Here is a 72,089-nt window from a genome sequence, read left to right on the forward strand (position 1 = left end):
CCTGGTTTACGTGTGAATATTTTATGCATTGAAGTAAAAAGGAACTTTTTATATTTATTCATAAAAAGTTTCCTCTTTACTTAATCTATGGTATTAACTATAGATCTTCGAGAAATTTTTTGGTAATCTGGTTTACCTCTAACTGTAGAGACACCATCCTCATAATCCTCGGCGTCATCACTTGAGGTTTCATAAGCATCCAATTCCTCAAGAGGAATTTCAGTAAACTCATCAATGAAATCAAATTATCAGTTTTTTCATCTTTGGATTGATCTGCAGATAAACTTAGAAGGAATTTAATTGCTTTTTGTCTGAAAATCTTCGTGATCCATTCTGAGACATTTAAAGAGATAGTCATACAGTATATCAATCACACAAACGAAGACAAGATGTTATAAGAAACAATTCAAACGGTAAAAATAAATGAGTAGCTCAGTCTATTTGTATGAAGGGGATAGAATACATTTTTTAGAATGGAGTAGATTGTCGATAGTCTGTAGGAAAATTAATACAGTATTTCAGTGCTTAATAAAATAATGTTCTATATTATTGAGGTTAAAAATTGCCCTTTGGTAGTTGTTGGGTGCGAATTAAATTTTAGCCTTACTTTGGGATGGAAGAGTTATTTTCAAATGGCCATAGAGGTCAAAAAACGCCCTTTTGAAGGTTGAAACTTTACAAACATAACTTTTTCATAAAAATACAATAAACAATCGAATACACTGTTCATCCTAAAAATAGAACATCCTCATACATACCCTAAAATAAAAATTTGGAAGAAATTGACCTTTTTGTGACCTTTGACCTTTTATATGACCTTAAAACTGTACTTTATTAGTTTAAAATTGTATAAAACTATTACTCTAAGCATAAAAAGGCTTTAATGATCGCAATATTTGCAAGTTTCTCCTTATTACTTTGAAAAAAGATTTAAAAAATTCGCATTTATGGGTTAAAAAGTAACTTTTGGATCGGGATTTTTTTTTGTCGGCAATTAAAAATTATTTTTTCTAGAGCTGCTTAAAAGATGCCCTTGTATCCGAAAAGTAGGGCTAAAATTGAATTTTATTTGAACACTCCTACACCCCACCCCTACTTTTAGTGGCAAGACAAAAAAACATTTCAATGCATACTATGGACAGAAATGTCGATCCAGAATCATCAAAAAACACTTAAGCCGAACCAGGTGAAAAATTCAATCACGGACCGAGTCTCAACACTACTTAATACATGAAAAGATTTTACAGGTATGAAGAAATCTAAGAATGCCTATGAATCCATGTTTATGAATGTTTCATTTTATTTTTTCCTCAATTAAAGATATTTCATTTGATTGATGATGATAATTTTGTTCAAATTTCTACAATATATTATTTACATATTATAAGCAATCAGTTTGAATGGGGATAAACTGTTCTTATATACATGAGTCTTCCTTTTTTTTCTAGTTCTATGATGATCCTTGATCTTTGAAACATATCCGTGTAAATAATATATCGTTTATTATGTATTTTACGGTTATTTCAGTATCTCTAACCTATGTAAGAGTATTGGACTCTTTATAAGGAAGACATATAGGTCATTCCAGTATTTTATTTGTTTCAAATTTCTATTGATAAGTGTTTTATTACATTTAATATAAGTGGTGTGTCAGAATAAAAATAATCTTGAACAAAAATCAAGAAAAGGGAACTATCCATATTTTTTTTATCTTCAATTAGACATATAACCCAATATTTAAGTCAATTATATATATACTTTATATTCAAACTTATCGGATAAGTTAAGATACCCTATAATTTTAGCTATAGTTTAAAATTTTTATATCATTTAAGAGACTTATATTGGCCTGATATGACCTTTCAAATAAAATCTTTTATTGTGGCAATCAATTTTGACTGTCAAAGAATGCAAATATAATCCGTATTTCTAAAAAAAAAATCATTCTAGCTTGCTTTTTTGGTTGACGAGCCACATATATAAATAATTGATGATGCTGGCCTATAATTTACGAATACTTTGCAAATACACTTTTTACTACTTAGTCAATTATATTCTTTTTATTCAAATATGTGGGATAAATGAAGATACCCACAACTTTCAGGTATAGTTTAGATCGATCCTTCACCTAACTTCAGATACGGAAATTGGGTCCCATATGGTATTTCTAATAAAATCAGTCAATTTCATATTGCAGTTCTTCCAAAGATAACATTGATAACAATGATTTTTTTGATAGAAATGGATGATAATTTGCCAAAGAATATATATGTAATCCACACTCAGTTTTGAGAAGAATCTTTTTAGTTTGCTTTTGTGTTGACGGGTGACTTATACGTATTGTACATATAGCTATTGTATTGTTCGTTTTTTAATTAGTTGTTGTCTTGATTTGAATAAAAATTACTCAAACCTCAAAGGACATTGATACGAGAACCCTTCAATACCTATATTTTACATTCAATATTATTATAATTCAGGGAGTTGTATTATTCTATCGTAAGACAGTGCCACTCTCAGTTGCTTTGTTTACAATCTAGTATAAGTAAACAAAGCTGATGCCCCATTAAAAAGCTACAACAATGGAGGCTGTGTAGTTGGAAATATAGTCATTAATAGTACCCGTAGCAGAAAAAAAAAGTATGTTCGTAGCCAATTATATTTGGGGAAAAATAGTTCACTTGGTTACGACACGTGGTGTATAGCTTGGTGTAATCCGATGAGGCAAGCTCATAGTCCGTTTTAATTTGCGGGTACTTAACCCATAAGGATGTTGCTCGTAATATCAGATATTACTATATTCAAGGGTAATTTATGGAATACTCGAGTTCGTATTTGCAGATTATTTGTTTTACGAAATATTTGCATCAATTTTGTAATATATCGAATATTTGAATCTACAATCCACGCAAATCTCAAATATATTTTTAGATATTTTATGCATTACTACTATATAAATAGAGAATATTTGTGATAATTTAATAGGCGCATAACCTATCAAGTTAAATTTCTTGAAAATTGGCTATATAAAACAAAACTATTAAATACAAATTTATTTCAATTTTAGACCAAATATAAAAAAGGCCAAATCTAATTTTTTAACGTGAAACTCCTTACAAAAATATAATCTGGCAACCCTGTTAGAGTCTTAGAAATTACAAGATATGGTTAAATATTTTTCAATGTTTGTAAGTATTATGAGCGTTCTACGCGTTTTGATGAAATCGCGACTATATTGCAAAAAATACTACTTGAGGCGAAAATTGAGTAGTGAGCCAAAGGTTGGACATCCCTGGACTAGATTATCGAATTGCTTGTAATGAAATTGTATCTTAATCAAATCCTTAATGATAAAATTGCTTGCAATGAATTGTTTAATAATAAATTACCCACAATAATTTCACCTAGCAATGTAAATGAAGCTAAAATTACCATTGACCACTCTATTGAAAATTTTATAGATTACCTGGGCATTTTGCACATTGCATGCTCTAAAGACCATTTTGCAAAATGCCCGATTTTCCACATTGCCCGTAACATATGTATATATATATTTTTGGTAGGGGCTTGGTTTTTGGAATATTTTAGAAAAAAAATCTCATAATCCATAACTATTAAAAAAACTTTTTAAAATTAGATTTATAATAATAAATTTGAAAAAAAAAAATTAAACTATCAAACTTTTGGGAAAAAAATGTAAAAAATCTATAGCAGCTCACAGAAAATTAATTTTTTCATAAAAAAGTTTATAAAGGAAATTTCAGATATTAAAATTCCTTAAATTGCAGACATCACTGAATTTGATCTGTTTTTTTTTTTTAACATAAAAAAGTCAATAAAAAATTACGTATAGCCATAGTTATTATCATATTCTCACGCTGCAGTAGATAAAAACATAAATTACAGCCCTACTACGAAAGGCATAACCGAATGTAATATTAATCCTATCATAAAAAGTTTTAAATAATGGTTTTAACACTTCAAAGATTTTATTTATTTTCATTTTCCTCAAATACAAAATGAAGAAAGTTGATGCATTTTCTTAGGCATTCAATAGGCTTAAGAAGTATATAGATTATGTTAACATTAAACCTACACGTTAATGTAAATCTGCAATTTAATTACCTACCAATTTAAGACAATTATTTTTAAAAAAACCGTGAGTGATGAAACTAGTGAAATAGTGGTAATTGTTTTTCGTCGTAATTATCTCCCAATAAAGTACTCTTAATTTTGTTGATCACTATACAATAATGTTGAGGTCGAGATCACCCGAGACCAAGATATTGAGGGCTTAGATCAGTGGTTTGAAACTGGAATGAGTTTTGTATGTTTAAGGGAGAGATACGAGAGGGGAATTATGCAAGTAAGTGTCGTGTATAATTTTTATATTGTTTAAAGAAATTGTACAAGATCCAAACAAAAAATGAAATAATGAATTGAATTTAGAGTACTTGTGAGTAGGATAATGAAATCATTAAATATTCCTTAGTTGGTAGAATATTAGTGATGTCAGAGTCGGTGCCACGGGGGGGAGGGGGATTATTTGTCATTAAAAAAGAAAGAACAAATTAAGAAGGGGTTTTTAAAAAAAATGAAACTTTTTCTATATAAATGAACTTTTATAAAGAGATAAAAAACGAGCAAATTATTTATTTTTTCATTCGGGAAAAAAAAGAGAATATTTTATTTTTCAAGGCCTCAATTCCGACCTATTATTTGAGATGGAAAACAGGGCATGTCAGTGAGAAAAAATGAGATGTCACTCACAAAATTTAAAAATATATATTTAAAATAAAAAGTCCTAGCACTGGCCATCTAAGTGTTACGATTTTTCGAGTATCAATTAACCAATTAATCAGCCTATTTATTTTAAAATATGTAAACCTTTATGGGGTAGAGTTGTAAATTTGCAGCGAATAATTTCTATGCTTATAACATATCAATGTGGATGCACATCTCAATGATTTTTAAACTAGATGTCACAACTAAGTTATGAAAATTATATTACGTTCTACATAGGTACAGGGGAAGAGTGGGGCTAGTTGAGGGACTTTACATATTTTTACCATATTAATTAGCTTGAAGACGTGGAATTCAGATCTAGTGTTGTTGTTTTTTTTCAAAGTTCAAAACAATTTTAGCACCATTTTCATCACATAATTAATGGTACTTTAGCTATAATGTCAGTTTTAATATTGACAATTTGATTAAATAGAAAAAATCTACTCGTAGAAATTACCTAGAAACTGAATTGCCCACCCCTTTCATTTTAAGAAAATTAATTCAAATTCCCCCTCACAAAGAAAAATCTTACTCCTGGCATAATATGTTTCAATCTTTATATATATATATGTATAAATTACTAATTAGAATATGCCACAGAATACTTATCAAACTTCAAGTACTCACAGCTATATTATTACTCGTAAATAGATAGTATATTCGAAATTAAAATAAAACGATAGCATCAAAAAATAGCCGGTAATTAGAATGACGAATGTTGTCTATCCTTTATTAATAAAGGAAATTCTATTCAAATTCATGTAAAAATGCATACTTTTAGGTATTTATGGATAATCACATCAACTCCTGCATCCATCAATTAAAAAGGATGTTTCATTAAGGGAATTGGGGTACTTCATTATGTGACCATGAGTTATAATTTGAGTATTCTGTGAGTTGATAAAATTTGAATTAATTGGGAGAAACATCTGTTCTTTTTTTTAGAAAACCTTACTTTTTGTGTTGAAAAAGTATCACTGATTCAACTTAAGAGCCTTCTAGTGAGTAAAAAATAAATATGTATATATATAAAGTAATCCGTACATACATTTTTGATCTAAGAAATAAAAATGTAGTCATATAAATAAAATTTCGCAGGAATTTCATATGTAGCATTGAGCGCGTGCTTCATTTCAAAAATAAAAAAAAGGAAAGTAGATGATCTATATTAATAAAGCAAATTTTATCTGTATGTCTCAAAAACAGTAACAGGATGCACTCTATATAATGCTACAGGATGCATTCATACATATATTTTGATCTAATAATAACAACGTAGTCGTATTAATGAAATATTGCAGGCGTTTGCATATAGCATCAATCATGTGTACAGGGTGCTCCATAAATAGTGATCCCTGATGTATATCACGTACATATTTTTGATCTTAGAAAAAACAATTTAGTCCTAGTAATGAACTAATGAACAGGCGTGTGCATTTATACAAATTTGTTTTTGTTATAGGTCTCTGATGCATATCCTAATTCAAATACATTTACAGTATATATTAAATCAAATTCAAATGGAAGGGGAAAATCACTTAAATTGATACTTTATTTGAATTAAAAATCCAGTCAGTCCCATAAAATCTCTTAAACTGAATTTATCCCTTAAATCGAAAATCTACTGTATTTGAATCTCTGTTAATGTCTTCAAATTGAATATTCCATGGATGGTGAATATATTAATGCTATAATTTGTGTTACAAGTGTTGTTGGATACATTATAACAGCGATTCCCAACGTTTCTGACCCCTTAATAACATTTGCCAAGTTGCGGTGATCCCAAAAAAACAAAATTAGTTGAGTTGATCTTTCTGCATTGCATTTTTGGAGCTAACGTGTACAGGGCTAAACATAAAATTTGACTCCGACTTTTTGAAGGCTTTTTTTAGGCGACCCCAGTTGGGGCTCGGAACCACTGCATTCTAAGGTTTAAATGTCTAGAGTTATATTACTTGTAAATACATTATTAATGAGTAATTTATTAGATCAAAGTAAATTGTTACATCAGTTAATAGTGAGTATTTAAATGACTGATGAGATAATCGAACAGCATAATTATTAACGAGACGTAAAAGTTGTACAATTTGCTTATACAAGTTACTATTTGTACATATACAACATTACATAAATTATTTGTGGACATCTGTCGTTATTCTTATTTGCTAAAGATTTAATGTAATTATAATTATGTCAAGGCACTTCAGAAATTAAAAGAGAAATCCACATTTTGGCTATCTTCTTTTATCTTGAAATATTTTCCTCTACTCATATCAAAGCTCCAAGACAGAGGCCCATTCTAAGTGTACATATGTAGATTGATTTACGCAATCTTGGCATGAATACAATAAGAATCTACATATTTTTTAAATGTAGAACAACTTCAAAATAACACATTTAAATATTTTTAGTTAGAAAATAATAACGAGTCTTTCATTTAGATATGCATAACAAATTATATAAGTATGTTATTAGCCTATAATTTCAGAGTACTTTAGTAATATACTCCATGTTAAAATGTAGCATTTTTCTACTTATTTTATAAGTAATGAAGAGGTAATCTGTGATGCGTCAATATAAAAACAATCTTGAACAAAAATCCCAACTTATTTTATACTTCAAATATTAAGGGTACGCCAACCTAACTTCCATCAAAATAGTGTCTGGTAATCGGAGTGTAGCAGTCGTAGCAGGATGAACTTGGATTTATTTTAGAGACTAGATGCTGAAATATTCTTGGAAATATAACCAGTTCCTATCACACTTTGGAATCGTGAAAAACGTGAGTTTGCCGTCGAAAAATAAATATCGCCAAACAATGGTTCAATATAGTTTTTTATAAAATTAAACTATTAAAATAAAGTGTATTTATATCCCAGTTCGGTTTATTCTGTGAGTCGACAATGAGGGGCGTCACCTATTGTGTAAAACAAAGCTTTAATTATGTATTATAAAACATAAACTCACTTTTGTGTTACTGCACTTTGACCATGCAGCTCATATTCGAGTCAACTATATGGTTAGAATTCAAATTTGTGGGATAAATTAAGATACCCAAGAATTTTAGCTATAGTTGAGAACCTTTATTTGCCTTAAAATATTAATATTGACCCCGATATGGGCTTTCAAATAAAATATATTAAATTCACATTCTTTTATTGTGAAAAGCAATTTTGGCTACTTTATGTGCAATTTTGCTACGCTTTGAGATGGCTGAAAATAATAATGTGTTGAAGAGTACAAATGTAATCCCCACTCAATTTTTAGAATAATCATTCTAGTTTACTTATGTGCTAACGAACCACATATATAAATATATATATTATGCCACTTGCCTATAATTTAAGAATACTTTACTAATAGACTCCGGTTTAAAATGCGTTCTTTTTTACTGCTTATTTCATAAGCAATGAAGAGGCCCTTCTTTATTATATCTGGCTCATTAAAATCCTTTTTTTTTCTGTTTTCATAATTAAAACATTTAATAACAGAAATCTTACGAAATTATGTTAAGTCATCTCATTAACTCATCTATAAGTTTTTGAAATCACTCTTTTTCTCTACTCTCCACTGTTCTTGAAATGATTTCTCCCCCCCCGTGAATATCAATTATAATTATTAATACTTTTTAGAGGTGGGTGGAGGAATGATACGATTTCGCTACAAAAATCTTTGGTATGAAGAAATCAAGAAAACATTTACAAAACCATTCATTGTTTATTGTAAGATGACTGTCACTTGGAGATCTAATCTAATCGTGATGGGTCATTTTGATATTTCCTCTATTGTGTGTCAAACGTTAATAAATGAATTGAAGGAAATAGTCTACCAAATATATCTTCAATAACAGGGGTGAGTATCACCATTTTGAGATGCAATGAATTGACATTTTTTTAAAACCTATACGACAATGATTGGATTGATTTTAGATATCTGATTATTTTATGATTGAGACAAACTCTTAATCAGTGGTTTTAACATTTTTATCATTATTAGTTAGCCAATTTCAGAATCTTAAAAGAACCATCCCCCCTCCCAGTTTTGCTCAAAAATTTAATGACAATTTTTGATATATATGAGTAAAGGAATTTCTATTGGACACACAACAGTTCACCCATATGGAGGAATTCTCCCTAATAAAGAAACACTCTTCTTGATAAATGCTACTAAGTTTTGAATATATTATAATATACCATGTTCAATATTTATTAGTTTAAGCCTTCGTTTCCCACCCAAGGGCTCCATAACTGATTTTCTGGGATTCCACTAAAAACATATCCAAAGCTATATACAATATAGAATATACGTATAAAATTATGACCATTTTGAGTTCTATGAAAAGATTCAGAAACAAAGAGTTTTGTGTCGAATACAGTTCTGGTTTAGGCCATTGGGAGACATTTCTTGGGAAAGACATCTCCAGATGAGCGTTCTCCCTCAAAACATTTTGAAACACACACATTATAAGACAGACTGTAACTTTTTGGGGGGGGCTAAAAGGCATTGGACATTGCAGTTAAATATCAATATTTAAATAAAACTGATTGCCTAGAAAACACTACTTTCAACTATTTAATGTATTTTTTTAAGTTTATCGTCATCTGGGTGGAATGGCTGCAATAGAATATTATAGCCAGATCTCAAATATAAAAAATAATATCGAAATCTATCTTTTAAATCATATATTTAAGAAACAATAATCATACTTCATTTTAAAAACTGGTGGTCCTCCAAGTTATTCTTTAATTTGTTTTTGTCATATATAGACTAAAGGCCGTCCATTTGTTGGGGAATTATAACTGTAAGTCCCTGTTGGACTCAGAGTAGAATTGAGAATTGACAATAGAGTAATTTCAGTATATTTTTGAGCGTGAAACGTAGTTGGACTTATATTTATTTCCTCTCACAACTGCATGCAGATAATTTAACTTTAATTATTTATTTTGGTTACAGCTAGGCTGTTCTAACATTATTTAAATTATCAGGCTTACCATTTTAACTTTCGTTCTTTTAATTAATTTTTTAGGTACTAAAAATGCTAACGATTTATGGCGCAACTCTCTGTCGCTTTGGTTACAATAAACAAGCTCATACCCCATTAGATACAGTTTCGTTCTTCATAAAGAGACTTCAACTATTTTCAATTATGTTATAACAAAGTGTTACTTTTGTTTTAGATATAAACGAATACCCAGATCTCAATGTAAACAATACAACTATGATAAATTGTTAAATTTAATCTAAATATCAGACCCTTTTTTAACATTTAAATTGCTTATGAAGAATAGATTTTGTTGAAAAAGTCATTCATAATTCATCGGGAAATCAATAAAATTCGTTTTTTTAAATCTTATTATTTATAATGTAATACTAAAATCAGTTTTACTAAAAACTAAGATATCTTAGTGAGCTAGAGCAATGATTCCCAAACGGGGGTCTGTAGTTCATCGTCTAGGTCTCTACGTAGTTATCAATGTCATAGAAAAATTGTTTTTTATAAAAACAGTAATAAAAAATATCTAAAAAATTGTATTTAAAAAAAAAAAAAAAAAAAGTATCATACTTTTGCCCAAAATTAGATTCTTCATTAAATAATAAGGGTAGGGGCTCTACATATTTTAATTGTTCTTGTGGGGGGTTCTTTTTTATATAGAAGAAACCCGTGGCATCGCTAGCCCCCCTCAAGTCTCCCCCAACAGGAGTTTTTGAAAAACCCCACAATGTTTTTTTTTTTTATTTATATAATATACAATTTCATATATGTAATTGGATTACAGTGTTGATAATTTTGGGGCAAAGCCCCCCTCAAAGGATGAAAGCTAACAACACCCCTGGAAGAGAGAAAATATTTTTTTTAAACTTTTGAACGAATAACCATTTTTATTGTTCAAGTTCTTATATTATTAATATCAATCAAAATAGTACAAATGTTGAAGTGTATGGTTATTGGTCAGAATGCGTCAGTATAACCAATTCTTCAATTTGAAAAACACAAGATGTGTTCAATAAAATTGCTGTCATAAAATATAAATGTCCTTAAACAGTTTAATGGCATATTAAAATAAATTTTATTATAGGAATAATAAACCTACAGCGAAATACTGAAGTCGGCTTTTCTTAACTTTACAACTCGTAAAAACTTATATTGAATATACAATAACCGAAGAATAATTAATGGATAATTTTCTTATTTGTTAATGGGGCATGAGCAAACTAATTTATATATTATCCGCAAGATGGTGTGACAGTTTATAGTTTGTGTGCGCAACATATATAAATGAAAAAGGGGATTCCTTTTTGGTTTATATTTCTTGCCCTCCGAGTACAATTTTAAATTTACAAATTACAATAATATTATTATTCTGGGAGTTCTATTACTTTTCCAAAATCAATCGTATTTCAAAAAAATATATAAATTGTGTGAGAATCAACTTGTCAACTATTCAAACGAGTGGTTCTCAAACTGTATGTGTGGTACGCGTACTATTGGCTGTATGCAAACCCACTATAGTGGTACGTAGAGCAATAAATAAATAGGTTAAACACTCGTTTGTTCATGTTGGAGGTATTTAGATATTTTCTTGGATACTACACATTAAAAAAAGTTTGAAACCCACTCATTTAGGCCATATACATAATTTGATATTACCCTAGGTTTTCTATCATTTTTAAACCTAACCTTACTTGAGCATTTCAGAATTAGTTTCAATAGGGCATGAGTAAATAAAAAAATATTGATGCTAGGTGATGTGACAGTCTGTGAAATGGCGTACGCTTAGAAGAATTAAAGACAGTTTTTTCTATGTGAGAAACATACATTCATATTATTTTTTTATTAAATAATATTATCATTCAGGAAGTTGTATTATTTTGCCATAAAATGGCGCCACTTTTTTTCGCTTTGTTTATAAACGAATATAAGTAAACAAAGCTCATGCCCCACTAGTGTTGTGTCGACTTGAGTCGAGTCGATAAATTAGAAAAAGAAATAAAAGAGACAAAAAATTAAGTAGCTATCCATGCCAGCTGTTTATTTACTAACCACTATTCAATGAAATAACTTTGTGTGTGTAGTTTGATTATGAAATTGGTCAATTCGTTATAAAACCCGTAGTAAAAGTCCAGTTTGATTAGTATAATGCCATCAGAAATTGTGATGGATTATAAAAAAGCTGAGGGACAACGCAACAAACCCCCCCAAAAAAGAAAAGGTTTAGTGATAAAAATCAATTCAATAAAATATGTTTAAATTTGAAAATCACCTCACCGTTTGAGTCGAGTCGAACCAAGTTGATAACTGTTTGAGTCGGCAAAACACTAGTTTCAACTAGATGTGCCCAATATATACATTTGTCTACTCATTATAATACTAACTCAAAATATCCTAACTCAAATACTAACCTTAATTTATGCATACTGTATTTGAATCAGCTTTTAATTTAAGTAAGGATTCTAATCGTTGTTTTTTTTGTATTTTTTAAATACTTTTTTGATATTTTCTAATATAATAAAAATACTCAAATAAGGATATTCAACTTTAGATAAAGAAAATGGTTATAAACTCATTTTTATTTTATTTTTTTTCAACTCAGTAGGCCGAAATCCATCCCATGGTGTCCCGACTCTCACAATCAAATAGTAATTATAGTTGTACACATTGGTCCTCCCCCTTTATGATGGTTTAACTTCTTGCCACATATGTAACTATTCCTGACAACTTTTATACCGTTTTAACTCCAGGAATTGACACTAGAATTTTGAAAACAAAACCAGCAATTGACTCAAACATGTTCATAAATATTAAGTTGGATGTTTATATGATGTTAAAAAAATTAATCAGGATTTTTCCTTTTCATTTTATTTCTGTTCAATAATGTTATTGTCCTTTGAAAAATCCAAAAATAAATATTAAAAAAGAAAAACAAATGAAAGGAAAAACGTACAAGATACCTGTAATTAACTCACTGAAATCGACAAAAACACAACAATAATGAGTTATGTGAACACGTGTGTAATTTTCTAAAATTCAAGGTTTTATTTCGGTGAAATTTATTTCGGATTTAAATGATCTCGGAGGCCCAAAAAATATCATTGGAACATGATTGGTCATTTTATACTTCTATTTGTTCAATTTCAGACTGTTCGACCGTTTTGGATTCCATGTTTCATAATAATTAAAACAAACTTATAGATATATATTAGATGTTAGTAAAAAAATTAATTGTGATTTTCTCTTTATCATGTCTTTTGTTCCGTATAGTTTTTATGTAACAGAACCACATATTTAAATGCTGGAAAAATTATAACCTTTCCATAAGTGAACAGTCCTACTCAGCACTAAATACTCGAATGATAAGGCCAAGACTATTTTGATAAAAATCATATAAACGTATCAGATTATATTGAAATTAGAAATTTTATCAAATGGACTATATCATCATATATACATACATAAACATAAAATTAAAAGCCCTCATCCAAGTTTATGGAATAAGGGAAATTACGGTCATAACAAAATAAAAATCTAAAAAGGAGTGTTTGTAGTTTTATAATAATATGCGTATACCTTCATCAACTTTATCCTATTTAAAGAAGAAGAAAATAAGTGTACTCAATGAACGTGAAACGAGCCAAAATCTCCTTTTATTCATATTGTGAGATATGTAATTGATAACAACTTGGTGTATCGTTATGGTTCTTGGGGTTTTGAAGATATCTTTATACCTAAGTATTATACAAAAAGCATTGAGTCGTCATCAATCAACGCTCACAAGACAATTATGAGAGCTATGATTGAAGTTTTCGGATTATATACAGGGTGCAGCAACATAGCTTCCTCTTTTATAATGCGTGGCAATCAGTCTGTAAAGGTAGGAGCAAACGTGGCGTGGTTTCATTCTAGGGGCCATATTATGAAGTTTTCTTGGATATACAGACAGTTGCTATCATACGTTCAAATAGTGAAGAACGTGCGTTTGCTGTTGAAAATAAATATTAGTTTGACATAATATTTTATGAAATTAAGCTCATTGAAATTTAGCTCCTAAGTTATTTTGAGTGCAATTTATGAAAAGTGGAGAATTGCTTCAATTTCTAATATTCAGGGTTGCCCAGATAAATTTAAAGAACGAACTAGATGGGATAGAACCATAATTTTTATTATTTTTTGAAGGCTAAATTGAATGAAATTCAATTATTTATAATGAGATCTGCCTTTCTTGATAACCTCACCCAAACGGCGCCGTAAACTTTTGCAGTCCCATGCGACCTTGTGTATATAGTACGGGTAATGGACTTCTTCACAATCTCCCCAGACGAATGGTACATGACACAAGCCTCATACTCCACACTCCCCCAGAGATAGGAATTGCATGGATTTAGGTCAGGGCTGATTGCGGGCAAAAAAAAAACCCACGATTTTTTGCAATTAATTTTCATATTTTGAAATTTGTAAAGTTCTTTGAACGGGAATAACTTCACGGATTATATTTTATTTAGTAACCTTATTCAGTTAGATATGTCGTCTATCAAAGTCGCCAACAATTACTATTCTTTCTGCTCTACACTCTCAAGGATTCAGACAATTTTCCCATCTTTGGTCATAAATAGTTATTAACATCTCAACCTCATAAGATTTCCATTAATTAATTATATTTTATTATTTTTGATATAATTTCCCCCACCAGTAGAAAAGATCATCTTGCTTGGCACCCATGTACCTGGGATGGATAAAAATTTCATGAGATTCATTTATACTCGAATATTTCGAATTTTGATCATTAGAGTTTGAGTTAAGCGAGTTTTTTTAATAATAATACGCGCAAGTTCGAGTAATTTCCCCAGTTTTTTTTTTACTTTAGCATAGAGCGTTTTCACATGACGTCACAAATTCGATGTCGTTCATTTTGTTGGTCAAACAAACCAAGTTTATAACGCTTAGAATACAAAATACTAATAATAGCTAGAGAAAAAAAATAAGGATTTGTTGAGACAGGCAGTACTTTAACTCGCTGCTAAATCTCTTCTAAAGTATCATCCATTTATTTAAATTTTATATAAGGTACTCCCTTTATTTTTTCTTTTGCAGTATCAGTTGAATTAAACGTTTGAGAGATTTATTTGATTTTATAAACAGTGCTCTCTGTATATTATAGTATTTTTTTCTTCTTTATACTGTATTGGTATATAATATACATCAGGAAGTACTATTTAAAGTGCGCCCTGTGACTTTTTTCATACCTACCAATAAACTTTTTTATGTTAATAAGAAGATATGACCCTAAAATATGTTATTACATCGTTATATAATCTTATTTTCCTGCTGTAGATACAAAATAACTATGTTATTGGAAAGAATACGATATTTTTCTCGAAATGTCTTAATTTCTTGTCCCTAATCGATAAAAAAAAATACATAGTTATACAAATTTAGCTATTTCTATGGACTTTATGTACATATTACTTGGATTATATTCAATTATCATTGTTTATCATTTGCATCAACTAGTATTCAGTTCAGGTGTTCAGATTTTTTATTCATAAAGCCATTTGATGGAGTTTTATAAAGGTTTATAGGAAATTTTGATGAAAAATCATCAAATTGGCTTAAGAATAAAAGAAGACTTAAAAACTAGCATGGAATACTCCTTGATGCCAATGATACACAGTACCATAACCATGTACTAAAAATCCTTAAAAATGGGTATATTTGTCCATTTTTTTAATTTTTTTTTTCATCGAATAAGAACAATCAAAGTAGAATAAATAAAGAAAAATATATTTTTCTTTTCATTGTAATTGTTATTTTTAACTACAATATGGAAAGAAGATTGTATAACGATGTATTAACATATTTTTAATACCTTTTAGGGTCTGATATAATAACTCTAGTAAAAAAAAATCCATTATTTTCCCAAGTGAATTTTTAGTAATCTGAATCTCACGTTGAATAAATCCGATCGGGTTAAGTTATATGGCATTAGAAAGATAAGATTTTGTATTAAAAGTACTTTTTACACAATTTTATTACTGCTTGACGCAGTATTGTTTAATCGAGCATCAAAGATGGACACAAGCAAAGAGAAAATCCGCTATATTTTACAGTTTTTCTTTGATAAAAGCGAAAACGCAAGTCGGGCGGCTAAAAATGTTAATGATGTTTATGATCCGTATACTGTAAAAGCCAATATTGCGTAACTTTGGTTTTGCTGATTCAGTTTGGTTAATTTTGATATCAAAATGCACCACGCTCTGGAAGAGCCAACTATCTAAAATATTGATAAAATTATAGAAATAGGCGAATCACTGTTTTAATTGCCCAGGAACTAAACTTTACTCAAAAAACCATTTGGAACGACTTAAATAAGACTGTACTTTAAAAAAAGCTCGATGTATGGGTGCCATACGAGTCAACCCAAAAAAACCTCATTCACCAAATTTCCATCTGGTTAATTGCAACATACATTACTGAAGCAGATCGTTACCAGTGAGGAAAAATGGGTCCCTTACGACAACATCAAGCGAAAACAGTTATAGTCCAATCGTGTTGAACAAGGGCAACCGGTGGCCAAGCCAGGATTAACGGCCGGAAGATTTTGCTGTGTTTTTGGTGGGATTGGCAGGGAATTATCTATCATGATCTGCTCCTCTATGGCCAAACTTTTAATTCAGAGTTGTATTGTCAACAATTGGACTCTCTGAAGGAAACCATCGCCTAAAAGCGGCCATCTTTGTCCGATTGTAAAGGAATTGTGTTACGGCAGGACAGCACCAGACTATAAATATCTACATTGACATTAAGGGGATTGGGAGTTTGGTTGGGAGGTTCTTATGAATCCACCTTATAGTCTGGACATTGCACCAAGTGATTACGAGGGTTTCTATGAAAGATACATTATGAAATTACCTTCAAAATGGCAACAAGTTATAAAACAAAATGGTGAATATATTACTCAAATCGGATAATTCTTACAATACTAAATAAAACATTGAAATTGAATAAAAAAGTAATGGATTTATTTTTATTAGACCTTACATAATAAAACAAGATAGAGCAGGATAAAATGTCTTTAGACAGTCAAGTCTATTTGTTGATCCCATTTTGACATCCAAGAGTTCACTAGTTTCCTTAATTTGATTGTAGAGGGGTGTTTCTTTGTTATATAACTTGGTTGTTTAGGCCTGCAAAATGACATTGTGACGTCACTTGAAAATGCAATATAGTCGAGTTCAATTAATTTTGATTGTAATAGGTATTCAGTTTGGTTTTCGATATTATAATAATTCTGGAGTTGGATAAATGAGTCCTGAAGCATGCATAAAACTTCGATAAAAAAAGTGTTTGATAATATATAATTAAACCTCATAGATCCCCAGACATAGCCTTTGATACCCAAATCCAATCTTGCTGATCCTTTTCATAATTCATCATGCAATCCTGGTCCCTCTTTGTAGTAGTACAGTACGTACGTCCATATTCCGCCCTCTCTAAGTTCTTCTTCCAGCTCTAGCTCCTAGTGTAACGTCTGAGCGCGGGCACATAAAAAACAAAATAAAATTCACCGTTGAAACGATTCTCCTTAGTTGACTCCTGTCTATCACTGAGCACCCTCCTCACTTCCTCTTTTTATACTTTTTCTGTTACATGTGATTTACTTTTATATTCTTAAAAATATCTTGTGATTCTTATAATAGCTAATTACTGTTCATACATTATAAATTATTGAGAAAGGTAAGTTTCCTTCATTTCCTATTAATTTACTATAATATTTGACTCCCCTTCAGTCGAACAAATAAGGACTGTGCAGAGTAGGTTTACTTTGCGTATGAACAAATCATTGAGTCTATTAATTACTTGGCCACAACGCGCCACTATATGATCACGATGAGTAGGAACAAAGCCGTGTCTAACTGATTTTTTCCCAAGAGAAAGTTTTGACTGTAATATTTACTTTTTTTTTGTTTTGTTTGGTGGTCAAAATTCATTCGTGATGATTTGTTTTCCTTATTAGTGAATACGGAATACATATCATTATAATATTCCTAGCACATATGATATTTTTGAATTATCTTCACTACTACTATTAAAATACAATAATCATTATTCACCATCCTTGTACTAAAATAGAATGCTTGTTGCAGCGAGAAATGCTGTTTTTAAAGTTGTGCTACAGATTTGTAAGGGTTGAGCAGGGGATTGATAAATTAATCGTTTCGCTTATATAAAGGATTAAGAACCACCATGAATATATATTTTCCCTCCTTGGAGGTATGACATGTACCTCTATATACATACTATTTTCCTAATTACCAAGTTACAAATTGCAGCCCTCATCAACCCTCACTCAACGGAAGAGAAAATTGTTCTTAGTAAAGTTATAATAAAACAAAACACATTATTCGAATAATAAACAACATTTTCCCATAGTTTAATTCCATTTAAAAAGGAAATAGGTTTTGTTATTTCTGTTTATTTTAAAAAATATATGTACAATTGTCAAAAACATAACTTCTTTAACAGCAATAATCCCTTACGTATTTTGTATACAATATAAACTTTCCGCAACGTTGCTTCTTCCTGTACAGTACATAGGTATTTACAGGGTTCGTAGTTGAAATCTGGATACTTATAAGGGAATAAGAAACACCCTTGGGAGGAATTGATGATTCCTTCCATAGGGTGATAAGCTGTGTATTGACACCCACCTCCAAAAAATTAACAGAATCAATCGAAAAATGAGGTGCACAAAGAGACAAAAGAATCTTGGCTGCTGCTCTATTTTTTGCGGAATTAACACCAACATCTGAAACTTGACTTAGGAAAGTAGGCAGACTATTTACAACGCCAATTGAGACAAGCTTCAACAAGACCACAACCTGAAGTGATTACAAATTCCTTTTTTGATACCATAATTACATTCTGTGCGAAAACAATGTGACCACTAGGAGCATCGCTAACCCCTTTTTTTGTGGAGGGACTCAATACCCTCACCCTGAAATTTCTAAGCCCCCCTCCAAAAAAATATTCTCATATTTGTATGTTGTGTATATGTTGCTGCGATGTCTGCACAAGTTTCAACCTGTATAAACAAATTGTATAAGTTTCAATTTCTTCCTCTTGAAATGCATTATTTAATTACAAAATCGGTAATTATAATTACCAACTGTACATCGATATAATCATTTCATTTTGATTTTATGTATTTATGTGTAATATAATTGTGGGCATTTGAACTATATATTCTGCCTTAGAAAATCATATATTAGTATTTATATTAAAATAGTCATTAATACATCCATCATTCATACAATATTTAATTATTTCATGATCCTCATCCCAAGTACTACTGTAAATCCTTCATTTACAATTATTCATCTCATTTTTTTCGGAGCAACTTGTATAAAATCATAACTTGTGCCAACCCGCTCAACTTTTCTTTCTCTCCGCATATCTAGTCAAGGGCCCTCTGGAGAAATGTATCAAATTTTGAAACACTCTAGGGTTCCATTTATGAGAATTGGAACTCCATGGCCCTAATTACAATATTACCCCCTCTCAGAGCTTGCAGCGGCGCATATAAGTCGATGGAGGCTATATTGAAGATTAGAAATGACAACTCACGTGCTAACGTCTGTAGAAAGTTTAGCTAATATAGTTCTTCTTGTTTCCGAAATTAAACTTGTTAAAATTCCAGATTCAAAATGTCTATTTTTCAATTACGCACCCGATATATATATATATATAGCTTACGGTGTTGATTATTTTGTTTGTTTGTTTTTTGCCTACTCATGTCTTTTGGTTCTCAAAGGAGACCACCCTGTTCTCATAATTAACATTATCTATCAAAGCCTTAGCTTATTTCATATGGTTAATATATATACAGTACATACAAAAAGTTAAAGGCTTTACAAAATTGTTAGTAGGTTTTGTTGATTTTATTTTTTATAAAATAAATATTTTATGTGTAAAATTACAATAAATTATTGTAATTTTTGTTACTTTTTGTATTCGATTATTTATATGCATATAAGTTGTTTTTTTTCGACATATTTTTTGCGATTGAGTTAAAGCATGCGTTCAGCATCATCACGGCACTCTTTCAATGATTTAAGGATTACCTAGGTTTATTCAGATATTTTTCCATGATTTGAATCCATATTTTGACTCTATGTCCTACGTACAATTCAAAAAACTATAAAAATAATTTTAAAAAAAGCGAATGAGGATAATAATAGCAATTAAATGTGTACAATTTTTTTATTATTAACCTAAATAATTAATGATGAATAATTGTGGAGTTTAAGTTGTTTTGTTGAGCAGCTTTTATCAAGAGCTTTGTGAGGGATTCACGATTACATCATTTTTAAATACAAAATTAATTAGTTCAACAATCCTTGGACTTGTTTTCACGATTTTTTTAAATTTAATGAACCTATTTTCTCTGCTCAAAAATGAGAAGAAGGGGTTGTTTTGTCATTTGATTTCCTGTTTGTTATATTTTTTTGTTTCTTTATGATACCATGGAAGTTCCTGCCTCGTGTAATGATTAAAAAAACAAAATAATTAATTTAAACGTAGGGAAAAAATCAACATTTATTCATACAAACAACAATGAATGTAGAATCCTGTGGCGGAAAATGACTCCTAATTTTTTCGGTTGAAAATATTCGAAAAAGACTTACAAAAAATATATCATTCTCATCCTTGATAAATTTTGTAGACGTGATCTTATCTATATCTGCGTTGTTTGATGATTTCTAATCTATTAATTTTGAGTTCCTTTTTATAATAACTTTGACCATTGTCTATCCCGATAATATCTGCATTGTGTATGTAAGAGTTTTGGGCTTAAGTTGGACTGGAGTATTTATCAGCTGGAACTTTTCACTTGATTCGAACTCGAAGTGCAGAATTCGAACCATTCTGTCAAAAGTATTGATGTTGAGTAAAAGATTCGGACAGAAGAGGCTTCACATTGCTAATATTATTGTCTAAGAACCATTTATCTTTTCATGTGATTGAATTTTATCATTTATGACTGAATTAGAGCTGGGATAGTAGCGTCGGAACTATAGGGCCCATTAGTCCCTCACTTGTTTCGACCAAGTAGAATAGTTATATGAGAAAGTTGTATGGTTGAGTGCGTATTATGACACTATTATATACATTGTGCGTCAATATAAAAAAAATCAAGAAAATGAAACAATCTCAATTAATTTTTTTACTTCACATATATATATATATATACAGTCCAATATTTTAGAGACATATTTGATTCAATTATAGGCGTATTATTCAAATTTGTAGAATGAATTAAGATACTCAAGAATTTTTAAGACAGTTCGGAACCTTCATTAAATTAAATTGACTTATATTGACCCCTTTCAAATTTAATCTGTCAATTTCTCATTCAATTTTGGATTATTTAAGGGGTTATTTACGGCATACCCAAAGGGTTCGTAAGAATAATTTTATAATAGAAATAGGTGATAATTCGTCAACAATTACAAATGTATATAATCCAGATACAATTTTGAGAAAGATCATTCAAGCTTGCTTTTCTGTTGACGGGCAACATATACAGGGTAGAACAACGAAACCGGCGCTTTTGATCTATCTACTTTAAATTAACATGAAATAGTCATATTAAGATTTATTCGACAAAAAAAAAAACAACAACTGAGCAGCAGATACAATATTACTTAGAATATATTTCACTCAATGTAGTTTTCCGTGTACCTCAATAACGGCCTTGATTCGGATCCTGAACCGCCTGCAGGCCATGGAAACTACAATCGATCTAAATTCTTGCTCTCCAGGATGTTGGAGTAAATCAGGGACTTATTGGTGGTGTTAGGACCTCTATTGACTTAAAGTAGCTCGAGACAAAATCATTCATCAGATTAGAGTCGAAGGAGCTAAGAAGCCAAAAAATATCCTTGGACTCCCAGTCGTAGCAGTACTCATGGTACCAATAGCAAGTCGTTTTGAGGGTGTAACAGGGGACATCATCCTGTTGCCAACCCCATAAGGGTGCGGATATTTTTTGCTTGAGCTGAGGTTTCGGATTTAAGTATTATTAAACTGCAACTTGATATTTATACAGGAATACTCGGACCTATAAAAACTTAATCGATAACCCCTTTCGTCTTTGCATCTTTAATCCGATTTCAATCTTTTATACATTTGTTTCAAAATTCTTGATATAATTACCAATCCGCTCATTTTAATCGTGTTTTTTATTTGTTGTGGATCCCATACTGCAAAAAATAATAAATGACTAATGATCTCAATCATATATTATTTAAAATTGTACATTGTGAGTCGTTATAATTATATCATTCACAAGGAAGCGATGCATTTTTATGTCGTAAAAATACCATTTGAGTCCAATTGAATAACAAGTTGCTATCTGCCATATTCTGTGTATACTTAATTATATTATTTGAACAAGAGCTCTTATCAACATTTCTCCCAAAGGTTGATGCACTCCAAGTTACATATCAATATGTATTCCTCTCCTCACAACACACATCTCTTGTGTGTATCTTCTTTCATTGAATGACGATTTTTATGTACATATAATTTAGAGTGAAGTGATTTATATATATTATTTTCATCCAACCTTAACAAAGTGATTTTATTCTCACATTGGAATGTGAATTGGCAATGGCCTAAAGAACGTTTGAAGGGCATGTTCTCGTGACATTCAGGGTAATCACTTGGTTCACACAATATGGGTAATTTCCAGGCTTCTTCCTACTTTCAAATACATACTTAATATTTGTGTAGACTAGTGTTGGTTCTACGTTCAATATTGAATTATTTCCCCCAGTTTAGTCTTTAGGTGTTTTGTATAAACCGTGATCGCGGTTCGTTGAACAAAATTTAAAATCGTAGTCTGAGTTTTTTAATCTCCAATCTATGGACCGATTTTCTCCTCACTCATGTTTATCTTCTTCATGTGATGTTAAGGAAGCAAGCTTCCTAATTCCTAATTTTGAAACAAATATGGTATCATCAGCAATTCATCAATAGGATCATCGATCTACAGGGCTTTGCAGATAAATTGGTAATTTATTCTCGGCAAACTAAAAAATTTATAGCATGGAGATTTATTGAGCAAATCTAATGAAAATTTGTGAAGTTGTTGCCAGTGATCTTGTGTTTTGATCCATTCCATGTGATCTCCTCCAGCTTCAATAATCTTTGTGATCCTTTGCCGGAATGGTGCTGCAGCCTTGATTACATGATCAGCTTAGATAATCCTGCATTAATTGTTGATGCTTACCTTTAAGGGGGCTAACATTGCAGTAGTAGTGATTGTTTACCTGTTTTTGAAGGATGTCCCAGATTTAGTAATCGAGATTGTTCAAGTCTGGATTATTACTTGGCCAGATTTCAGACTAGATCATGTCAAACTTCTCCTCTATCAAGGTACCAAGACGACTTTCAGGATCTTGAGGTACTCAGCTAGGTTGATCTTAAATCTAGCCTCGATAAAATTACTATGGCTCCGCCCATATTCTTTGCATTCAAAACTGGTGGGGCTTAAGTCGGAACACGGGCATTCACTCTAGCATTTTGCCAAGTAATTTGTGTCCAACAACAAACTTTATCTCATCGACATGCACAATCACTTTTGAAGTCTCATTGTGCTCCAGCTAGTTCAAAAGATTTGGACAGTAATCGGCTCTTATGGCCTTGGCTTTTTCTGTAAACAAAGTATACAGAAAGAAATACTTCAGCCACTTAGAGCAAAGCAATTATTATCGCGAAATTCAAAGTAGGACCTGAGATATAATAATTTGAAAAACTTCCAATTTATCCACAATGCTCCGTAGACTGAGTTTTAAAGGAGCTGATTTTTTTGTAAGAACAATCAAGATCGAATTTTTCTTTGGACTAGTCCACACGTCGTTAGCTTTATTATTTATTTTTTCACGCAACCTTTCTTCAAAAAAAAAAAAACCAACTGAACAAGGCCCAAAATCAGTTAGTATATGTTGAACAATTTTTTCGAATATGGAATTCCTATTCAATAATTTCTGAGAATTGTTTCCAGCATACCAAGAGCGAATACAAATTTATCCGATTAACGTACAGAACACTCATAAGGGACAAGAAAATACTATGTACATTTTTTTGTTAGTGACTTGACCGAACTTCTTTAAAGGACCCAAATAGTTTTGTTCACTAATAGCTATTATGGTCTCAGACCTATCTAGAATTTTCAGATCGAAATCCAACACTATTGCATCACTAACAATAATATATTATATAGGTAGGTATTGCATAGTGCATGCCCCTTCCAGGGCTTCAATTTTTCTTTTACTTTCACACACAATGTTCTATAGAAAAATGAACATACATATAATCATTTCTCAAAATATTTCTTTTCATTTTCTTCGAAATTCTATCACGTCTTCTCTGTTCCGACTTTTTTAATGTATTTATTTATTCAGGATAGGAAAAAAAAAAAAAAAAAAAACCCTCTTTCCTTCAATCCGACCTCTCGTTTAATGCTGGCACATTCAAATAGACTTACAGTATTAGACTTATCATCATTATCAAGTACCCATTATACCGTGGTGTAGAAATTATTATACAAAAATGAATGAGTAGATTCATGAGAGCACATGTAATGGCTTGATTTTGCAAGCGAAATAAGTCATAAATACCTTTATATACGTGTTCATAACTGAGGAAGTTATGAACTTCTTTTGGATATTACGAAATAGGTCACTTTCCATCATGTTTAGTTACAATTATATGTGAGTATATTCATACTGCTCTTACTGATTACGAAGGATTTACTATACGTAGGGTTGTAAATCAGAATGGCATGACTAGCCCCATTTTTTGTCGTCTATCTATATATATATATACCGAGCTAACTGTTGTTATTTACGCATTTTAACACACTAAGTATTGAAGTCCATGGAAGGATCTTGGGAGAATTAGGAAACAAGTGTATTAACTATTAATTATTAATTGAAACCCAAAGAACAAGTTTTAGACAATGTGTCTGCCCTCAGAATTGATGGTGAGCTCCAGGCGGGAGTAGAAGCTGCTGCAACCTTATGAATGTACTTGGCACTCATGGAGGCCTTGGCATTGTTAACGGAGGTATTCAGGACGTGGGTGCTGTTTCGGCGTATTCTGTAGATCTAGGAGTCCACGTACATCTTGATTGAATAGTCTTGGGGATTGAGGTCGGAGCTCTGCGGCGGTCAGAAGTCCTTTGCCCGGATGTGCATGTTGGCCTAGATCCACTCTTGGGTTTACTTGTGTGGGAAGAAGTTCCATATTATTGGAACTCCCATGAAGAATTGCAAACTATGGATTTGATCCTTGGGAAAACTTTGGTGTCCATAATTTTGAACGTACAGCCTTCAGTCTGTAACATAAAGGTAACCACATGGGATTTATGGCCTTCTGGTTGGATGCAACCAGACCTAAAATTGTCTCTGAAGGAGTGTGTTTGATTGAGAAATATCGGTGCTTCTCTGTTATATCCTTAAATGGCACTACTCGATTATTCTGCCTGTTGAAAACAGGGTCAACAGTAAAGGTATTCTGATCAGAAAAGATCACAATGAGTTCACAGGTTCCCTTGGGCGGATCAATATATTTTTTCCACGATCCACACGGACATTTTGTCCGTGTGGATCAACAGAGACCGAGGAATACGCAGCAGAGACTTTTCTCCAGCCTTTTTTAGAGCCCTGGACACCGTGGATGGGGGCTCTTCATCTTCCTAGCCATTCACCTCATTTTTAGTTAGTACCAAATTTCAAAAGACAGCTGTCAAAATTTCATGACTATCTGCTAACTGTGCCACTACTTATGTTATTTCCAAAACATTTGATCAAAAATAATTTCATACTTTAATTTTACACTGTTTTTTTTTTTTTAAATACCGTTCAAGATAAGCAATGCCTTGAAAAGTTTTATCAGAACTCCCCTTCATAAACCGAAAAAAAAAAGAAATACGTGTTTATTTTGTTAAGGCCGGGACATTTCAGCCCATGTGTTATATACGACTAGGAATTAAAAGAAATTGTATTACTATCTTTTTGGAAACGGAGCATAAATATATAATAACTTACGTAATAGTTAAATTATATGAAAGAGTAAATTATGAAATAGCCATGATGTATCTAGTGAAATGAGGGAATCGACAGTTAACATCAAAATACATTCTATATTTTTGTATTAGCGAGTTAACCCATTGACATACGCTCGTTGTTCAAATGGGCGGACAAATTTCTTCTTTTTTTCAAAGGGCTTCCAAAATGCATTTATAATAAAGTAATTTCATAACTACTCCTCAAATATCTCATTTTTAACTACTCTATCATTACATGGGGGGGGGCAACGGCCCTGATTATTGTACTCTGATTAGGAGTGATGATATTTTTAAATTGCATATCCTCAACCTATTTGAAAGAACCTCTTCCTCCTCCCCTTTCATCCATCTTCTTTCATGGTACGTAGAGTTATTTCTACACTTGTTACATGTTAGTGATGAATAGTTGATACAATATCTAAATATGGTGATATCTATATTGTACACACATAGATAATATTATATCCGTCATTTCATATACATACGTACTGAGTTTGACAGCAAAACGTGGACTCGAGGGATTGCTTTAGAAATACTCTATTATTTTTATTTTCAATAATATCAAAAGAAAATATCATTTTAACAAAACTTTTAAAGAAGGTTTTTGCAAACTTGGTCACTCGATATGGCTAACTTCAGCATCAATCACAGCCTTTAACCGTCATCCAAAGGCCTTGTAGGAGTTGATGACAAACTCTCAGTGAAGTTGTCCCACGCAGCCACTACGGCAGCTTCCATTGAGTCAATATTTGTGTGTTATTTCCTTCTCCAAAGTACCCACACAGTCAAGTCCAGTGGGTTGAAATCCGGTGAAGAAGGGGTTGCATCTCTTTGGACCAGAATTCAGCCTTGTTATCGGCCTTTTTTTCAATTGTGCCCTCCACTTTCTGTTTTTCTGGAGATGTCTTCTCCATTCTCCACCTTGAAAACCAGGCTCCAAGAGCACTTCACAATGCCCATAATAATTCCCACCTCAATTTCAGTATCTAGGAGATCCGAGATACCTTGCTTTTTGGGTTATTGTTCAGTCATGATTACGAAATGTTTATTATACTTAGTTTATGCACAAATGTTGTCTGAACCAGAATGTCAAAAATAATCACTAAACCTTCCTATATGAATGGAAAAAAAATAAGATTAATTAATAGTCCACGTTTTACTTCACAAAATTGTATATCTTGCTAGCCTTTCTATGACTTCACTCGCATTTTCACAATCTCTCTCTCTCCTCTGTTTGCAAGTGTCTATTTGTGTGCGTGTTTAATCCAATTTGAATGTGCAAGAATGATTGATATGTTAATTCACAATAAATCAAACTCAGTTGTAGCCTTAGAGTCCTACAGAATGAAGGACCTGCTCTTTCCGAGCTCTGCAAAAAGGTAACATTTTATTAATTCATTAATTATACTATTATTTTGGGAGGAAATTGTATTTGGAGGAATATGTTATTATGTAATAATATCATAAGTCACAGTAATTATTATTTTTATTATTTTAATACCTATTGAAAGAATTTATTTGACTGGCTGGCTGGCTTGTAAGAACGTGGTATGTGTAGGTAATTATCAAATTAAGGGTGGTGATATTTAATTGGTTTGTGTTTTTCAACATGGAGAACGTTTCTACAATGAACATATCCAAAAATTTATATATAGATATATTTTTCTTTTGAATTTTCTGCAAGACATGTCCATTACACATACAGTAATAGTGTAGTTCTACAGAAATTTCTCTTTTGATATCATCGCGATATTATCTATAATAATGGATCACTCAGCCTTCACTTCAGTAAGAGAAATAAAAAGGTCCTAAATTAACTGATAGTTAGCGTGTTATTCTAACCAACGTTAAGATTTAAGAGCAATTTTTCAGAGAGTTATCCCCTCTACATAGCATGAAAATGCATTATGTACCTTAATGTCGGCTGTCGAGTTTTTACCTCTCTTACCCCTTATTAGTGCTATAAAAGTAGATTTGTAGAAATCTAATTAGTTAATGTTAAGCAGTGAACTTATAGTAATTAACTACTTACTTTCGGATATACAATAAAATGCAAAAGAAGTGGACAAATCAACAGCTAACATAAAGAAATACATGGTACATTTCGTATTAGTGAAATATATTATCACAATGCTATCCCCAAAACATCAACAACTTCTATGAATTTTCTTGTTAGCTGTCAATTTTCTTCTTTTCTTATCCCTTATTAGTATTTTGAGCGTCGATAGATAGAACCACGAAGCTGTTAGTGTTTATCCGACAACAAATTCTTATAATTAATGAAAAATTGTTGGAGAAATGAATTGGCTAACTAACATACCATTTTTAAACTTATTAATTTATCTTTTTGGAAGAAATGTTGATGGATACAATGAAGATTGGTGTGTGAATAGTCCCGTGTTATCTAAATATGATTAGGGATGTGTGTACGCCGTGCTTACATAAAAATGTACAGTAGAACCCTGGAACTTGTTGTTGAAGAAGCATCAATAAGTAAGTCAGTACAATTTTGAATCAGCAATCCAACTATAGATTTGACTGAAGCCCTAACTGTATTTTATTTTCAAAAGAAACGCAAGTCCGACGAGGTAAAGTTTCCATACCATTTTGCGTCAAGTTCCGAGGTTCTACTCTTGCTGTACATTGTATTTTCATATCAGCTGTCGATGTTTCTGATTTTTCCCTAGTCAGTGTGTTTTGAACACTGATTTGTTGGGGCATCATGAGCTTTGTTAACTTATTAGTCAGATGTCCTTTTTGTAATGAAAAAATGAAAAAAAAAAGAGTTCAGAAGTTAGTTAAGGGAACACGGTCGTTGTGTTAACACTTCTCTCTGAAGTAAGCATTCTCGACTATCTTTTGTGTAAATTCATTTAAAAATGCATAAATAAAATAAGTATATATTTATGAATCGAAATCTATTTTGAATGTCGAAGTTTATCCTCTTTATAGGAGTAATTAATTTTCTCCCTCCAAAATCTTATGACAGGCAGCTAATATTATCAAGGGTCTTCATTCAGATGTACCATATGTCTCGCTCCCACCTTCTCTTTGCGCTCTTTTATTCTTTTCAAAAATGGCATACCTACTTATTAGTAGTTTATTTACATACCCAAGGATAGTGGCGCCAAGTTGAGATCATTATTTTTTGTTAGTATTTTGTATATACTTATTTGTTTATTATGACTGCTTTGTACATCTGCGCCATCTTGCGGATATATACTTTTTAGCTCATGTTACACTTCGCACGCAATATTAATTCCATAGTTAGGAAGAATTGGCTTACTACCAAGTTCCAAGGGACTTTTGACCCTTTTGTTTCTTTTTTGAGAATGAAAGGTTGCGATATTTAATAAATGCAAGGGATTATATAATATTGTACTATACAAAGTGTAAAAGCCAAGCTTTGGAAATCTGCGCCATCTTGTGAATAGATGTTCTAATCTAATGATAAGCTGTAAACAGTTGCCTAACTATCAAGTACAAACTGATTTGGGCCTGTTTGTTTCTTTTTGTAGGAGTAAAGTTTGCGATATACAATAAAGGCAATGACTTCTACAATATTATACCTTTACATGAAGTGTAAAAACTAGACGTTCCAAAGGGAGGATTCAGAGGGGGGTAGATGAGATTGGCCCTATGTATATAGTCCTACCACTGCTACGTGCTTACATCCTCAATTAGACCCTTCGTTTCCTCTTCATAACCATGGATACCACAACAATGAGTTGTTGTCGTCTTCGTTGTTGTTTGCATTCACAAACACTCCTCCTCCTAAAAGTCAGACAACCATGAACAGAAGCTCTGTTGTCCAGTTCTCATACATAGATTACCACAGCTACTATTAGTCTCCAGCTTTAATGTATGTTCTTCGACACTTCTTATATATTATAAAAGAGAGTGAAAACGCTTTATTTATTTATTTAGTTTTTTTTTGTATTATCTTCATCATTCGATAGGTATGAACATCTGTTAAATGTTCACCGTTGTAAAACAAAAAAACACACAATCCTCTTCTGTATGTACAACTTTATACAAATAAATTCATATTAGATACTAGTACATAAGTTACTTGTGTTATCCACAATTATTCAAACACTCTCTGTCATCATACCATAACTAATAACACATCCAAAAAGCATATTTAAATATGCTGTGTCATTAAAAAGAAAGCAGAAAACTGGATCAGAGGGTATGAAAGTTATGACTTCGATATATTAGTGATTCTTCAGATGTAACGTTTTTTGTCATTCTGTGTATTTTCTTTCCTTCTTGTTTTTTTTTTTTTTCATTATCCCTGATACTCAAACATAGCAAAAGAAAAACGCGAAATATTGCAACTATTCACACAGCTGATGTTATAATTCTTTGCAAAGAGAAATCGTAATTATTGAGACAACAGTGATGTTATTTTCTCAGTATGTATGTAGGGATAATGTTTTTGAGCACGAAAACATAGTAAGTATCTTATTAGATAAATCTATATTTAAAAAAGGACCATATGATACGCTAGCCGGATTATCTTTATGATATTAAATCAATAAATCTAATTGTACAAGTTACAACTTATCCACATTGGACTAGAGAAGTTAAAATTTTTGCATTTATATGGGAATTGGGACATAATAATAACTTATTAAAAAAATGTATATTTTTATCCTCACAAGCTTAAAATGCTCACATTTTCATATATATACAAAGAACCTATGTTGTCTCTCTAGAGAAGGGGAAATGAGCGCATTCGGCTTTTAAAATAATCGACCCATGCTGTTTTTTGACCACGATAACATAGGCAATCTTTCTTTAGTTATAGACAGGAGGGCTCTTCATTGGTCCAAGTCAAGTCTCATTCTTTTTACGTCGCAGATTAAAGACACTTATTGACTAATTTGAATTCAGTGAATCCTTTGGGAAATGTTTTGAGTACTAAACATAGACAATCTTTAGTGTATTACTCAATTTCTTCGTTGGAAAGAACATGAAAAAGTTGTACATATTAAGCCAATGTCCTCATTTTCCCCCACTACTCTTTATTTAGTTACGAGAGAAAGCTCTTTACTAGTCCGAATCAAGTCTCAAATCTTTAAGCAGAAACCTTTTCACATCGCAGTTTAATGACACTTATGTGTCACTCGAGTCCGAGTAGCAAGTACTGAGTTATACGGATATGCAACTATTTGCAAGGGTCTTTATTATATAACTTAAACTCCCCCGTGGAAACAACATGGGAGGAAAAAAAGGCCAGAAAAGCAGTGCTGTTCAGGAGTATGAGTCAAGCTGCAAGTCTTTTTTGACTTTGAGTCTAGGTAGAGTCCAAAGTTACAGTTAAATTATACTCGAATAAGAGTCCTCAGCTATGAAGGATATCCAAAAAATGAGCCAAAAATAATTAAAGTTCAACAGTAGAGGAACACTAATGAAAGACAAGAGCATACAGATCAGAATCTGACCAAAAAGTGGTTAAAAAAAACACTTTAATTTTGTGGGAATACCACTATCTTGATGAGTGTGTCAAATGCGTAATTATAAACATTGCGTGTTTTCCTGTACTTGACTATAAAGGGAAAACATGGTTCTCAAAGAGTAGCACGCTAGCTCTCTCTAGTGGTACGTGAATGAACTTAATAAATACGTTAAACCTTTACTATTCAGTTCAGTCATCATTGTGGAAATTGATATTTCTTTAAGTGAAAAGTTTGTGAACCACTGTTCTGGATAAATACTACTAACTACTATTTTTAATGTGAAAAAGGCATGTATGGTTTTAGGAGTTCATTGAATAAATTATGCTTCAAAATCATGTTTCAATCTTAATGTTTTTTGTTCGTCTTTTATTCATGGGGGAAGATTTAGAATAAATACATGCTGCTGCCATTTCTTGGAAGTGGATTAATCAGGGTAGATAATACTTTTGTCGTTTGTTCCTCCTGGAACTAATTTTTTTCATTTAATAAAACGACAACAAAGAATTTCCTGTGTGGAAGTATGTATTGTATGGTATATAATAACGTTTTCACTAGGAACGAACATTTACGACATGCAGAAAGGAAAAAGGCATTCTTGTATGACGAGGAGACCAGCAACCTCCCTTTTTTTATTTGAATAATTTCCTCTTTTTCAAATCACGTTTCTTGCACATCTCCTTCAGTTAACAAGGGTGGATCCTTTCTTAATTAGTATGTATAATACAATATCTTTAATAATCACAATAATTAAAATCCTCCTTATCTCCCCTTTTTATCCTTGAGATACGATAACTATGTTATTTATAACTAGAGTTGATATATTTGTAATGAAAAACCTAGCTTTAAAAAGGAAAAATGCTTGTTTATTGTGGTCCATCTTCTTTTTTGTTCCTTATTGAATCTGTCGTTTTGGTGTTAACTTCACCAAGACGTAAGCATTCTCCCTATATTTGTTATAAATTGTTTTAAATTTGCATAGTAAAATAAATATATAATAGGTGAAGTAAAAAGGTTTAAACGTTTTTTTGCTTCATTTTAACAATAAAATGAACATGGCTAGGATTATTCGATTTAAATCGTTCCAAACAATTTTCTGGCTTATCTTCAGTTCCTGGGCAATGGAATAAGCGCTGACATGCCGGTCCAACTCGATGATTTCCATTATTTATCCACATTTTCGACGCCCATTTAGTAGAACGGAATTGTTGGAACCACCGCTTTGCTGCTGCAATCAATACTATATTGGGTCCATAAACAGCGGGAACAAATTTGGCCGCCTGCTCTGCCTTTTCATCTTGGTAGTTGTGATACTGAAGAATGTATTGAATCTTCCTTTTTTTTACTTCCATTTTGGAATCCATTAACACACGCCTGGCTTCACCAAAAACAAAACTGTAAATGAACTTTTTTACAGTTTATGCTTAAGCTTTTTTGGATGCAGTATATTAATTGTGAGATATAGCTCACGAAAGATGTCTAGCTAAAAACCCTCAGAACTATTTACTTAACCTGATATAAATGAGTTTAAATACAATTATAATATTTTCCCTGTACTAATACTATTTTAAATGTTAAATTGGTAATTTTTAGACATCTTGCAACATCGCAAATAGGATTTTAGGAATAAATAATTGCACTTTATATATTTTTTAGTAATCGTTTCATCCGTTAAAAATATTGTGCACCTTGGTTTTTAATAATTTATGGGGCCTAAGACGTGTTGCACAATGATTTGTGATTTCCCTGTTTTATCCAACATAACACAAGTTCATGTTCTTTCTTTTTTAACAACTGTCAATTCAACCACCGTTAAATTTTGATGTGTTAAGTTTGATAAAACCTCTAATAAACTGAATACTAAAAAATATATAAAGTAAAATTTTTCACTCACATCATCAAAGATATTTGGCACGGTACAAGAGACCTAAAAATGGGCAATTTTTTACTCAAAAAATATTATTTTTGGAAACTAAGTTGTTCAGGGAGGCCATTTTAACTTTGTCAAAGTCAGTTTTTTGTGCAAGGAGATAAAGGTATATATCTACCCCTGTCCTTTAACTACGTAACATTTCACTCCCTCATCCTTCTAGCCCCCAAACCCTTAACCCCCATTCTTTTGTATAATTACGATTGAGAAGTTTAGTTAGTAAATGATACAGAACCAAAGTCACAAATGAATGTTATGGTACTTTGAAGCGGTTGTTGGGCAATGCAATTTTCAAGTTCGAATCACAAAGTAATTATGAGTTTTATAAATCATCAAAATTTTAATACTAAAATGGAGGGGGGGGGGTAGGAATCCTAGATCCATTGGTATGAACACAAAAATGGAACAGTTTAATGCTCATGTATAAAACCAATAATTAATTATTTCCTTGACATTGTTGGCAAATCATTTTTTAAAAATATTTTTCATGTTGTAGAGCTCTCATTATTCACCTCAATGCTATTTTTCTCTCTTCAGCAAATTACTTATTCATTTTATATTGTTATTATGAGGTGTATGCAAATATTTTTATAAAATACTTTTTATGCACTTTTTATGATTTATTACATTTAATGACGCAATCCCCTTGTGCTTGCATAGTTCTTAAAAATATCTTTTTTTTAGCTATTTTAAAAATGTTTTTACATAAATGCAAAAACAATAGGCTTATCTCTCAGGATCCCATTTTCACGGTATTTATTGGAGTTTTACACTTCCTTACATTTTATTATTTCATAATGAGTTTAATTTATTCACATACAAAGTGGTGGGACCAAAACTTTGAGTATCATTTAATTACAGTTAATCCCCGTTATTTTTAATTACGAGGTTTAATTACGCAATCAATCAACAGTTGAAACATTAAAAAATGAGTTTTATTTTCATGTCATGTCTATAAGTATAAAAATGTTAGAGCAAAAACAAAAAGGCAACGCGTGTGTGATCTCCATAGCGCCGCAGTTCCCAAGAAGGAGGCGGAAACTGTTTGAGTTCATTCAGGACTGCCTAGAGCATCAAGAAATCGATTACAACCCCAAACAGCCAAGAAGAACAAATGATCATAGCATAATACCAACTATAAATTTAAAAATAAGTTAAAACTTTATACAAAAGCTTTAAAAATAAGATTTAATGCATATTGCAGAGGAAACATATCCAGCCAACCTATTAGACAAAAAAATCCAGAATTTGAATATTTGAAGCAACCCAATTTGTCAAACGAGAAGAAAATGCTTTCCCAATGACGATTTTTTCATAATTAATCGTCAGAAAAGGTCATTTTCATAGGCACTCCTGATATAATCAGGGAATACCCCATTGTACCGCGGCTCCCACTTTGAGAAATGCGGGTTCAGAGCCTTCATAAGAATTATTAGACGGTATTCGACATCGATATGACCTTTTTCACCCTCTAACGAATTTTAAACGATATATCTCATAGAACTTTTTTTTTTTTTTGCGGCAGACGCGATATCTCGTCTTCGAAGAAAATAATTGAATATATATAAGAGGGATACTTGCAGTGAGCTTTGGCTGGGATAAGAAAGATTAGAATAGATTGAATTGAAAATAATGAGTCCTTTACATGTAAAGTTGATAACTTAGATTAGGCAAGAACTACAAAGGGGAAGGGAGTTCATAAACTTCAAAGACTCTTTGATCGATGTGAATCCATGATGATCGTGATGACTTCAACGGGGAAGAACGAAAGGGATTCATAGATTTAGTCTTCCCATAGGGTCGATACATTCACAGATCCAGAAGACTTTTATTTTGTCATGATTTTTCTTTCGTAGAGTTTGATGATGATTGATGACCCCTCCCCCCCCCCTCCTCTACAAATATCGACAACTGATATGCTGTCACTCATGAATCAGGAATACCAAATTTATTTCTTATTTTCTCAGTTGTGGTTATTTTACAAAAAATTAATTATTTCCTCAAAAAATTGACATGGATTTGAACAACAGATCAAGCCGTTAAGGGTTAGTGTCCATCAATTTCTAATTCTTAGATTGTGACGATGCGACACCTCCAAACCATTAATTGGACTAATTTGTTGATAGAAATGGAAAGATAATTCGTCGTAATCTAGTCTCTATTTGAGAAAAATCATTCTAACTTGCTTTTTTGTTGACGTACTACATATATAATCTGATTGGACATTTTGGACTAATAATATAGTTTTTGAAGATCATATTTATGGATTTATTTCATGATTTTTTCTTTAAACACCGCCACCGAAACTATGCATTTTTCGAGAGGAAACGTAGTTTGATGTTGGAATTTCAATTATGTTATTAGAAGTGATTCATTCATTGAATTTCATTTTTTTAAATATGCGTAGGAATGTAATGATGTAAATTGTCAGAGGATAGATAGTAACTATTCTACTCATGGCCTCAATCATTTTTAATCAGCTCGAATTATTATTTTTTGGGCAGTGCCTTTGTGGAAGGATTCACTCTTAGTGACTACAATTTCTGATTATATAGAAATTGTGTATGTTTACTTGGCTATACAAATATGGAGCATCATCATCCATATTTGATGATAATTGGGTCATAATTATGTACCTTCCTCTGGTGGTAAGAGACTCAATCAAAAAAATAATTCCTCAACTTTATTTCAATGTAGACATTTCTTAAACTTTTTTCAATAACTTTTTGAGATGATGATTATATTTTATTTTTTGACGTGAGTTGGTAGTTTGTTCATAAAAAGCATAGTGAAGAGGGTAATTATTGGGAGGGTATTTGTGTGTGGTAATCGTGTGTGTAGAATACCACTTAAAATAATCATATTTTAACTTTAAATGTAATTGTCTGACATATTCCTTTGATAGCTTAACTCATTCCATAAGAATTTGTTTGTGATGAGAATTATTTGGTTAGATTTTGTTGTTCTCTAAATAATAAATTAATAATTATCAGAGGTTTCAATATCACTTTGGTTTTCCTTTGAATAACAAAATAATCATTAATAAATCATTCAAATACCTTTGGCGGAACTGTTATTTAATTATAATCATTTCAAGCTTTTTGTTCACATTTAACCAATAGTATATCAATGTACATACAACATTATTTCTATAAGTATGCCTTTTGTGACGTCAGCATTGTTAATGTCCGCCATCTTGTTTAATAAAATAAATCTCTTTTTTACATTAAGATTAAGGAAAAGGATGACTTATTTCTGCCGTATATCTGGATGTCAAAATGGGATTATCCAATAAAAAGACAATTACTCTTGATTCCAATAAATCACGTTTTTCGTAAATTAGTCAAACTACTGGAATTTTTGGGTCACATTTTTGTACATTCTGATACAAAATAGATGAATGCGTACTTTCTATGAGGTTCCTTTACAACAACAACAACATGAATTTTACATGTCGAATAATTACCTTTTCCCATTTGTCTCAATATTTAGAGAATTACACGCATATTTTAATATTTCCTTCTTTTAAATACTAATTACTTATTAATTATACTTTCAAAAAAACGGTGGTGTAGAAAGTTGCGCTTGGAGTTTATAGACCTTTTTCTTGTATTCCTAATGATTGGAGGAAGAAAATAAAACAATCATTTTTGTTACATTTTGTAAATGTTTTTGTGTTATACCCTCTGGATATTCGTGATTCCAGGGTAATAGTTGGACTATTATAGGTACAAAGATATTGTATGTATTTGGTTAGCCCATTTTCTTTTTTAAATAGGTTTTATATATTATTAAAACATATATTTTTCTATGTTTGACTCTAGATATAGTAGATGTAGTCTTACTGTATACTATATTAGGTTGGGGAAAAAGTAATTTCGTATTTCCACCCTTCCTTAAACTAAGTATGTCTTTTTCATTATTGGTTCTGTCGTGAATTATCGTGCGTCGAGTATGGAGGTCTCAAAGGAAGAAATTCGATATATTTTACATTTTTACTACATGAAAGGGAAAAATGCGTCAAAAGATGGCAAGAAAGTTTGTTATATATACAGTCTAAAATTTTTAAAAATAGTTAAATAATTCTGTAATTTTTAAAGTGGTCGACGAATTAATTTATTTAACATGAAAGATGAGAATCTTAGACACATGTCTATTCAATATGGCCGCCCATGTTCTCCACTACCAACTCCAGCCTGGACTGGAACTTGCTGCATGACTTGGCGATGAAGCTCTGGTCGAGGTTGGCTCAGGCATTCTTGAGGGCAGATTTCAGTTGGTCCTTGGACTTGTATTGGGCACCCTATAGCATCCCCTTTAAATGCCCAAACACTGCGAAGTCAAGCGCCAAACAATCAGGCGAGTGAGGCGGCCAAGAATTCCGATCGAAGAAGGCTGGAGTCTCGATCTGAAGAAACTCTTTGGTAAAGTTGCTAGTGTGGCAGCTGGCACCGTCCTGCTGCTACCACCCCTATCCCTGTAAGTAGCCCTGGCCCAGGGAACACTTTGTCCTTCCAGTATTGGCAGTACGTCTCGGAGTTAAGCCTCTCGTGGTCCTCCAAGAAGATGAGATCACATTTCTGACCGTCAGACGCAACAAGAGCCAGGACCTGGAGGTTGGCGATGGGCTGTTCCTTACCCACATGCACCACGTCATCATCCCTGGTACCGAGAGAATCCGCCAGATAAAATCCGGTGTCGTTGGCCACCATCTCGCCTAGGCTGAAGGGCGTCTCATCACTGAACAGAACGACGACATCGTCTGGCTTTTTCTTAAGCTTGTTGAGAAGAATCTTCGACCTTGTGAGGCGTTTTTCCTTGTCTACAGGCTTGAGGGATTCTCTTGTAAACCTTAAGGCCAAGATCTTTCTTAACTAGCCGGTCCTTAGTCGTTCTGCTGATGTTGAACTCCCTGGAGAGGCCGCCAACGGTGACCTTGCCTCTCTTGTCCTCAATATACTTTTTCACGGCAGCAACCATTTCGTCCGACCTTTGGGGCCTTGACTTAGATCTTGTGGTCGCCTCAGGAGTCCCTTTGGCCTGTATGTGCCCGATACTCTTTTGGTTCGTGTTGTACAACAGTGGTTTCAGCGATTTCCTGATGGTGTAGTGGAAGTAAATCATGCATCACGCACTGGCAGGCTTGTCATCGAAAATATCGATGAAATTGTGGAAAATATTGAGATTGACCTCCATGTTAGCAGTCGTAGGAGCTGAAACCCGTTTTGAAGCATTTCCAGAAGGCAGGATACAAAAGAAACGGGAATGGGAATCGGGTTTCATCAAGACAACGCCAGGCCGCACACATCCCGGAGCTCGGATGGGAAATTATTATGCATCCACCTTACATACCAAGTGACTACCCCCCGGCCCTGTCTTTGGCCAACGCGCTTGGGGGTACAAATTTGGCCTCAATAAAGGACTGTGAAAACTAGTTATCAGAGTTATTTGCGAATTGGGTCAAGGGCTTCTACGAGAAGCGTGTTATAAAGTTGGATTCTCATAGGCAACAAGTTGTCAAACAGAACGGGACATACTTTGCTTAAATCGGATGGTTGTAAAATATTCTTTAAAAGCATTACAATAAAGCGAAAAATACGAAATTACTTTTTTCCCTAGCTAATACATTCATGTATATTTCAAATGTCTTATTAGTGTAATGTGACTCTTTTTATGTTTATGTTTGACAAATAAATATTTATTTCCCGATGGGATATTTATTGTTTCTCTCAACCTTTCCTCCATAAAGAGCTTGGATAATCTGCTATGCTTCCCCTCCCCTCTAAAACTGACACAGTATCAATGTGTACAAGATATTTAAATGATGTTTGTGGATTTAAGAGGCCGAACCCATGTTATTGTGAGTTCTTATGGAAACGGGAGGATAAAGATTTTGGTTATCCTTTACTTATTACTTTTCATGCATACACATTTGTAAGGAGAAGATAGGAAGGAAGAAACCCAAAATTCAAGAAAGAGAAAGTTTTCATTTTTTAATTCCTCCTTTTTCTATTTCCCCTTAATGTTATAATTGTATCCCTCTTAAGAAGGAGAATAATAAATAGATATATAGACAGAAGAAAGAAATTCATATTTGGGAGGAATCTTTCCTCGGCCATACCTATGCGTACATACTATTCACAAACCATGAAAAAATATTACTCTATCAATGAATGAATGAATTGGGGTCATGATCATTTAAAGCCATAGATCTCTCACGACTACTTTTCTAATGTATATTATTCGGGATTTACTCTTAAAAAATCAAATCAATAAATCAAAGCACAAATACAATCCAGTACTAATAACAAAACTCTTGTCAACTGTCAATTTTTCTACTATCAGTTCCCCCCTTATTATTAGTGTTTTGCAGGTTGAACACTGGTGGAACTCGAATGAGCTCTTTAATACTTCATTGGAAATCCATTTTTTTGCATCTGAAAAAAAAAAAAAAAAACAAGAGTGCAATTTTTGCCCATAGCTTTTTTAATTTTGAAAAAATTTAGAAAACGTGCCTATTCGTACAGTTGTTTTTTGAGTTATAACCCAATTCTCTATCTAGTCTCCTTGAGCTCCAAAACAACAATTGTCGTCTTTTGGGTGTAGATTAATATGAACCCCTCCCCCTAAAAAAAATCGCCACCCCTGTCCTAGCCAGACTAGGTTCAAAAGAAGCACCTATGCAAAGTTTCAGTCTCCTAGGCCCAACGGTGTGGGCACCCATAAAGGACACACACAGTAACTGTATTTTATATTCATCCAGATTATTGAAAATTTGTCATTTAAAAATTGTCTTTTCCTTCTTTAATCAGTAATAATAAGATTCACAATCTTAACTGGCTCAGATCTTGTGGACGCAAAACTTTTTGAATCCTAATAAAAAAAATTGTTTTGAGGATTTACATGCTTAAATATTCCCAAAAAGAAAAAGAGGAGAGACATAATTGCTATGCTTTCGGCCACTATACCATTTCCAATTCAAAATTAGAAGGATTAGATATATTTGGGGACCCCCCTGATGCGAATAGTCAAATTCAAAATGGAGAACAGTTGATTTCAAAACGGAATAGTCAAATTCAAAATAAAATCAGTCCAATTCAACATAGAATATTCCGGTTTAAAATGGTCTAATCTAATTTAAAATGAGAATAGTCCAATTCAAATTGAGACCAGAAAATGTCAATATAAATATGAAAAATATTTAAATATAAAATGTTCTAATTACACTGTTCTCATTTTGAGTTTCACAATTCCCATTTTGAATGGTAATATTGCTATTTTGAAATGGAGTTTTGCCATTTTGAACTGGTCAATTATCATTTTGAATTGTGGTAATTCATTTTGAATAAGAAATGGTATAGTGGCCGAGTCTCAAAATTATTATTAACGGAATACAAAAAATTAAAATTTTCCATGGTTAATAGAAATACAAGGTTATACCATAACGCGTCTACGACTGATGTTTGACTTCCACCACGCTTTTAATATTGACGTCATAGTAAATGAGTGGTTGCGTGTTTTATCAAAATCTATCTCTCTGGCCCAGCAATCGGTACAATACATCAGATTGAAAATTCTAGGAAGCCCGATTACATGATGGTCTAACCTTGTATTTTCTACTAACTTGATTCACTTATTTTAAAATTGGCAATGATTAAATATATTGGTCTTTTAGAATTTTTTACTTACTTTCAGTAAGTTTCAATAATCCTTTTTATAATTAAAGATAATAGAATTCAAAGAAGAAAAATATGTTCCCATAGTATGTTTTATATCGATATTTTTTGAACAAATATACTTAATTGGAGTTAATTATAAGGTAATTATTGATTTTTGGGTTCGATCTGAAAATACAAGACCAATCTGAGACTGTTATTATTTTTAGGGCACTGAACTAGCTCAATTGTTTAAAAAAGTTAGGTCTGTATCGTTCTCATTTAAATTTGGCATTTCAAAATTGTGAAAATTGGAACAATAACGTCATATGAAGTTAAATGTGTTACATAAATTATAATTGTAGAACTTGAAAAACAGAATAATCCATAGATTGAGACAAAAAAAAAATTGGTTCACGATTTGAAAAAGGTTAAAATTTTGATCAACGATCTGAGATTGCGGTCTTGACCGAAATATTGGTTCGAATTGGCCCAGAAAAAATCACTTAAAACCAAACAAAAAAAAAAGGATCTTGGACCGAGTCTCAACACTAGTAGTTATGCCTATTATGGCATAATCTTCAATAAGAACAGATTAAATATTTATCCTTGTTTCCTTCATATTATTTAATATATAGTTTGAAACCACTTCCACCCAATATATTTGTTTTCTAGCCGTATGTAAATATTATATCAAGTATTTTAGTGTTGTCATAATAGCCAAATTGACCTTATTATTAATCATATTGATATAACAAATTTATATTTTATTTTTGCAGAGTTCAACTTTTTGATGAAAGCAGTGCTCGTTTTTGCGCTTTATTTCCGTTCTATCAATAAGAATCATTTGCAAGAATATATAATCAACATATGAGCCAATCCGAATAAAGAAAAAGAGTGAAAAGTGTTGTATCTCTTATCGAAGAACACCAAAGAGTGAAGAAAATGAGGACTCATGGATTCTTCTAATCTAGTTTTCCAGTCCCTTACATCGTCATCAGGGAGCCTAAGTACACAAAAGCCGAATTTTAATCTCGGCGGACGAGTCTCGAATCCATTTCGAGTTTCAGACATGGCTTCCTCCTCCTCCTCCTATACTCCAAACAACAAAACCAATCCTCAATCCATTTTTGACGAGGAAGAAGACATTATTGAGGAATCATCCAAAAGGGCTTCTCTTATCGAAGAATTTACACGTGATGAAGTTGGAGCTTCAGCTCTCTCATCAAAGTTCAAGTCTTCATTTGCTCGTGAAGTCGTTCAAAATGTTCGATTGAGTATGTCTATTCAAAGTCCAGAGCATTTAAAAAGACGAAAAAATAGTCGAAGAATTTCAGGAAATTCTGAGGATGGATCTATTTACTCCTCCTCCCTTCTTAATGGTCATGATGTAAGTATATCATATATGTATAATAATAGTGCAACATAGGCTTGGACTTGTTGCATAGAAAATGTCTTATGTGATGGGTGTATGTGAATTGTAGCCTCAAGAAAGAAACATATAAGTTTTTATTTTATTTTGTTATTATATTTATCTACCACATTCCGTCATTGAATCGTGGTTTTGTTTCATAAGATTCCTACTTATAAAACAGCTAGTCATTGTCCATAGAATTATACAGAATAAAACTTAACATATTATTTATAATAATTGGCATTCACTTCCGTACTAAATTTGGTTCAGTTTATTGGAAAAGTCTATTTACATTAGAACAGTAGTCAAAAAGGTTGTGCCCAGTTCAAGTTCAGCAGTTCTATCGGTCCCGGTTCTTTCATTTCAACGATTTCTGTCTCGGTCTTGGTTCTTTTTTATACAGGCTGAGTTTGGTAACAGGCTCTTAAAACAAGGGTCGTCCTGAGAAAATTCAAGTCCAGGAAATTATATTTCATAGATACAAACAGAGCCGCAACTACCTTTTACGCAGATTGTGTTGTGCCCCAGGCTCCAGCAAGGTGCCCTGAAAACTAAGGATAATCAAGACAATGGTTTTCAAAGTGGGGAGCGTGAGGGGAGACTAGAATGGCGCAGGTAGATGTAGAATTGAGAATTGCTTTCAGTCTACACATACATAGCACACATGATTCTTATAAAGGGTGACTCAGCTAAAAAAGTATTAGTGTAGAGGGATCTTGGCATAGTAAATTTTAGGCAACCCTGGCTAAAGAAATATTAGAGGGGATCCACAAGCTAAGTAACGGACCTAAATCCATAATTTACCTTTCTTTCTCTTATTTATACTGTCTGGTGCCTAAATCCACTTTTCCAGATCCATAAGAAGCCTTTAGCTATTTGGAACTCAGATAAAACTGTGTCACCCTGGCTACGTAAAAATATCATTGGAAAACGCTGCAATTACATAAAAAAACTGCAAAAATGGACTTATTAATTAAAGCTAATATATTTTTCATAATATTTATTGTATTTTCTTTATATATTCTATAAAGGAATAAAAGCACAAGAACCGAAACTAATAAGCAATATATTGCGGTCTTGTTTCCGGTCTCAGTTCGACTTTGTGGGTTCTGTTTTTAGCGTTTCAAAACCGGAACCATTTGAACCGCTAGAATAAGGGCACAACCTTGGTAGTTAATATGATAAACTTTTAGCTATATTTCCCTCCCCCCTCCCTTTTTTTTTATATTATTCTAAATGTCATTATATTATTCTTCGATAACATCATATTAATATCGATAAAAAATAATTCGACCGATGGATAGCAAAAGATTTCTTTGAAAACTCTTTTCTTTATTATGTATGTAGATAAATGGATATTTTTAATATCACAAGGTTTTCATTATTTATTTTCATCAAATCATTTTACTGATTTCAATTAACCATCCATATATTATAGTAATTACGATGAAAGTAATACAGATATTAGTAATTTTATGTATGACTTTGCATTAATTCTAGTTGTATGACTACCGCCGTGATAATGAAGGCATTTCGGCATCCTTGGCTCGTCGTTCTAAAAGTATGGCTCCCAAAAGTCGACGTCATCTCATTTCTGATGGAGCTCCCTCGCCTTGTAGTAGTGATGAAAGCCTCGCCTGGGCCTCACATCGACTTTCAAATGTAAAGGATGACTCTTTACTCGAAGGAGACATGACGATTTCATCATCCTATTGCTCATCATCTCTGAGAAAACCCAGCCATTACAAAAATAATAATAATACAAATCCAGCATCTCTTGAGACTCTGAAAAAGGTACCTCAAAAGAAATTTTATTTTTATCCATAAACTTTTGATAAATGGATTTTGTATCTCTATAGGCTTGCATGGATTTAGACTTAAAGTTGAATGAACTGGACTGGATGGATATTCGGAATTACCTCCTAGACAAGAATCAGCTGAATGATAATTTTGTAATCAATGATGATTTCTATCATGCTTATAATTACATCATGAGCAATAAAAGGAAATTGCAAAATCATCATGTAGAAAAAAAGAAACGTAACCCAAAGGTATAAACACTCAGATTTAATCCCGATATGTCATTAAACTATTGAATCAATTGCTCTACGATGAAGACATTTTTTATATAATGTTTATTTAATGATATTTTTTAGGCGCTCATGGTAAAAATGTTTTCATTTATTTAGGTCATTAAGATTTCCCCTTGACTTTTCCTTTTTTTATTCATTTCGAAATGCGTAACATGAATAATTAATTAAAGTTTATTTTTGAATTAACCCACTTATTAGGATTCAATGAAATCAGATAGTGGTGGAGAAATGGAGAGTTGTAGATCCTCTGAAGAAGAGGAAGATGAGGATGATGAGGAATTAGCAGATGAAGATCACGAAGCGGATTTTGATTCCAATGATATTCAAGAACGAAGAAATATACTAAAACGGGAGAGAGAACTATCAACCTTAGCAAGAGATTTGTCCAAGAAAGAAACGGAATTGCTCAAACTTAGGGTGGACTTTAACGTTGTTTCGGAAGAAAGGGATGACTTTAGAAGGAAATACGAGTCGCTAAAGATCAAACTACTCTCAAATGACTCTCAAATTAAAGAAATCGAGCATTTAAAGTGGCAATTAAAAACTGTAAGAACAACAAGTGCTTAATTTTATTTTATGCAATAGTGAGAAGTTAGAAAAAAAAGAGTACCATTACAAGATCATAGGTTAATTAACTAAGAAAATTATTACCTGTCATTTTAATAACATTCTAATGGCTTGTTTTTTGAAAACTAACTACGAACGTATGTATTGTACAGTTGTATGATACATACAACCATGTTCTAGGCTAATAACTTTTACTTGTTTACTTCATTTCTCGTTAAATTTTACTGTTACATATGTACAAATTCTCCTCAGCTCGGATCTATTTCTTTTTTTTCAGTTGGAAAACAGTCGTAAGACGTATGAATCTGCGACAGAACGACTAATGTCATTTTTGGAACAAGTGTCATTGGTCATTCAAGCAACAAGTCCTGCGCATAAAAAACTCATCGAGTCAACGAGGGCAGAAGTATCTGCCATTACAAGAAAAACTCGAGGTCGTAGCTATGCTTATCATTCCTCCGCGCATTCTAGTCAACAAGCTATTTCTAGAGCTGAAAGCATGCCAAGCGTAGTTCATGACAGACAAGGGGAATCTCCTTTTGGAAAGAAAACCAGCTGTTCTACTACTTCAGGTTCCATGTGCTCGCTCAACAGTTCGAATGGTAACCTGGATGATCATCCCTTATCAGTCATGACCCTCGGTCGTAAAATTAAACGCTCTCAGTCAACTCAGTCCAAAATGGGTCTACCCATTGTGGATGAAGAGGCCAATTCCTTGGTTTTGAACTCATCTCTTTTATCCTTAACTCGAAATGATCAACCCCCCTCCTCTACCCCAATTAAACCCCATTCTAATTCTCTTAAAAAATCTGAGCTACGCAAAAAGAAAGAACATATTCAAGTATCCACTTCTTCAGATAATAATACGAGCACAGACTCTGAAGGAGCCTATCGTAGTTACACTGTTACATCTGAACAGGATATTTGTAGAGCTTCTAAGAAGGTGTCAGCTTTCTTTAAGAAAGAGGATTTAATCAGGGAAGAATTGTCAAAGCAAGTAGTCAAACCGTCCACTCCCTTATTTCAGCATAGGTATACACAGTTTATATTCAATATGTATTTGTAGTAGATGTTTTTTACATGTTATATTTTACAGTCAACGGAATAACATGAGTTATGAGGGCATTACAACAGTCGATATTACTCCTACTGTCGTACCAAGTGGTTGTGAAGAAACTAAAGATGATCTGAGAATAAAGGCTCATAAAATGCTAAGGTCCATGAAATGCATCTTAGCCCGGGAAAAGACTTTAAATATTACGCCAAAAAGAAGTCATAATTTAAAGTCGCCTAAACAGGGTCTCCATCGACAAAATTTACAACTTCTAAGCCAGTGAGAGAATTATTGATTTGATTTTATATATATATATAAATAGTACATAGCTGGCTATAATCGGTATTAGGGATGATATTGAGAACCCATGTTCTCTCACTTGGATCTTATAGATATCCTTGTAAACCTTTCACTAATGTGTATTTTATTAATTACAACATAATTAGACGTACATAGATATAATTGAATGAATGAATATCTTTTCTTTTCAGTCAGTCTTCATTTCCGGGGTTACCTTCATTTCCAGTGCTCGCAGTTTCACATACGAGCCCTTGGAACTGCTAATAATTTATAAAAAAATTAAAAATAATTTAACACCATGTGTTTGTGTCCACTGATGTGATCGGACAAAAATAGGGAAAGGTTCAAAACCCCATTTATAATATGTTGTTGGTTTCGGAACTCTGAATGCATGGCATGGAAAAAAATATATCTTTGATTGGTGTTGGAGAAAAATTAACCATAAAACTTCATCAAGTTGTCTTCAAAAGTAATTTTTTTCGTTGTTTTTAAAGTATTATGTGTTTGAATGATGATCCTAGTATCCATATAATTTAAAAATATTTTTTTTTCTTTTGAGGGGAGCCATATATTAAAAGCAAAATGAATCTCTGATCCATTTGTAGTTTGACTTTCAGAAAGTGACTTTAATTTAATTGATAAGTTGATTTGGGTTGAAGCATGAAACTTTTGGTTGACGACATTTTGTAAATATAATAATAAATTGACGCCTACTTGGATAGTTATCTAAGTGTTAAAAATAAGTAAAATTCTTTTATAAATAAGAGACCATTCTTTTTTAGTGATATCCTCTTTGGAAAACTAACCTTTTACTAACATTTTTTTTTGTCCTTATTACCTCTTAAAAACTTGCTCAATTTACTTATGTACCTAATGTTTCTTTTTTCTTTATATTCTTTTTAGGAATAAGATGGTTTTTGATTAAATCTACTGTGTCATATGAGGAGCCTTATCCTCTACTTTCTCCTACCTTTAGAATCCTCTTTCACTCTCTTCATTCATTTAGGAATCAAAAGACTGTTGCGTGAAAAGTAGAAAATCTGAGACCCATGAATGGATACTAATAATATCTACTATTCGGCTGTGATAACCATTTTCTTCATACAAACTCTACTTTTTATAGCTATAAAAGACAATATTGGATATACATACCATTTAGCTGAACAAATCCGATCCCAAGATTTGCATTCGGCTGTATTTATTTTTTAACTTCTTACAACTGAATAAGATAACAAAGATTGTTTTGTTGCCAATAAATCGTTTTAAAATGAGGATCATCATTATAGTTACAACTCATAATTAATTCATCAAGATTTTTAAGTATAAATATATATACTGTTAGTATTTTACTTTGTTAAAGTGTATACTTGTCATTTATTCGTGTGTATAAAGAAGTTTGCATAAGTTGATGCTCCATTTTAATTCCATTTGGACAAACGGCATTTGAAATTAAAAATCATTCGAACTTCGACTTAAACTTCATACGCATCCAGGTTTTTTTTTAATATTATGTCTATAACGAAATAGTCTCATACTTTTTTTTTGATAACAGCTTTTGGTATTAGCTTATTGATACATTTTATATCAGTGAGTATACTTATTTAAAAACAACAAAGTCAAATAATTATCCAAAATCTTGACTATGGAGGCCAAAATTCCTTTGTCTATTGACCAGATTTGGGATACTTGTTTAATGGTTTATTTGATGACTTCCAGTTTTATGATATGCTGGATCAGGACAAAAAAGGAAGAACTGCATGCATTATACTTGTGCAACTCATAATTTAATATTCAATTCAGGGGCTTAATTTTTGCCAGATGAGGCAGGAATTGGAATTGAAGTTTTCAAATCTGTATCCCTCTGTAATATTTCTCTTAGTTATTTGTGAAACGTAAAACTCTTTATAAAATCTTGCCTTCTCCATATTTCGTCATATAAAACATATGTCATTGCATGTATCCTTTTGAATCCCTATCTAATGTTTAAGCACAGTAAGAATAATTTCAATTCACGATTGAATTGGGTTGGAGATTTTCTTCTCGTATGAAGAAACAAGATTATAATTATAACGCGTTGTTCATTCGCATAACTGTTAAAACTCTTAGGAAACTAGAACTCAATTGATTTATTCTGTACCCTTTTTGGCATGAATTGAAATTTTTAAGTAATCGCCCTTGTTTCATTGATATTGAATAAAAGTGTACTATCATAATACGCTTTATTGAAGTACTACAAGTTGGTCTTGATTACATTTAATGTAGTTTTCAAATATTAAAAAAATATGGTTCTACCCCATTCAGGGGCGTCCGCAGGATTGTATATATATATATTTTTGGGAAGGGGGTGTTTGGTTTTTGAAATTTAATTTTTTAGAAAAAAAATTTCAAATATTACATTTTTTAGTAAGAATAAAAATAAAAAAAAGGCTATAGCCCCTTAGGACACACCTGCCATTTCTACCTATTTGACTAACTACTAGATGATTCCGGCCTGGTTTTTGTTTCTTTTCGGAGGAAAGGTTACGTGATACAATAAAAGTAACGGCGTGGTATAGATTGTTATTATTACATAATGAGTAGAATAAATAGATAAAACTTGCATGATACATATCGTATATGTATTCCAAGTATACCATATACCTCTCTTCACGACTTTAAACGAAATAATAAACTGTATTATTATACAATACATAAAGACTAAAAAATGATACATAACTTTCTTTTCATAAAATATGTAATAATAAGAATAAATAGAATTGAAATTCTATGAATTTTTTGAGTGTGTTCAAAGTCATGATTCGATTGTGATTACGTAACACACATGCTTAGGTGCATATACAGGGTGAACAGAAATTAGGGTAATCTCAAATTTATTTGTCTGGTCATGGTTTCGCATCTTCTGGATATTCATTCATACTGAACCAGTTGATCTTTTAAGCCATGAAAACATTATTTCATCAACATGATCCTAATTGAGAACCAGCGGAATATGATGATTCAGATAATTGAAAACGGAAATTCTCATGGCAACGGTAAAAAAAACAACGGATGGCCCTGCTATGGGGTTAGTTCATTACACAAAGACATTTGCGAATTCTCATCAGAATTTTTAGAGGCTGTAAGCTTCACTAGTTGAGGCATGGAACCTAATCGGTCATGAAGTTATCCATGCCGCTGTTAAAGACATTAGTCGCTTCTGACGGCAACTGTAAAGACTGAGAGTGGCCATTTTGAATCAAATTTTTATTGAAATTATTTGTACGTAGTTGAAATGTCGTAATTTCAAAAATAAACTTACTGTTAATGTTTTTCTAGATTATTCTAATTTACGTACACCCTGTATGTATTATGAAACGAAAATGATGTTCAGTCTGCTCATGCTCTCCATTACTACTATTTCTTCATGTTGCTGCAAATTAAAAATAGTTTGCTGATTTCTAAAGTTGCTTCAGTCACTGCAGAGGATACGAAAAGGGTTTTAGTTAATTATATTTATTGTTAAGCAATGCCTTTTTAAACAAAGGATATTAATTATGCATGTATAATTGACATTTTGAAAGAAGGAATGTAAATCCCAGTTGTAGGATATTTTACTTCTGTTGAATCAACTGAGCACGACAATACCTCACTAGCACAAAAATAACCAGTTTATTTAGTTGTCAGCAGTCGATTTCTTCGTCTCACTTTATACGTCATGGTTATTTCATAATTTATTCTTTTTGATAAATACACAAGGTTATAAGTATTTTAAGTATATCCATTAAGCAAAGTTTATCTGTATGTATGTTGGAATGAAAAGCAGTCATTTTAGATCTAAGAAAGAACAATGAGGTCATATTCATGAAATCCTTATGGTGTTTTGTATGTAGCCTTGAGTGTGTGTAGCCAAGGCTCAGACAGGTAGCACTCTAGGAAATAAGGTTCTTCCTGGCTTATCACCAGAATGGAAAATAATACTATCCATCAGTGTGCTAATAAAAAGAAACCGATAATTAACGTGGTACCTCTGACAATTGAAGAATGTTTTGGAGAAGAGCAGCTTAGCTCTCATGACGTATATTAGATTAGCTGTGAATAGCTCTGAGAAGGTAGGAAAAGAAAGTAAACACAAATCCTACTCTGTATCTAGTAATAACATTGGCAATAATTACTTCAGAGTCGATCCTAAACTCCATTCTTAGTCCAACAAGGACTTTTTATCATAACCATAACTCGAATAATGTATAGTTACAATATTAATCCATTACCTCACACAGTTTTTATCAAAGCTGAATGACTTACCAAATTTTCAAATTTGAAGAAAAGGATCCAGTTCTAGATAATTTGAGTACTAAAATAGTAAAACTCTTAATAAAGGTATGAGAGGAATATCGAATATAAATCCTTGTTACAGGTGTGCGCGTCTAAATCTGAACACTCCTTTAAATTTTACCGCTTGGAGGGTTCTCTTGTAGACCTTAAGGCCAAGGTCTTTCTTAACTAGCCGGTCCATGGTCCTTCTGCTGACGTTGAACTCCCTGGAGAGGCCGCTGACGGTGACTTTGCTTCTCTTGTCCTTGACAGACTTTTTCACGGCAGCAACCATTTCGTCCGACCTTTGAGGCCTTGACTTAGATCTTGTGGTCGCCTCAAGAGTCCCTTTGGCTACCACGCTGTAAATGGTGGCGCGGCTGCAGTTCAGAACCTTGGCAATTTCAGTGGGAGTTTTTTCCCGCGCAGAAAGTTCCAAAATTGCAACTCGACGTCTCTCCATATTATCGGCTGTTGTTTCACTGTTGCTATTTAGATTTTTCTGGAGTTTTGTTTATAACTAGTCAGGACCCATGCCTCGAAGTATAAATCGGTTTCAACTCAATAAAATCACGAATATGTGGCATGGCGTAAAATTTAAAGGAGTTTTCAGTTTTAGACGCGCACACCTGTATTACAAAATTATTATTGCTAAGATTAGGATTCAATATTATGTAGGACGTCAAAGTACAATTCCATCGTCATCATCAAAACCCCCCCAAAAAAGACAACTCAAATTGTTTAAATTTGTAATTGTGATGGACATTACCGAAGTTTGATTAAAAATGATATCAAATTTAATAATAAAAACTTATGTTAATTTTAAAGCATCTCTTCCTTAATGTAAGATAAAATTTAAGGCGTTTATTATATGTAGTTTTATACTTTTTTCAAGTATATTTAATCTGAGATAAATTAGACCCACAATTTTCAATATTAAATACTTCTTTTATTAAGAATTCTAATATGTTTTAAATTTAATATTATGCATGTAACAAGAAAAATATATATAACAATTATATTTTATTTTTTTAGATTTATTTTCATTGTATAATTATAATATATAATTTAATTCCTTTTTCGCCGATAAAGAAGGAGAAAAAGTTTAGATTTATAGGTAAGGTTACGAAATTTTGGTCACTTGGCTTTTGTGGTTTTGGGATCCAAGTCTTTACAAAATTAGCATTTCAACAGCATAAGAAAAACTATATTATGAGAATAATTTGAAGCTTTATTCTAAGGATATGATTGAATCAAATACCGATGCTTCTAATTTTATGTAAGACATGAACAAGATGTATGTCACCTGCAATATCTCAATCCATATTGATAGCCATCCACATATTGTAAAATGTATGAAACTTTAAACTAACACCCCATTCCTTCTCGCTATACCATCACAAGGTAATTGGGAGCCCCTAAGTAAAGTAATATCTTCAAAGATTACGAAAGAACTTGTAGAAAATGATAATCTTCTTTTCTTGGATGAAATTATGATCAATGACTTGAGTATTGATATGCCCTGTACATGGGCATTTAATAAAATTGAAAGATGTTAAGAAGGCTGAAAATAGAACAATTGAAGTCAAAATTCAAAACTACATTTTTGGCTCAGATTTCTGTGTAATGTCGAATGTCACTTGTCTCGCTCATGCTGTGAACAGAATAGGAACGCTCTCTCCGAATTACTTCGAAAACACCAAGTAAAGTCAATTTTTTGTTTCATAATTCTGGTGATCGAAAACGATTGATTACTACGCCGAGGACTTCAATTCAAGCTCAACGGTATGGAGGAAAACAGAAATGCAAAAAATAAATCAACATGAATAACGTTATCCATTCACGGGATTTTAAATCTTAAATATGTACTGATGAATGAGGCCTTTACAATTTTCTTCCTTGTTATCATCAATAAAACCTACATAGTACAATCAATATCCGAAACCAAATATTAAAATATAATTTTAATATTATATTCGTATTTACCTAAATTTGTAATTTTCATTAATTATCTTGCATATTCATTTAGATCCTCTTCATGTTTCATATATAATTATTCATTCTAAATACAGTCAAAAACTGTATTGGCCATTCAGTAAATACTAAATATAAATAAAGAAAAGAGTTGAGATCCATTAGATTCAATATTCAGCATTGTATTTGAGTCCATCTTTTCAATGTTTAGGCAAAGTTCGATTCCTCATACTTCGGGATATATGAAAAAATAAGTAATGTCCGGATCCACCTGTAATCTCGTCTGAGAAAGTAAAAATATTAAATTCATATGCGTACTGATGAATGTGGCCGCTACAATTTTTCGTCGATGTTATCATCAATAAAACCTACATAGTGAAATCAATATAAGAAACCAAATATTAAAATATACTACTATAGTCGTATCTACCTATATTCATAATTATCATTAGTAATTTTATATCTTCATTATAGACCTGTTCGTAAATACTAAATATAATTAATGAAAAGACGCAATATTCAGAGATGTATTTGAGCCCATCTTTTCACTGTTTAAGTTAAGTCTGATTGATCATGCTCGGGTCTTTCTAGTGCTAAGTGATCATGTTGGAGGTTTTTTCGGGTTCATAGTACAAGTCCTCATGCTCCCTGTCCATGCAAAAATACGTAATTTCTGGAATCACCTGTAGTCTCGTCTAAGGCAAGATATAATTTCCCACAAGTTTTTCCTTAATCTTTGATAACAATACTTTTGTACTCCATTGACTTTGTGATGGCGTAGTGAAGATAAAAAAGATTAAAATAATAATCATGACAGCTTTCGTAAGTAAACATATGTTAAGGCAGGGAGCATTCTCCCGGAATAAGGTATCTACTGCAAAAACCAAACCCTCTTATTAAATAGCAACTCTGCTCATCATATATAAATAGAGAGGGGATATGTGTAAAGAATACCTATTAAAAAAGGAAAACGTATCGCAGCAAAACTCAATAGGATTTTAAACGATAGTTATAACTGAAAACAATATGAGATGTTAAAAATTCTAGTTCAAAGTTTATATGATAAGAAAATGATGCACGATGTAATTTAAATTTTTTGACAGAAATTTGACCTCCTCTTAATGTTTTGAAATTGGGGATCTTGTCAGGTTTTAACAGAATAGAGGGCGCTCCGGTAGCTATTCTTGTACATCAAAAAGTCCCTATAGTTGGAAATTATTCACAATTGAAAAGGAGCTAATTCTAATTCAACCAATCAAATTTCAGGATACTGATTGAGAGAAAAGAAGTAGAATCATTGACAGCTGACAATAAAAAAATCTATATTTTGTGGTAGCGAGGTAAAGCCGTACTACAGGGATCTTTTTTCTTTAAAAAAAATTAAACAGACTGAGCTGAAACACACACTCGATACAACATTGTTATTTCTTCGATAAAGTAGTCATGAAATTATAATATATTTTACGTCGACAGACAGACAAACTTTGTCTTATTAATATAGAAGATAGGCCAAAAAATACGACGATTCTTTTGGTCAAAATTAAGCAGTTTCGGAACAAACTTCGCGGACACTCGTCTCATACCCAAAACGTTCGAAAAAAATTTATGGTACGAGCCAACCGATGTGTCAATATTCTCAGCAACTTCTTTGATAGTGATTCTACGGTTTTCAAAAACAATTTTCTTCAATGGTTCAACGTTTTCATCTGTTGAAGACGTGCCACTGTCAACATTCCAAGTGTTTTGAGGTACTTAATTTCATTTTCTTATACAAAATTGGATGCAAATTCCTTTATTTATGTTTTCCAATAGCAAAAAATCGTCCAACACGCAAAGTACTTCTAACCGTTATCCGTCTCAAAAACAAATTAGACATAGTATATATCTCAAACAGTAAATACATGTTTGTGGCACGTATAATAAACTTAAAAAAAAAAAAAAGTTGAGCATACCATATGTACATTTCCCGCAAAATTTAAGTAAATCATTTTACTTTTTGAACACACCTCGTACGTATTTATTTACAGCCTTTTCCTCGCGCTCTACATCCTCATTTATAAGACATCGTTCATTACTTCAATATTAAGGATCCAAAATGTAAATGAATTAATCTAACTTAAGTACCTTAAGAATTTCTGACATTTACACACAAATGTGCCATTTAATTTGGAACGTGTTAAACTAATTAATTAACTTCATATAAAGTTATTCACAAATAATAAGATTATTGGGTATTTATTCCATTTAATGATGGAAAAATATGCATTGCTGTATACTGTAGTTCAAAATAAACAATCATAATTCTAAGGTAGGTCAGCTATACTTATAAATCTTCGACTACTTTTGCAAGTTCTTCTGGACTGTAGCACCAAATCTTTTCAATGTTCTTGGGAATCTTGTGTGGACTTTTCTTTGTGTGAACACATACATCCTTGGGTACTTGGAAACAATTTTTCTGGGGAACAAGTCTAATAAAAGAATATAATGATATTAGCTCATATTTATATCTATATCGATTTAATGATCTCCTTAGTACCTAGGAATAAGAGTTGACTCTAAGCGGCAGTTCTCTTGTGGTTGAAGATCACATTCCTCTTCAGGGATATTTTGGACTACAGTTCTGGTCTCATCATGACAGACTTCTTTCCCTAGTATGGCTTTGCAATTGTTGGGCTGACATATTTCTCTGGGCACTTTTTTACATTCGCTTACAGGATTAACCTTTTGCACTTTCTTTTTAACCAAGTTACACTTTTGAACGGGCCAATTTTCGCACTCTTCTTTAATAGCGTAAGGTTTTTTCGGGTTAGAAATATTGTCACCTCGGATCTCTTCTTCCTTTTCCTCATCGTCATGTGGAATATGAATCAGCTGAACTGTCACATTGCTACATCTAACCTCCTCAACTGTTTTACAATCAGGTTCATCTTGTTCGATTTCATAAGTCTTGAAAGTTGTCTCACAGTGGTTTTCGTATTCGGTGGTACATACATCAGGTCCTTCAATGACATCTCCACACTCCATACACTCGTTGATGGGAGTGTGACAAATCTTTACTTTTTCAGGATGTGTCTAAAGATTTAGATGGCAAAAGTAAGGTATTGAATTAAAATATGTACATAATTTAAAAAAAAACTTACAGTAGGTTTGAATACGATGTGACAACTTTTCTTGAAATTAGTTTCACACTTCTCTTCTGATGCAGAGATATAGTCCGTTATATAAGTTATATGACATTTTTCCGTGAGAGTATGTTGGCAATCTAATCCTCTTTCGTACTTAGTTTCATGGACTTGTATGAGTTTTTTAATACACCTTTTACCATCCTTGATGTATTCACCAGATATTTTTTTAGAATTAAGAGTGATTGGTTCTGTCAAATCTTGAACAAGCAATGCTTTTTTGTTTCTCAATATTTCTTCTGATCCATCACTAGTCACAAATTCAACGTCCTCTCTGACTGCAGTACTATTGATCCCGTCTCCATTTGTGTATCCAAGTACTAGAAAGACCTATGCAGATGTAAAAATGAGCCTATTACATAGTATAGTTGAAAAAGATGGGAAAGGATATCCTTACTGATAAAAAAAGTATGGTTTTCATCTGTAAATTTAGGATTAAGTGTTTTTTCAAAATGAATCTATTCAAGTTGCTGTTTGCAGCACCAATGATATTTACTTACATATTATGCAGGCTTTATATATCAATTTGAATTTTCATAATTAATATATTCATAAGTTTATTCAGGCAGATGAGATGAGAACGCGAAGGACATTTATATTACCAAAGTTGATTTCTATGGATACTTTTTTACTTGCTTCAGTTAACTTATTTAGCTAATTATATTTGTCAATCCCTAAATGATGAAAGGTCCTTGAGTTATCTGAATTAAATTTTGTCTAATTAATTATTCCTTGAGAATTAAAATGTTAATCCCGCTTCGACGATTATATTATTTATAATTTTCTGTGTCTGGAATCCCTCAAGATAAAATCAAGGTAAACACAGGATGCAATTTTTGCTAATGTTCAATAATAATAAAAGTACAACTAAATTATAAGAAGGCTACAAAAATTTTACACTTTTAGAGGTGGAGCTCTTATAATCACTCGCAACCTCGAATGCCAAAAAGGAAAGGAAAAAAAAAAAATTAGCTTAATTATTTAAGAAATAATCTTTTTTCTTACCTGACTGAACATTGAAAATGTTCCTACTAAGTGAAAAAAAAAATAAGGTAAAAATAAAACATATCTCCAAGGGGGGGGCCGGGACTTAAGCCCCTCCAGTCCATCCTCTGCAGACACTCCTAACTGGATTTTTGTATTTTTCTTGTTGCCAATTGTGAATTATTAGAGGCGCCTCCCAAAAAAAAAAAAATTAAGGAATGTTGGTTATTTACTACAAAATTTAATACTTGATTTTTTTTCAAAAAATTTCATAATTGAGATGTAAACAGAATTATATAAATTTTTTTTCCAAAAATGTAATTTTCAATGAATAGCTATGATTTTTTCCAATTTTTCTACCAAAAATTTATGATTTATAAATAAGTATGGTTTTTTGAAATTTTTCTCCAAAAATTTTATATTTGAAATTTAATTTTTGATTATTTTTGTAAATAGCTGTAGTTTTTTGAACTTTTTTGGAAAAAAATTGAAATTTGAAATTTAATTTTTCAAATTTAAAAAAAAAATTACAATATTTTTTTTTTTTTTCTGAAAAATTTCCAAAAACTAAGCCCTCCCCAAATATAATCCTGCAAACGCCCCTGATTATTATTTGGATATGAATAAATAATTAATGTAAACATTGAATTGTTAATTTTATCTATATAAAAATAAATGGTATTATATATTATACAATTAGCAGCTTTGCTCCAAATTATTAGGGGTTTGCAACAGACAAACTTTTATATTTTTCTTGAATAACTTGGTGTGCCAGGGAGTACTTTAATCGCTAGAACACCAACTGCTTGATCCTTAGCGTCCTACGCTTGTGGCTAAACCTCATCTTAAGTGATATTCAATAGATGCTAAACGTTTGCGATATTTCATTGAGATTTATAAGTCATATTATATAACTACATTGCTATTACTTAGATTAGAAATGACTTAGGTAGTACGTACATATATCTTATTTTTACCTCACTTGATGGCTCTTAAGTTGAATCAATGTTAGTTTTTAAAGAATTTTTTCACAATAAATAGCAAGATTTTTTGGCAAAACCACAGATATTTTATTTCATTAAGTCAAATTGTATCTCATGGTCACAGAATGAATTCCTTACTTTACTTAATGAAACATCCTTTCAGATCCTTTTGGTGAATAAGAGTTTAGTCTAATATAAAACCCAGTTGTTCATTTTATTACTTTAATTAAGAAAATTAATTCTTCTTTATTTATTTCTTACACACAGATAAACTTTGCTATATTAATAACTAGCTGTCGTATCCAGCACTGACAAGAATAATTAGGCGTTGGCTAAAAGACAAATTTTTCTTTACGAATATAGACGATAACTCCTCAAAAAATTCTCAATTTTGTTACCCTCCGTTTTTAATAAACACACTTACGCGTAACTACAAAATACTTATATCAATTCATATCCATTCTTGATTCAATAATGAAAGAATAATAAAACGAGTTTGAGAAAATAGGTTTAATGATAGATGAGTACTTTAATCTTGAGAAGGCTCTCTAATAAAAAAAAACAAAATTTATTGAAACATACCTGCGTTAACATTTGATTCAAATCTTAACATATATTCTAAATGTGCATGAATTATGACATAGATAAGCGACCAATAACAAAAACAAGTGCTCTTGGTATACATGCACATGCCTGCAATATTTCATTAATACGACTATATTATTATATCAAATATATTTAAATGACGTACATCATGGAGCACTATAAACAGTGCATCCTGTGTACACACGATGCTATATACACACGCCTGCAAATATTTCATTACAACGACTACATTGTTATTTCTGAGATTCAAAATATGTTTATGATATACATCATGGAGCACTATCTATATCAGAGGACCCAATGACTAGCTTTCATATATTTATACAGACAGAAAAACTTTGCTTTATTAATATAAAAGATATACATTGAATTCATGTCCTTGAATTAGTATATTTAACATTCATTTTTAACTCTACTTGTTCATTAAGTAAAAAAAAATTTTACACTTGTCAAAAAAATTAACAAAACAGATACTGGGTGTTGTTTAATCTGATTCAATAATTTTAGAGTTCGGGACATATAATTTGAATAAATATTAATATATATTAATCCACACATAAAAAAATTAGATATGCTTGAACAGGGACCACTGTCCTCCCTGGATTGAACCATGGAGAAAGAAACACGACAAGATACAGGAATGAATGAACAAAGGTATCAGCTGACAAAATGTCTATAATATGATGTCATTTTTTTTTACACTAATATTCTGCAATTCTAACTCCAAACATTATATTCAATTCTGATTTACTCTGAAGGTGCTATAAAAAGTTAATTAATCAATTTCGTGAGATTGAAATTATAATACACCTTTTTACCAAGAGATAAAACAATATAAAGTAATACCTCGACGTACGAGTGTAATTTGTTTCTGGGCAGAGGTCATAAGCCAAAGCAATGGAGACTAAAACAAATGACTAAAAAAAAACTTTAAGTGGTGCACGTGCTCCGTCACCAACTTTGTGTATATTGTATAAGTAAAGTTGATAATTCCTAAGAGAAAACGATTGCAAGGAGAAAGGGGGGGAAATACTTTAAAATACTGATGTGATTATCAGCTGCCTGATATGATTTTTGAGGGTATAACGAAAGTGTTTATTAGCAAAATGTTTAATGAAGACATATTAAGTATAATTGACTCAGACATTTTTTATCCGTTACAATAGATTTGAAACGTCACACCCCATGAAATTGTAATTCATTATGAACCATATTCTCAGAATAATAACTAATGAAACGACAAAGTAGAGTATTTCGAAATATATTTGAATTTCCAAGTTTAAAAAGAAGGCTTAAATGAAATATAATCTACATAATAAAAATAAACCATCATATGTGTATATTAAATGTACAAGATTTAACAATTGTAATCATATAACTAATTATAACAATAAATTATAAATACAGAATATTGAAATAATAAATTGATCCAAAAAAATATTTTCTTGTTCTGACATGAACTTAGTTAAATATGTCATAACTTTATGTTGCTAAACACAAGCCAGACGTGGAGTTTAATCAAAAAGATCTTCACCCTTTTTTCCTAATGTGGAAGTTGCTAAATAGAATTATGCACAGGATAGATATCTAAATAATTATTAATAATAAAGTAAATGTCAATATCATAAAATTAGACAATAAATATACTAATAAAAAAATTTTTTAGAATGAAATCCATCTTAAAGATTTAGAGCAAAAGCTAATTATGTAGTAATGTCCGGCGATATTACTCCTTATTAAGAACATCACAAAATATTTTTTCCCGTTATTTATGCATATATAACAACATACTATTATCATAAAGGATACACACAATTTCTAATTATAATGCAACTACCCCCGTTGTTGTGACTATTTAAGCAGTTATTTTCACCTTTTATGAGTTTTCTGAACACCATTTCTAGGACCCTATCAACCATAGCTAAGCCTTAAGTGATAAAAAAGTAATATTTATTAACTATGTAATATTGGAAAACCTAATGATCATACTCAAGTCTTTAAGTGAAGAAACTAATGTCAGACAAACTAGTTGCAAACCATCTAAAGCTACTACCCCTGTTGTTGTGAACACTTAAGCACTTGTTTTTGCCATTTAATGAGTTGTGTATCATAATTCTTGATAATTATAGTTAAAATAGAATCATATTTTATGATTCTATTTTTAAAAAAAATGAATACTTACTGTTAGATGGTACAAAATTCAGAGTTCCATTTAGTAATTTGGTGTAGATGACTCTAAACATGGTGAAAATTACCTTAACTTCATAATTTACAATTGGGGTATTTCTATAAATGACATCATTACCAACATCCTCCATTAATTAAGGTTCCTCGGGAAGGGAAGAATTTACCCGTGTATTTTTCCATAATTTTTTTGCACGTAGGATGATGAGCAATGGATAAGGTTATATTAAATGGAATAAGCATCTTTGTAAGATCAAAGTTAAAATCTGACTTGATGTATTCATCGTTAACTTGATTTTGTAGATGAATATCCATACTCTTGATTTGAGATGAAGATAATGAGTGGCGTGTAATTCTAGACAGGGTACTAAAAGCACATTTATATCAACAAATCCGACAAGCCATCTGTTTCTCATTCGGTAAATACTTTCCAAACTCCTGGTCCTCCGTTTTCAGAAATCCAGACAGAAGGCGACCTTATTTTAGGCATTTTATTCAGTTCTCTATCGACTATCAGCATCTAATATTATATTAATATTGAATAATAAATGCGGGAACGATAACGTCCTTGATAGAGGGTTAAGAAGACTGTAGTATGGGATTAAAGCAGGCTCGTTGATCGGAGCTTTTTCAGATCGGCGATCAATTGCGATATGGCGATGTTATATTGCTGATCGTAGTATCGCAATTGGTTCTGATCTTTATATCGCTATGTCGCAACAGAAAAAAAAAAAAAAAAAAAATGCTATCCGATCAATTTAATATATCATGTAATAGTGCTGTGGTTCTCGAGACCGGTCTATGTCTTGAGACTGCTCTAGAGACTGATTTTGATGGTTTTGGTGTCGTCTCGGTCTCCATATATCAATGTCTTGGTCTTGGTATTAAGTCTAATACACTCAGTCTTGGTCTTGATTTTTGTCTCGAACTTTTTAACCTCAAGCTTGACTTGCTATTGATCCTTATATTTATCGTGGGAACTTGGGAACTGATTTCGGGCGAACTTTATATGTAGGAATTTTTGGTACTACAAATACTGAAGAATAATTTCTTCAACAAATGTCCCAAAAAGATGGATACGGTCAAGAAGGAAGTGGAAAGATACCTAGCTGATGACTCTGAAGGTCTGGAAATAATCTTGGCCTACCAGAGGGGCAAAAAGGTATTCCAAAGATACAATGCCGTGCTTTCCAGTAGTGCCAGGAGCCAGCGTTTGTTCTACAAGGCAAACAGATCCTAAGGAGGACTAGACAGAGGCTGAGAGACAACAACTTTGAGAAGCAGCTCCTATTAATGTCAAATAAAGAGCTAGAAGAGAAATAATTTATGTAGATATTTTATAATTTGCCGGCAGACTATATTTTAGTTTTTTCTACATATATTTTATTATTCTCTATTATTTTAGTTTTTTCAAAATATATTATATTTTATAATTATAATAAAATTTTGTAAATAAATACATTTGAAAAAGGTGTATAAATCGTTAATTTAAGTAAAAGAGGTATATAAAGGTACATATATTTAAGTTATAGGTTTAAAGAAATTGTATATTTGAATTAGATTGCAATTAAATTGATCCGATCGCTGATCACAAATGGCCCTGATCATTATATCGCAGTGAATTTGTGATCGCAATTTTGTCTATCATGTGTAGAAATTTGCATTCATAATGAAATAAAACTTATCAAACAATAAGAATACGACCATAACATTTTTCTTTGGGGCGGAGGAGAGAAGGGGTTGAACATTTACTTTTAAAAAAATACCTTTATTAATAACCTTAAAAATAGATGCAATCAATCAAAAGGAATCATAACTGATTTTATCTACGTTACACTTTTTCGTAATCATCAAATAATTTTCATCTTGTCTACCATAGGGGAAAATAATTGTTATATATGTGATGCTATAAAATTTACAAAACTTAAAACTATATTCATTTCCATTTTCCAAATAAATAAAAACTTTTAAATGGTAGATGCTATCTCTTTCAAGGCGTTAACTCATTAACACAAACATTTGCACTGTATTTTGTTGACAGTTGTCGATATTTCCTTCTTTTTTTTCATATCAGTGTTTTGAACATTTATTAGTTGAATTATAATTAGCTTTTGTTAAGCTCTGAACATTTATTGAATAACAATTTCATAGGTGATAAAATAAGCTAACTAGTAACTACTAAAGGACTCAAGGGACTACCTTGAGTCCTTCAGTAACTACCTACAGATCTTTTGCCTATTTTTCTATTTCTCAATTCAATTTTCAATTGAGAGTTACTCAGCAAAGATTACATACAATATAAAAATCTTTTATAGTTTTCAGAATTCGACTTTTGAATGAGATGTTGCGAAGTACAATAAAAGTCACGACGTTATTTGGTAAATATACATTTTAAATTATTAAGCCATCTTGATCTTGATTCTGAAATGTACACTTTCTATTTTACAAATTATATTCTTGATATGAAACTTCCCATATAGAATAATAAATCTGACCTCCTCTTTTCAAGGGAATTGTCGTCTTTTTACGTATGGAGTGTTTGGGGACTTTGTAAGAATTCCCTATATATTTCGTGTTATTTTTGTTTTTTTGTGGATTAAGTCCTTTTTCATTCGATTTAAAATAATAGTCAATGCATAATAAAGAAATACCAAAATTAAGATTATTTAAACTAAAAAAAAAAGATCCAAAATTAGCATGAATCAAGGCTTACTATTATTATAGGTAAATTAAGAGTTTTAATAATAGAATACATTAACCCATTTCCCCATAAACCCCTAATAAAGTCCTTGATTGAGCCACATGTACTATTTTTTAATGATAGTGACATTATTGTAGAATCGACATATATTTATTAAAACATAAATTGATTGTATTTTAATTTGAATCTATCCTAACCTCATATTATTAATTATAACTATTTTTTGTAATGTTTTCATACAAAATTTTGTGAGATGTGGGTATAAAACTAAGATTTTAAACATAACTATTTGACATTCATTTGGTGAAAAACTCTGTACAAATATTACTATTTTATTTTATAGGTTTTTTTATTGTTGATTATTACTGAAATAATCATTTGGTATATTGCAGGATTCTTATTTGTAGGGGACGACTAAATTCCCTAAGCCCCCTCCACTTCCAGGGACTTATGTATTGTAAAATCAACTAAAAATAAATGATTGAATTGTGAAAGATAAAATAAATATTGAACGCAACTTTTTGGTGGTCAGATATCGCACAACCTCATTTTAATAAATTTCGTTTTCTTTTGAGTCAATTGGATTTGGGGTTGCATAATTCAAATGGTTAGATTTAGAGCCAAAATCAAAAAATATTATTCCAATCTCTAAATTAAGAGTAATTGATTCTTAGATGTGGGTAGTTTTAATAGAATTGTTTATGTTTATTCATTATTTTTGGGGCTGATAATTTGAATTTAATTACGATTTCGAATAGTTTTATAATATTTAGAAATCTTAGCTTCGAATCTGCAGCTACTTTAAAATTTGTGACTCCAACTCATAGATCACTAAACATATTCTCTGTGTTCCAAACCGGCTCTGTGAGAAAATACATGTCACTCTTCTGACTCCCGGCTCACTCATCAGTCATAATTTTTACTTCATGGGAATAAGATGTACCTAGTTAGTAAAAACTACATTATTTTGATCCTTTTAAGCTCATAAATGGGGATATAGAAAATCAATAGATTCTGAATAATGCTTCCAATTGTTTCTATATCGGCACCAAATGTAAGAATCTTGTCCATCCCAATGAATTAATTACATTATGAATACAACATTAATGGGGAAATATTTCATATTATTTGAATAAAACTTAATTCCAATTCCAAATCTATTCAACTCCGTGTGTAAAAGCATATGACTTTACTAACTCCCGGCTCAATTAATTGTAATTACTTAAAACTACATTATTTTGATTCTTCTAAACTTTTGAATTGAGGATATGAGTAGTAGGGTGTCTCATAAATGGAAGGCTCTACCGTTCTTCAAGTTTTGTAAAAAATTTCGCCTTCACAGATTTACACCGTAGGTCTAAAATAATATAATAAGGAATTTTGAGAGTTTTTTTATGATTAAAACAAGAATATGCACTGGGTAGAGTACAAAATCTCCGCTTATGGTAATTTATTGGCGTGACCTTGACCTTGGATTTTGACCTCTCAAAATATAATGTCCTCTTACTTTGACCATATATAATCTTAGTATCAAGTTTGATCAAAATCGATCCGTAACTTTTATTATTATATTTTATTTTATTATTAAAATCAATTATATTAAAATTTTACATCATTTGGAGGGCTCTACCGGTCTTCGAATTTTTGAAAAAAATAACTTTTTTTTATAATTAAACTGATGGCCTAAAATAATAAAAATGAATATTGAGAGATATTTGCGGAAAAAAATCATTTCTTTCAATAATAGGATCTACGACTGGTAAAGATCTAAGAGCAAACAATCAGTTAAAAAAAATGCTTAGTGCAGCCTTAAAAGACGTTTTTGCTTGATTATAGACCACATTGGAATGTAATCTTTAAGCACGTAGTTGACAAGCACTTGCAAGTTTTTTGAAAGATTATGAGTACTTGCTTAAAGTCTGAGTAAACAATTAGCAGTAGTAAGCCATCTTGATTGTTCCAATTTTCCAGCCTTACAGTTTGGCAGCTCATGAGTACAGGAACCAATCGAAACGGCTTGACATATTTTATACAGATATTTTTGACAGTACTTAGTTGATCCACCACATTCTTTGGAAGGTTACGCAAATTGCCAGTCACTGCATAAAAAGGAACGACAGTTTCATTGTCACAGCCAGCCAATCGTTTTCCCATCGGTTCGGAACATTCCTTAGGACCCAAAGTGTCACTGTTTCAACTCAAAAATAAAAGGCGAAATATGAACTAATTGGCATGAACCATACAAATACACCATTATAACGGTCTCTCCAAATATTGAAACACGCCACCTTTCCAACCGGTGTTAGTTGCAGTTTTGTCACATCCAACAGAAATTATGGCATCTAAATTCCAACCTTGTCCCTCTAATACAATTTTAATCGAAGTAAAAATAACCGTACCTGTAACACGACTTGGCGTTGCGGGTCCCAAATAAAATGATCCAGGTTCGGATATACCTGAGATGTGATCTTCCATAACTTCTTTGGGATGGTAACAGTCCCCAATTTTCTTATTTATCTGAGTTTTGTCTTTTCGTCCATCAAAGTAAATACTTCTAATGACAGCTCCTTCAAATTCTTTTGAAGCTTCTACGCAATCTTTAGATACATTTATGTAAATCTTGTTTTTATCAATTAGTAGGGTTGAATTTTCGACAGAAACTAAGCCAAAATTGCGGAAGATCGTGTTGATAACCCGTATCTATCACTGACCTTTGGTCCTGTTGCCAACGACAAATTATTTCGATTTGCCATTGAAGTTAATGGTGTATCTGTCGGGGAAACCTCTATTATTGGACACGTTTCCGAAAAAAAATCCACTCTCTAAATCATTATGGAAATTTCTAGGAACTTGGTGTTGCCTGTATATCAAATTCGTCGTGTATCTCATATATATATATAAATATAATAAATTATATTTTTCTTTTGTTTCATAGCAATAAATAAGAAGAACAATATATTACTAAAAATAGATCTATTTTACTAAATTTCACGTATAAATTTTAAAATTTTGTCGCGGATTATAATCTCTACTTTGCTTATACTATGTTTGATCGTTGATTTTAATCATAAAATAACTCTCAAAATTCATTTATGTATTATTTTAGACTTAGAGTTTAAATCTGTGAAGACATACATTTTTATAAAATTTTGATGCACAATTTTATTTCTTTTACTATTTTCATAATTTGTGTAAAATTACGCAAATTTTGATTACTCTTGTGTTTGTATATCTCAAAAAAAAACTTTAACGGGACACCCTAATGAGATGGGGAGAGTGAGGATACATATTAAAAAATCAATTTTTTTTTAACTGTCATAAGTTTCACAATTTAAAAGATAATTCAACACCCGGGCAACATGACATATGAAGTTACCCACGACAAATAATTCCAAAGTAATGTTGATATTGTTCAATAATTAATAACCATTTATTGGGGTTTTATAAACTATCCAAAAGTAGGATACTTGATACATCAGGAGGAGACATGATACGAGGTAGGAGGAGACATGGTACAGGGTAGGATTAGATATGTTACAACAGGAGGAAACATGTAAAAACTGCCATTTGTTATATTCAAGAATTTATTTTACTGTTCATTACAGTTTGTCAACATGAAGTAAATACTTATAATTACATATATAAGATAAACAAATAAAAAATCTAAAAAAATAAAGCACAGTTAATAATGAAATAAAAAAAAATTTTTTTTTTTACTAATTACTGTCATTGATAATTAAAGTATAACTATGACATTTAATAAAATTAAATTAAAATCTCATGTTTTATAATATAAATTTATTTCAACAATCACTTACCTATAATGTTTACTTTTTGTGTCAAAAATTTCAATGTCAAAATTTTATAACAGTAAGCATTAGGCAACCCGGGTTTTATGTGATCTGATTAACAAAGGAAGAAATTTAATTTTATTAGAGCAGGGTGGTTAGATAACTTTATTTTTTAAAGGTAACTGACAGTGTAACATGTCTCCTCCGTAACAAGTATCCTTACTGCCCCCTAATCAGTACAGTCTGTATAAAGTTTTCTATCCCTAAAATACATATAATCATCGTTATTTACATTATATTTCAAATGGGGGATATAATGCTACTTTGTTTTTGAGTTGTATACAATAATTCAATCTATCATTTTTGCTCAAAAACAATGCTTCAGGATTTCAAATATTATCCCAAAATGGAAGAGTTGCTTAAAATACCACGTGACATTGAGAGAAAATTACAACTACTACAAATATTATAACTTTATATTTGTACAAAGCTAATATGAAATTACCTAGAGGAATTTATCATCAAGAACTATATGACTAGAACTCATTGGAAGAAACACCCATCTTAAAAAGGTAAATATCGAAATATTCTTAGCAGGAGTCCTCCAATCTCCAAGGAGGGATATAAATTTTTGGGATTGACCACCCAATGGCAGCCTTCCAAATATGAAAAATGAAGTAGTCCGACACTCCAACAACAATAAAGACACACTACTGTAAGATAAATTCAAACACCGATGCTTATGTCCTGGAGTAAATAATTTAAAATCACAGACAAACTCAGTGCACGTGTTTTTTCGTCAGAATTTGCAAATTACTGGACTATGGAATGGTCGTGTATGAAATAAGTACTCTAGGTTAGCTAAGACTGCAATTTTCTAAATACCCATTCATTTCTTATATTTATTGCAAAATATTTGATCAAAATCTGGATTTCAAATAAGACAAGATTGTAAATGTAGTGTAAAATCAACCAAATTCAAGGGAATGCTTATAAACATATCAGGTAGCAACTTATTAGCCATCTAATTCAAGTTTCTCTGAACTAAAGTTTTTACACTACTTACTGTTATAAGGGCTTTATGCTACAGTTTCGGTTTATATATATATAATTAAAACATTTTGGGGTTTCTACAGTTTCTAGAATTTTTGGGAGTTTACTTATTTGGGAATGCCATCAGAAGTAATTTGAGTCAAATTCTTAAGTACACGACCTCTAAAACAAATTTTCAACAATTAAAATTGTCTCTAAATACTGGCAAATATTTGTTTAATTCAATGCTAATTCTTTATAACAATCTATTTTTATTATAAAGTTGTTGCTAGATTGGTTTAATTTTATATTACTACTAGGAAGTGTACGTATCATATATTTTATTATGTAGATACTTAGAGAAATTCGCCAATCCTCTTCTTAATTCCCATTTTTAATTCGTATTTAATATACATTCAGACATATTCTACATATTTTAGTTCATAGGATATACCCATTTTATACTAAGACAAACTTGCTAATCCGCGTGACATACATGCAACTATATTATTAAAAATACATAGCTGTTTTTTTTCCAAACAAATTTCTAAAATTAAATTTCAAATATATATTTTTTTTAAATCTATAACTATTCACTGTCAATTTAAAAAAAAATCAAAAATCCATAGCTATTCTCAAAAATTTATTTTTTTTGCAAAAAAAATTTCAAAAATCCAGAGCTGTTCTAAAAAAAAATAAAATTTTCGTAAATTTAATTTCAAATATAAATTTTTTGAAAAATAGCAATATTAATTTATGAATAAAAATTTCAAAAATCCATAGTTAGTCACAGATATAAATTTTTTGGAAAAAAATTTCGAAATTTAATTAAATTTCAAATATTAAATTTTTTGTAAGAATCAAAAATTTACAGCACCACGTCCTGTGGACGCCCCTGATATTATTAGTATTAGTTTGATATCTGTAGCCCATCAACATTAAAGTAAGCAGTTTTGAAACTTCGGCACACTTATTGTGCCGCTCTCCAAAAATAACACAATACAATTCTTTATTTTCAAAACCGAGATAAACTTAAAAGCCAAGATAACAGAAGTTTACTGGATCATAGGAACCAGTCCTAATTCTCCAAATACCTTCAAAGTAGAAGCGATTATCAGCAAAATTAAAGAAATAATATACTCTCCTGGAGGCTATCAGGTTCCAATTCCAATATATATAGATAACTTTTGCAGAAAGGAACCTCGATATTTTGGACACTTTCCAAAAATAGGACAACGTTTACTTCATACTTACAGTTTTCAACATCTAAGAATCAAGCAAAAAAATTAAGAGTTCTAAGTTTTAACCCTTCATTAGTGAACTGGAAGTATTTTCACAACAAATTTGATAAAATCACTGTAAATCTGTTTAAAATAGCTTCTATTGCTGGAAACAATCCGTAACTATATATACAGAAAAATAAATTTTTTGGAAATAAATTTCAAAAATCCTTAGTTATTCACAGAAAATTAATTTTTTTCGACAAAAATTTCAAAAATCTACAGCTATTTACAAAAATTTAAAAAATTAAATTACAAATATTACATTTTTGTGAAAAACATTTCAAAAATCCACAGACATTCAGAAAAAATTTAATTTTTTGTAAAAAAATTTCAAATATTAAATTTTTTAGTCTGTTGCATAATTTGGCAGAACGACGAAAAAAACAACAAATAATAATGAGAAAAAAATGAGGGACCTACAACCCCTGGACCCCACCCCCTGCGTACGCCCTTTAAAATCTGTGATAGATTTACTTTGAAGGGTCATATAGAGCCCATATACAGCCAATAAATATTTTATTCTAGAGTAAATATTTTCGAGTATTTCAACTTATCCAAGAAATATGAAGTTAATGTCTATAAATGGCAATGAAATATTTGTATGTATTTTATGATATAAAAGGATGAATAGGTAATTTTTTTATTCCTGATATTCTGATTCCTTATTTTTCTGTTGACTCAAAAAATACAAAATTTTGAACTTTTGTCTTAACGGAACACTCTAATTTATTCATATAACATTAGACAGGTAATGACAATCTTTGAGATTGAATGCTTTTGATGAAAGAAAACGTTCGAATAAAATTATTATAGTTTAATTTATCTATCATTCATAATTATTGATTAAGTGCATTTTATAGGCTGTAATCATCGAAAATGTATTTTTTTTTCTTTGTGGCTGCCTGTAATAGATAAATGAAATCCATTAAAATTGTCAATCCTAACGGATTGTTTTAATTATATCTATTTTAAACAATCTTTCTATATATAAAAACTAGATTGTTATTTCATTTTTTAAAGGAGACTTAATTAAAGACTTAATGGAGTAAATGGTATGCATCAAACACTCAATTTTTATACCTCATATATTCGTTGATTTACACAAATATATGAAACGCCCATGGTTCAATGATATACATCCAAATGATCAATTTTGTCTCATTAAATATTTTATTTAAAAAAATAAAAATAAATCATCAAGTGCAATTTTTCACCCACCTTTATTCAGTTGTAAGATGCCAATTTACAGTGATACTAATTGTGAGTATTTTGGGTATGTTGAAAAATAAACACAAACCAAAGATCACCTTTGTAACTCTCACAATTTGAAGAATGTTTTGAAGGAGAGCAGCTTAGCTGTCATGACATTTCATTATATCAGTTTTAAGCAGTTCTTACTTGGCGGTAGGGAGAGAAGGACATAAGTACGAATTCATCGGATGTCGATCCTCAATTCTACTCATAGTGCATCAAGGACTTACAATTATAACTCAAGTTTACACTCCGTCTTTTATGAACACATGCACATGTTCAATCCGGTTTCGTATATATCAATGATAGGTTGAATAGAGTAGGAATGAAATTTCAACTCCTCAGGAATGAAAAAATAATGACAATAGATAAGGAAAAGAAAATTCTCTATTCAGTTTGCCAACTACAAAAAAAGAGCAAGGTAATAAATGTACCCGACTTTCATCATTTAGAATTTATTACTTCATTGTCATCCCGTGGCGACGTAACTATGGGGGCCAAGGGACCATTGATGTGAGTGTAATGACGCCATTATAGTACTCTGATCAATAAGAAACCGTTATTTTCCACTCATAACTCAATTTTCAAATTAATTTTTTTGTGTCGGTACACAATGTGCTCAACGTAGGTTCACAATATCAGCCCTTTGCATTGTTAATTTGTTTTTGACAGGTAAAAAGGTTAGATGTACTTTGGTCAACTCTCCAATATTCTTTTGAAATAGTTATATTTTACGAAATGCTAAATTTTGAAAAATAAAGAACTTTCCCCTAAATTGATCCTTTCATTCCATCTTTTTCAATAGTAAAAATAACAAAGCACACCAAGAGACAACTGCCTTTTTATCTTTAAAAAAAAAATCTAACAATGACGACGTTGTGAACATCTGTGTGAAAAATTTAAAAATTACATGAGAATTGAATTTGAAATTAGAAAAAAACAGTTTCTATTTAATATACTTCATATATACATAAGACAGGGGCTGAAAAGTCCCGGGTTTAACTAAGAAAACACGGACTTTTTTAATTGTTTTATTATTCGCTTTATGGAGTGGAATCCTTATAGCACTTTTCAAGCCATTGCTTAGCTTGAACAGGACTTTTTCTCATCAAGAAGGAGTGTAAAATTAAAACATACGTTGTTGTTTTTTTTATCTGTTGTTTTAGAAATAACAAAAGTAGTGTATCACTTAGTACAATAACTCAAAAACTGAACAACAGATTGTTATAAACTTTTGACAGCTTGAAGGTTGGCACTAACTGAAACAGAGGTGAATAATAAAAGCACCATCTATGTGTGAAGCCAAGGACTTATCTGTTTATGTGTTATATGACCATGCACTTACAAATACATTCTCGTATCATAGGTGCCATCAGAAGCAAACATTTTCACCTATATAGATTTCATCCATCCTAATAAACAGAGATGAAGACTTTA

At 31.5% G+C, this 72,089-nt stretch overlaps 2 protein-coding genes across 3 annotated transcripts; one reads left to right on the plus strand and one right to left on the minus strand.

The window, feature by feature from the left end:
- The first annotated feature begins 17,300 nt into the window (after window positions 1-17,300).
- On the plus strand, window positions 17,301-47,750 carry LOC121122711 (uncharacterized). 2 transcript variants are annotated; one of them, XR_011781354.1, is made up of 9 exons: window positions 17,301-17,515; window positions 41,743-42,353; window positions 43,878-44,171; window positions 44,237-44,428; window positions 44,669-45,016; window positions 45,315-46,069; window positions 46,134-46,370; window positions 46,583-46,860; window positions 47,295-47,750. XR_011781354.1 is itself a non-coding variant. In XM_040717736.2 (8 exons), the coding sequence occupies exons 2-8, from the start codon at window positions 41,919-41,921 to the stop codon at window positions 47,314-47,316; spliced, it is 2,283 nt and encodes a 760-aa protein (XP_040573670.1). In that variant the 5' UTR covers window positions 17,366-17,515; window positions 41,743-41,918; the 3' UTR covers window positions 47,317-47,750. The 2 variants fall into 2 exon arrangements, 1 of the variants encoding a protein (XP_040573670.1); XM_040717736.2 differs by lacking the exon at window positions 46,583-46,860 and having other exon boundaries at window positions 17,366-17,515.
- A 7,124-nt stretch (window positions 47,751-54,874) lies between these two features.
- LOC121122942 (uncharacterized) lies at window positions 54,875-56,311 on the minus strand. The gene is made up of 4 exons (XM_040718020.2): window positions 56,235-56,311; window positions 55,796-56,167; window positions 55,192-55,727; window positions 54,875-55,123 (listed from the first exon to the last, which is right to left on the minus strand). Exons 1-4 carry the CDS (start codon window positions 56,256-56,258, stop codon window positions 54,979-54,981), a joined length of 1,077 nt encoding a protein of 358 aa, XP_040573954.1. The 5' UTR covers window positions 56,259-56,311; the 3' UTR covers window positions 54,875-54,978.
- Between the last annotated feature and the right edge of the window lie 15,778 nt (window positions 56,312-72,089).

Source organism: Lepeophtheirus salmonis, chromosome 8 (assembly GCF_016086655.4).
Source record: "Lepeophtheirus salmonis chromosome 8, UVic_Lsal_1.4, whole genome shotgun sequence".
In the NCBI taxonomy this organism is placed as follows: Eukaryota; Metazoa; Arthropoda; class Copepoda; order Siphonostomatoida; family Caligidae; genus Lepeophtheirus; species Lepeophtheirus salmonis.

Excerpts from the sequence above, each read along its gene's own strand:
- LOC121122711 (XM_040717736.2), top strand. The coding sequence starts at position 41,919 with ATGGATTCTTCTAATCTAGTTTTCCAGTCCCTTACATCGTCATCAGGG. Across the intron at positions 42,354-43,877 it reads CCCTTCTTAATGGTCATGAT|TTGTATGACTACCGCCGTGA; the intron begins GTAAGTATATCA and ends CATTAATTCTAG. Across the intron at positions 46,371-47,294 it reads AATTTACAACTTCTAAGCCA|GAATAAGATGGTTTTTGATT; the intron begins GTGAGAGAATTA and ends TATTCTTTTTAG.
- LOC121122942 (XM_040718020.2), bottom strand. The coding sequence starts at position 56,258 with ATGAAAACCATACTTTTTTTATCA. Across the intron at positions 56,168-56,234 it reads AAACCATACTTTTTTTATCA|GTCTTTCTAGTACTTGGATA; the intron begins GTAAGGATATCC and ends ACATCTGCATAG. Across the intron at positions 55,124-55,191 it reads GAGTCAACTCTTATTCCTAG|ACTTGTTCCCCAGAAAAATT; the intron begins GTACTAAGGAGA and ends TTCTTTTATTAG.